At 33.4% G+C, this 52,480-nt stretch overlaps 7 protein-coding genes across 10 annotated transcripts; 4 read left to right on the plus strand and 3 right to left on the minus strand.

The window, feature by feature from the left end:
• Nucleotides 1-7,029: 7,029 nt before the first annotated feature.
• LOC115706345 (LOB domain-containing protein 19) lies at nucleotides 7,030-10,038 on the plus strand. Its single transcript, XM_030633965.2, has 2 exons — nucleotides 7,030-7,714; nucleotides 9,519-10,038. The coding sequence occupies exons 1-2, from the start codon at nucleotides 7,409-7,411 to the stop codon at nucleotides 9,831-9,833; spliced, it is 621 nt and encodes a 206-aa protein (XP_030489825.2). The 5' UTR covers nucleotides 7,030-7,408; the 3' UTR covers nucleotides 9,834-10,038.
• A 179-nt stretch (nucleotides 10,039-10,217) lies between these two features.
• LOC133033511 (65-kDa microtubule-associated protein 4-like) lies at nucleotides 10,218-12,373 on the minus strand. The gene is made up of 6 exons (XM_061108316.1): nucleotides 12,338-12,373; nucleotides 12,032-12,229; nucleotides 11,658-11,910; nucleotides 11,128-11,337; nucleotides 10,858-11,013; nucleotides 10,218-10,750 (listed from the first exon to the last, which is right to left on the minus strand). Exons 3-6 carry the CDS (start codon nucleotides 11,763-11,765, stop codon nucleotides 10,637-10,639), a joined length of 588 nt encoding a protein of 195 aa, XP_060964299.1. The 5' UTR covers nucleotides 11,766-11,910; nucleotides 12,032-12,229; nucleotides 12,338-12,373; the 3' UTR covers nucleotides 10,218-10,636.
• Nucleotides 12,374-14,076: 1,703 nt separating this feature from the next.
• Nucleotides 14,077-20,182, minus strand: LOC115706344 (uncharacterized). Its single transcript, XM_030633964.2, has one exon. It carries the CDS (start codon nucleotides 16,379-16,381, stop codon nucleotides 14,462-14,464), a length of 1,920 nt encoding a protein of 639 aa, XP_030489824.2. The 5' UTR covers nucleotides 16,382-20,182; the 3' UTR covers nucleotides 14,077-14,461.
• LOC115708218 (65-kDa microtubule-associated protein 3) lies at nucleotides 20,183-25,692 on the plus strand. Of its 2 annotated transcripts, XM_030636434.2 has the most exons (14): nucleotides 20,183-20,515; nucleotides 20,906-20,943; nucleotides 21,025-21,104; nucleotides 21,205-21,402; nucleotides 21,525-21,779; nucleotides 22,103-22,312; nucleotides 22,427-22,582; nucleotides 22,689-22,848; nucleotides 23,337-23,488; nucleotides 23,992-24,079; nucleotides 24,316-24,389; nucleotides 24,507-24,581; nucleotides 24,657-24,861; nucleotides 25,122-25,692. In XM_030636434.2, exons 3-14 carry the CDS (start codon nucleotides 21,033-21,035, stop codon nucleotides 25,529-25,531), a joined length of 2,055 nt encoding a protein of 684 aa, XP_030492294.2. In that variant the 5' UTR covers nucleotides 20,183-20,515; nucleotides 20,906-20,943; nucleotides 21,025-21,032; the 3' UTR covers nucleotides 25,532-25,692. The 2 variants fall into 2 exon arrangements, with proteins under 2 accessions (XP_030492294.2, XP_030492295.2); XM_030636435.2 differs by lacking the exon at nucleotides 20,906-20,943 and having other exon boundaries at nucleotides 20,263-20,515.
• A 2,807-nt stretch (nucleotides 25,693-28,499) lies between these two features.
• LOC115706343 (AT-hook motif nuclear-localized protein 1) lies at nucleotides 28,500-32,992 on the plus strand. Of its 3 annotated transcripts, none has more exons than XM_030633961.2 (6): nucleotides 28,500-28,923; nucleotides 29,569-29,954; nucleotides 30,940-31,007; nucleotides 31,297-31,428; nucleotides 32,044-32,205; nucleotides 32,381-32,992. In XM_030633961.2, the coding sequence occupies exons 2-6, from the start codon at nucleotides 29,612-29,614 to the stop codon at nucleotides 32,675-32,677; spliced, it is 1,002 nt and encodes a 333-aa protein (XP_030489821.2). In that variant the 5' UTR covers nucleotides 28,500-28,923; nucleotides 29,569-29,611; the 3' UTR covers nucleotides 32,678-32,992. The 3 variants fall into 3 exon arrangements, with proteins under 3 accessions (XP_030489821.2, XP_030489822.2, XP_060964298.1); XM_030633962.2 differs by having other exon boundaries at nucleotides 28,638-28,794; XM_061108315.1 differs by lacking the exon at nucleotides 28,500-28,923 and having other exon boundaries at nucleotides 28,955-29,954.
• Nucleotides 32,993-33,754: 762 nt separating this feature from the next.
• On the plus strand, nucleotides 33,755-34,348 carry LOC133034261 (uncharacterized). Its single transcript, XM_061109316.1, has one exon. The coding sequence runs from the start codon at nucleotides 33,755-33,757 to the stop codon at nucleotides 34,346-34,348; it is 594 nt and encodes a 197-aa protein (XP_060965299.1).
• An 11,190-nt stretch (nucleotides 34,349-45,538) lies between these two features.
• LOC115708197 (protein cornichon homolog 4) lies at nucleotides 45,539-48,096 on the minus strand. Its single transcript, XM_030636407.2, has 5 exons — nucleotides 47,704-48,096; nucleotides 47,059-47,240; nucleotides 46,153-46,275; nucleotides 45,989-46,057; nucleotides 45,539-45,867 (listed from the first exon to the last, which is right to left on the minus strand). The coding sequence occupies exons 1-4, from the start codon at nucleotides 47,773-47,775 to the stop codon at nucleotides 46,024-46,026; spliced, it is 411 nt and encodes a 136-aa protein (XP_030492267.1). The 5' UTR covers nucleotides 47,776-48,096; the 3' UTR covers nucleotides 45,539-45,867; nucleotides 45,989-46,023.
• Nucleotides 48,097-52,480: the final 4,384 nt, after the last annotated feature.

A 52,480-nucleotide genomic window follows, 5' to 3' on the forward strand; every position in this document is an offset into this window, starting at 1 on the left:
TTAGAAATGTTAAATGTGTGCTTATAGAGGATCCAAGCTTGAAACTTTAAGAGTTTTTTAAAAATTTCATTACTGTGTGAGAGTAGACTAGAATTATTATTCTCATAATATTTAAACTATTTATAGGTCCCAAAATTTAATTATCTTAAATACTATATACCTTAAGGCCGACCTAGCATCCAGAATAACATTTTAGTAAATATCAAAAAATAAAATAATAATAGTAATAATAAGGGTTAATTGCGGTATAACCCTTAATACTTATATTTTAGTAGCAATTAACTTTTAAAATTTAAATTTTAATGGCAAACCTTTAAAACCAGCATTCGTTTAGCATTTAGCCCTTTCTGTCTATTTTTAGCAGTTAAGTGCTAGGTTGGCTATCCATGTGTACATAGGATATTGTCCACGTGGTACAATATTATTAGCCCACATAAATAAATCTTTAAAAATAAAATAAAAAATTATTTTTTTTGAAACACAAAAAAAAAAAAATCATTAAACAAAAAACAATTTTTTTCTGCTTTTTTTTTCCTTCCTTCTCTCTCTCTCTCTCTCTCTCTCTCTCTCTCTGACAAACCACCACCACCACCACCACAATTTCTCTCTCTCTCTCTCTCTCTCTCTCTCTCTCTCTCTCTCTCTCTCTCTCTCTCTCTCTCTCTCTCTCTTCAGACCACCGCCACAACCGCACAAACTCCCAAACCTCCACCACCATAACTGCACGAACTCGCAACCTTCCACCACTACAACTGCACGAACTCGCAACCTTCCACCGCCGCACAAACCCGCGAACCGCTGCCATCAAACCTCCGCCCAAACGCACGGAGGAGGATCTAGAAAGAAATAAACATCCTCCTAGACGCTCTCTTTTTCTCTCTTTCAATTTTTTTTATACGAAAATTTGAAACCCCAACTTTGAAACCCTATTTTTCAGATCTGACTTTTGGAGTTATAGTGAACACGTGGGACAAAGACGATGCGATTGTGATGGTTTCATGCGCTGGTGATTCGATGAATAATATCTTGGGAGTGGCGAAGCTAGATGTGTCGAAGGGTTCCGATAATACCAATGTGGGTCGGAGGATGTACGGATTAGGGTGCTTTGGAGGAGAGTCATTCTTTGTAGCCGAAAGTTATAATGGTGATGATGAAGAAGATGATGATATTTGGTATGGTATTTGCATGATTAAAATTTAGGAGATTATGATGGGTGGTGGTGGTGGTGTAGTCTGAAGAAAGAAACAGAGAGAAAGAGAGGAGAGCGAGAGAGAATGAAGAGAGGGAAAAGGAAAGGCAGAAAAAAAAAATATTTAATGAATTTTTTTAAAATTTTAATTTTTTTTGTGCTTAAAAAAATATTTTTTTTATTCTAATTTTAAATATTTATCTATGTGGGCCAATAATATTGTGCCACGTGTACATTGTGTCTATGTAGACAATATCTTATGTACACATAGACAGCCAACCTAGTAGTTAACTGTCAAAAACAGATAAAAAGGGCTAAATAAATGCTAACAGACTGCTGGTTTTGGAGGTTTTGCTGTCAAAATTTGGATTTTAGAAGTTAATTGCTACTAAAATAAAAGTATTGAGGATTATGCCGCAATTAATCCTAATAATAATAATAAGCTCGTGGATGTTTATTAGACTTCCTTGACATTGTAAAAAGAGAGAGAACAAAAGATAAAGAAAGATAGATAGAAAGAGATCGGGAAAATAAATAGAAAGAATGAGGTGAAAGATGAAATCTTATCTTATTGGATAAAGGAATATTTATAGGTATTTATACTAGTCACTAGCTAACAAGAAAAGAGTGAGCAACAATAACAGAATTGGTTAGAGTCCTAACCGACTCCTCTAATTGTAATGGTTGTATTAGCACTCTTGATATTCTCCTTTAAACTTATAATTGAAGCACCTTTAATTTAAAGTTTGTCTCTAAATTGATTGAAGCGGTTGAAATAGCTGGTGAGGGCATTAGCTATTTGATCTATGGTTGGTACATGCTTGACTTTAACATATTGTTGCAACACCTTTTCTCTTACAAAGTATAGATCAAGTTCTATATGCTTGGTCCTATCATGTATAGCTGGATTTGCAATGAGCAAAACAGTGCTCATGTACATTCTAGCTAGGGGATGACATGTGAAATTCAAAAAAGAGAGTGAATTCAAGTGATTTCTGCAACTACATTAGTTAGAGTTTTGCATTCAGCTTTTGTACTGGACCTTGAGATATTTTGTTGCTTCTTTTAAGACCAAGTACCAAGATTAGAGCCAAAATAAATTTCATATCCTGATGTTGACCTTTTGTCATCTAGATCTGAGGCCCAATCAGCATTACAAAATACAACAACTTCATGATGTTAAGGCTTCTTAAGATGTAGAACAAACTCCATGGTGCTACTGTGAGATATTTGAGAATTTTTTTTTACAAACATCGAGTGGACTTAAGCAATAACTCCTTGATTGATTCAAGTGATAATTATGTTATCCACATACACCAGAATTAGAGTACTAAATTTAAAAGAGTGTTGAATAAATAAGGACTGGTCAGATTTGTCTGAGATACAACCAAAAGTGAGAAGAGGTTATTCCAGCCTTTCAAACCAGGCTCTAGGTGTCTAATTTAACCCATAGAGAGCCTTGTTCAATTTACACACTAGATTAGGGGCAAAAGTATCCTCAAAACTAGGGGGTTGGCTCATGTACACCTCTTCATGGAGAACGACATTGGGAAAGAAATTGTTTACATCAAGTTGCCTAATTTTCCATCCTTGAGACAAAGCCAATGTGAAAATAATGCAAAATAGTAAGTGGATTGACCACTAGACTGAAAGTTTCAATGAAATTAAACTTGAATTGTTGGTGAAACCCTTTGGCCACCAATCTTGCTTTGTACTTGTTAATAGTGCCATCTGCATTGACCTTACATTCAATAGTTTATCATCCTAGTGGTAAGTGAACAAGAATGTATGTCTTGTTTTTGATCAAAGAAAGTATTTCATCACCATATAGCTGCCTACCATTAAGGAAGTTGAAGGGCTTGAGCAACTGTGGAAGGGATTATATATGGAGATGCTGAAAACTACTCGGTTTATATACACCAACTTTGGATCTGGTTCTCATCTAATGGACATTTAGAAAATGTGGTGCATGAGCTTGAACAATAGTTTTAGGTGCTGCAGCTCGTGGAGCATAGACAATATATTGAAAAAATGATGTCATCTATAGGACTAGGTGAGGCATGCTTAAACAATGGTGAACCAGGTGGAACATGAATTATTGGTGCTCGTGTTTCATTAGTTGATTCCTATTGAGATGCATCTGTACTAGACTCAGATGAAGAGCCTTGGGTAGCTGGTAACATTTGCTCTTGTTGATTGAGACAACTGGAGATACAGGGTCTTGAAGATAAAGATCCCCATAAGATGAGACAAACGAAGAATTTTCTGGTGAATGGGAAAATTTGGTGTGGTTCTTTCAGTGTTGATGATTGGAATTTGAGCAAGAAGATGCCATTCTTAATTAAGGAACAATAATAGGTGAGGAATTAGGCTTCTTTTGGAAGGAAAATTTCTATTCATCAAAAATGTCATATTTAAGGATATAAAGTCTTCCATTAGAAGCAAGACACTTGTATTCGTTTTAGTCCAAACTATATCCCAAAAAAGTTAAGATTCCAATCTAAATTGTAACTTGCGTATGTTGTAGGGTCTAATATTAGGAGAAAATATACACCCAAAAGTCTTGAACCTGAATTACTTTTAAAACAGAACCTCTAGATGTGTTTTGAAGTTTAAAATAGGAGTAGGAAGTATTCTATGGATGAATGCGGCTATTCTGAAGGCCTCATCCCAAAACTTTAATGGCATTGATGCTTGAGCTAAGAGTTAAGCCATTTTCCACAATAATGTGCTTGTGTTTTCTCTATGTCAAGTCATTTTGTTCATGTGTAGTTGGGCAAATATGCATGTGAACAACATTCAATTGACTCGGAAACTTTGAAAAAGTTCTCAATTCACCACCCTTATTTTTCTACAACATTTTTATTTTGCTACCAAGTTCAGCTTCAACTTTGAACATTTGAAACACTTTTAAGACTTTATATTTGTTTTCAATGTATAGACCGATAAATCTAGAGTACACATTCACAAAATGGATATAATATATGTATCCATTTGAAGGAGTGTGAGAAGGACCTCACAGATTGGACACAACAAGTTACAATGGTGCAGTGTACTCAGAGTACTGAGAGGCCTTGGGAAAAGGCAATTTGTGAATCTTTCCCAAACAACAAGCAGCTCAAACATATTGTGCATTTTATTATCAAAAGAAATATTATAATTTTTGAGGAGAGTTTGGACAACCTTACTTGGAAAGGTGACCCAAACTATTGTGTCAAATAACGAAAGGAGAAAAACTTAATTTATTACATTATTAACAAGCAAATTAAGTAGAAGTATAGTTGATGTAGAAATAACATGAGCAAAGATGGGTGAGCTGATATTAAGAGAGGTATTGGTGCATGTAGGATCATGAGTGTCAGCAGCTGGAAGTATGTTCAAGTATAAGATGCCTCAAAAATAAAAATATATAGGTCATTCTTATGTTTTCCTTAAAGAAGGATCAAGTGATTGTCCTCCTCCTTTAAAAAGTAAGATGCAACATGGAATTCAAACAACACGTTGTTATTTTTAGAAAATTTAGAAACAATTAACAAGTTCTTAGTTATAGCAGGAACATGTTAGAGATTGTTAAGCACTAAAGGTTGCTGAGTTTTTTATTAGAAGACTGGAAGGATTGACCTATGCTCAATAGATAAACCTGAACCATATCCCACAAATAATTGCTCATGTCCATTGTAGTGAGTGTTGTGCTGAATGTTAGATGCATCTAGAGTGCAATGATTAACTGCACTAGAATCCATATACCAATTCATGTCCCACTCATTTGATGAAGTGAGAATATTAGCTTGAGTAAGTGCATCATTAGTATTTTCATTAGAAAAGAAGGTTGGAGAAGGACCAAGAAATTTCTTATCAAAAATGATAGTAATAGTTTTGGCATTGAAGTTTATTGTTAGAGAGAATCAACCTCCTCAAATTGAACCAAGATTATCTCGACCTGAGTGAAAGTATAGAAAGCTAAAGGAATTTAAATTTAAAAAAGGCTAATTAGTAATTTTTCCCCCTGAACTTTGATATGTACTAAATCGTGCCCTCTGAACTTTTTTTGCCGTTAAAATTCCCCCGAACTATTGAGATTGTTAAATTTAAGGACTTTTATCCAATTTAATTCAATTTTACTGTTTCAGTGATTGTTTATAAACTAAACCATGCTCCCCAGACTTTGATATTTACCAAATCATGCCCCTCAAACTTTGATATATAATAAATCATGCCTTTGAACTTTCATCTATGTTAGAATTTTTTACTAAAATTAGACAAAAGTCTTTAAATTTAACAATCTCAATAGTTCGGCGAGAATTTTTAACGGCCAAAAAATTCAGGGGGCACGATTTAGTACATGTCAAAATTCGGGAAGAAAAATTACTAATTAGCCTTTAAAAAATTACCATATAATTACCACGATATCCTAATGATGGAGAGCTTCAAAGATGATTGAAATGAGGATATAGAGGTAGTGGAAAAGGTTGCTTCTATCCACCACGATTACAATTTTAGTTCACAAATAAATAAATAAATTTAATTAATTATTAGGTATTATTTTTTATCAGTATATTTAAATTAATTTTTAAATATAAAATAAAAATTAATTTAATATATTAATAAAAAAATTATACGAAATAATTAATTAAATTTATTTATTTATGTGAAGAAAATTAAACTTATATATATTAATTGACTTAATAAAATATGTCATTTAGCTCAAATAATAATTACTTTACCGCCGTACGTGCAACTGCTAAATGATCAATAACTTGATAATTATATCAATTCAATTATTAGCTAGTCAATATATAAACCTCAATCAATTAATTTCCCTTTATCGGTATATATAATAAACCTAGCAAGAAATTACTGAGACAAAATAATTGAGTGCAACCGAAACCGAACGTACACCAAAACAGTGTTTTGAAGTTAATATATGAATGAATTATATGAGAGAGAGAGAGAGCGAGAGAGAGAGAAAGAAAGAATTGTTGAGTACTGGAAAAATGACTTGTTAGAAGAATAGATAGATAGATAGATGGATGGATGGATGGATGGGATATTTGAGAGGTTTGTCCCACGTGAGGAGTCGCACGTGGCTCAAACTGCGGCGGTTGGAAGTTGCTACTGTCATCACCGCATATATGTCTGTTTGCTTCACGCAAGCTGTTCCATTTTCTCTTCTCTTTCTTTTCCAATTATTCTTAATTTGCCGTGGCTTTAAAGTATATATGAACCAAATACACCCCACTCACTCTCACCTCCCCTCACTTTCTCTCTCTCTCTGTATATATATTTATTAATTTATATTCAATTAACTATATGTTTGAACAATATATATATATATATGTCTTTCTAGTACTGTTATGTCAGCAATCAGACCAGAATGTAATCGGACTAATTTTACATGTGATGCTACATTTTTAGTTAGTTTCACATATCTTTCTTGTGAATTACAATTAATATGTCTGAATTATAACCTACAATAATATACATATTCAAAAAAAAAATCATAAGCTTTTAAATTTGCAATTATTAACCGATCATGACTATAATATCTACCGCCATAAAATCTTTTGCTAGATTTAACAATTATTGATAGACATAAGTTAAACATGTCCAAATATATACAAGTTCCAGAGTATACGTAATAGATTCTTTTAATTATTAAACATATATATAAATTTATAATTAAGAAGCCATGTTCTCATATTTGTCATACTTTTGGTCTATACATTATACATATAAATATTTTGCAGCATACATTATAGATTATTAATATCTTAAAATAATAGTCCCTACATCTACAGTACACAAATTCTTAGACAATATAAATGATTGTTGCTTACGCGCGCTGTTTACTTGAGATTATAATATATAATGATTTTTTTTTATATATTTTGGCATTAATTTGAATATTGTAATATGTAACAACCAGTTCCTTTGTAAATGACCCACCACCAAAAGCTAACCGCGATTATTAAAAGAAAAAAAATGATATAAAATGACACGAACTCAAATTAATTTACAGAAACCCCTAATTCTCTCTCTCTCCTCCTAAGGACACATATAACATAATATCCCCATCTATATATATAACATATATTCAGACCCCACAAACTTCAAAAACCGATCATTGAAAGAATTAATCGATATTCAGAGAATAACAACAGTTAGCAACTTTCTCTACTCTAAGTAGAGAGTAGAGTGATATATATATATAAACACACGATGAGTAGCAATGGAGGAAGTAGCGGAGGCAGCGGTGGTGGTGGGCCTTGTGGTGCGTGCAAGTTTCTGAGGCGGAAGTGCGTGAAGGGGTGCATATTCGCTCCGTACTTTGACTCGGAGCAAGGTACGGCTCACTTCGCTGCCGTACATAAGGTGTTCGGAGCCAGCAACGCCTCCAAGTTGCTCCTCCGCATTCCGCCGCATAAACGCCGAGACGCCGTCGTTTCGCTCTGTTACGAGGCCCTTGCTCGGCTTCGAGATCCTGTTTATGGCTGTGTTTCTCACATCTTCACTTTACAACACCAGGTTAATTAATAATAATAATAATTTCTCTAATTATTAATTATTTTCTTTTATTTAATAACTTGCTATGTGCTACTACTCTCAAACACACTCATTTACTTAGCTCTTAAATAAGTACTTGTATGTATTGTATATATAATATATATCTCTTGGTTTCTTTTTGAGTAATTTGGAAATTAATTAATTATGACATGAAGTTGTTATTATGTTATTAATGGTCTTATCATTTTTAAATTTAACAAAAAAGAGTACTGTAGATGAAACCCTAGCTCGATTAAGTTTGTCAGGAGTGCATTTTCTTCTTCTTTCATTTGAGAGATAAGACAGTTCTATTTTTATGTAGTTCCTATAAAATATAAATTACTTATTACCTGGCCTTATATAATATATAAAGCTATAAAATACTCTTGGTCAAGTTTCAGGCAAAAAGGGTTTAGTACTTTCAAATATTTCAACTTCCGGGGGTATATTATAATTAATGTTTGTTATATATTAAAAGCTTTTTAATTATAATTAAGTGCTTGCTTGAAATCCATGCAAAAACTTGAACTTTCTAGAGAAAATTTATTAGGGTTTTTCCTATTGCTAGCTAAATAATTACTATTCTTCGTTTTCCCATGAGATTTTTATGAAGTTTATGCTAACTTGGCCCTTCAAAACTTCATTATATAATTTTATTTTGAGAAGGTGGGGTTGGTGTGGCAGCCATGAATATGATATGACTATGGATGAATTTTGTTGCTTGCCGGATCTACCAAGCTAAAATAGTTGAAAAGCTCTTACAATATTCAAATCTCCTAGTTTTGACTTAATTAACCATGTCACGCATCGTTGGCATATTTAGTAACATTTATATATATTTATCTCATTATGCATTTATTAACCTTTGACATTTGACTTTAGATAATTGCTTCCTTTCATGGATAAAAAAGGGTCCTACTTATGTTGATAATCGTGTGATGAATTTATGATGTCCAAAATCTTACTTACACTACTTAAGTTTAGTCACATGGAGTAGCTTCTTGTAAGAATATTTATTGAAATATATAATTTATATATATATATATTTAGTCTTGTTTTGTAGTGTTTATTGAATGTACATAAACACAAAAACGTTATTTTCAGCTTCATCATTGAGGTCGATCACAAAATCTTTTGCTTGATTTTATAATAAAAACCTTTTACTATCCTCAGTGACTTTTTGCAAAGAGAACTTAACAAAATGTAGTATATATGATTAGTACATTTATATACCTATGCCGTAGCATGGTATTTCGATTATTCTTTGTAGTATGCCTATAGATCTAGCTAGAGAGATTTCAATTAAGATCACGAAGATGATTAAAGTGTCATCTTTGATTTGGACATCTCATTAATGTTAGAGGAATGGAGAATAAGCAACACCTTTATAATAATTAGGCACAATTCCATAAGCCCATGATTGATGATTGGGAAAAGTATACAGTAGTTTATTATGATCAGTCCATAGAGATTTAGAGAAAGAGATATTCGCATTTTGCTCTTTGGGTTGTGGATAAGGGAGTACCACTAAATAATATTTTAACTTTCCCTACTTATAATGATCGAGCATCTATACATACTAATTTAATTATGAAAGACGCTTTTTGAAAAAAAAGATAATTAATTTGTAAATCAAATTCTCGGTTACCTTTATTGTGGAAAGGCTATAGTGGCTGTTTATTATAATTTATAACTAGACCTCTTTTTCTTCTGCCTGTGTAATATGACAAGAGTATATTATTAGGCTCAATCAAAGTTTAACATTAATTGTCGTTTGTGGTTATAGGTAGTAAACTTGCAGGCAGAGTTGGCGTATGTTCAGGCCAAGCTTTCGACCATGCAACGCCTTCCCCCGACACAGCCTCAACCTCAGAACTTGTCACCATCATACAATGACGTTGTTTTGAACTCTAACTTCTCAATGTCAATGCAATTGGATCCATTTTATCATCCACAATCCTCAAATGAACATACGAGCTTGATCATCAATCCAGGTGAAGATCAACCACTTTACGATGATGATCTACAAGAGTTAGGACGACAGTTGGTTTCGCGGTGCTTCCCTGCTGGAGTTAAGTTTCGATCTAACACTTCTCATTAGAAAATTTAGTTTCAATCCACTTTTGGTGATCAAAAAGTGTTCAATTGTAGTTCTCGAAGTCGGAACTAAAAATATTGTACCTAGGGATTTTAAGCTCTGAATATAGCAAAACCGTGCAAGGAGAACAACAATTTTTTGCAGCCCTTTTTTTTCTTCAGAAGAAAGATGTTTTGCAAGAATTAATGATTGCTCAAAGCGTGCAAAACTTTTTGTTTTTATATTTTTATTTTTGATGCAATTTGGTTTGGTTGTTAACACTGGGCAACCTGCTCAAAACAATGAAAGTGAAACAGCAACAGACTGCCCAGATTTAAGATTCAAAAGCCCATGAAGCCCAAATACCTGATAGGGGTCTTTTTATTTTTGTTTTCTTTTATAGGGAACAGCATTGAGACTTTAAAGTGGTCGAACCTAAAAGGCCGTTCTGTTAATACCATTGCAGGAGTGGCCATTATTTGAAGTCAATTATAGAATAGACTCACATGCTTCAATGCATTACCAAACTATACATAAATCAAGATTAAAAGATTAAGAATGATCACTAGCTTTTCTATTGAATAAAATGAAGAGATACTGGTATCAACACTAGCAGTTAGAAACTAAGATAACTCATTTACAAATGCGGCTATATGACCTTAAATAATTAGGATCAAGCATAAAAATGTACACCATTTTAGGCTCTACATTTTGAATTGGGCACATGACGACACATCAGCATTGTCAAAGTAACTGAAAATGCAGAAAATGGCAAGTAGAACAATGAGCATAAGAAAATAAAGTAAAAATAAAAATTGCAAACAGAACTAATATATATTCCAAAAAGGTAAGAGAGGAATGTTATCTTTGAGAATTATCAGCATAAACAATGAACATAACCGCAAATACAACTGCTCCAAACGTGATATTTCTGCTTCAACCTGAGGGTTGAAGAATAATTATAGTCAAACAAGTGCACATTCTACAGTTCTTAGAGGAAACTGGAATAAATATTTCCTGGTCCAGTCAAACAAATTAGCATACTCACAAAATTAAGGAAGTCAATAGAGAGGATGTTGGCTTCGGTAACTTCAGTGACTGATGCAGCACTTTTACTGGTAACATTATGAAATGCCTTTTGCTCCTCCGTTGGTGTATCCATCAAATTCCATAACTCCAACAAGGAAGTTGCAAACTTTTGAAGCTGGTACACCGCACAACCCAAACGAAGAAAGGTTAAGCACAACAAAAGCTTCTCAAAGGAAACTCAAATGCATTTTAAACAAAGATACTAACACAGCTAACATAAAAATATCACCTTCTCCCATCTCTTCATCTTGAGATTTCTCATTCTCAATAATGCACCAGACAAACCCTCAAGCGTACTATTACTTATGTCCTTTACACCTTTAGAATTGCTTAGAGTAGGATGAATCTCATAAATTGTGTTTTTGAAATCCACGCCAAGAACCAAACACAGTAAACTCAGAGCGGTAAGCTGGTCCTCCACCAGTTTCTGCCGGGCTTGCTGTGGACAAAGTATAAAATAATCAGTACCATTATTACAAATTGGAAATCATCAAAAATTTCCAAATATATGCAACTTTCCAATCAAATTTAACATAACACAATGTAGATGAAATTACTAAAAGAATAATCCATACTGGATAAAACTCGCCATAAATCTACAAAATAGCATATGCTGTTCTATCATTTTAATGTTTCCTGTTCCAGAAACGTGTCAATTTCTTTCCATCATTCCTAACTTAATTCTAAATTTAAACACACCATTAATTAAATTACCCTAGATGTCCACTCTAAAAATATTAGAATAACAAGATCAAATACCTTCTCATTTTGACAAATAAGTAACTGTGCTCGTAGATCCTCTAATCTTTTCAGGGACAAGTCAGTTTCATTCACCACCATTTTGGAAAGACTATCTTCCATCGACATGCCTAACTCATTTGAAATATCCTTTAATTGATTTAGAACTTCAAAGAATTGGTTCTTCCTATCATTTTTCCGCCTTCATTTCCTTTAGTAGTGGAAGAAAGCTATCAAGCTCTCTCTTCAAGCCTCCAGTGGCACTTTTATCAAACTGCAGACACAAACAACAATAAGAGTTCCCAAAAATTGAAAAGACCCCAATGTACTGTCCCAAATCAAAAACTCCAACTAAGAAATTCGTTTGATCACCAATATAGACAAGGCTTACTTACATGAGGTAGTTGCTCACCCAGAGCAAAACAAATATCTGAAATCTGTGCTCGAGTCCTTGAAATTTCTGCCTGCAACTGAGCTTTACACTTAATTGCTTCGTCCACTTTTCTTCTGTATACTTCCACACAAGCTTGCTCAATCTCAAACAGCATTGTATCCCTTTCTGCATCAGGCTCTCCCAGTTCATCCCATACTTCCTGATTCAACAATAAAGAGTACTGTATAATAAACTGATAATTTCTGATTATAGTTTCACAAAGCTATTGAATAAAAAAATACTTTTTTTAAGGGAGAGAAATGAAAACCTGCAGTTCCTGTAGCATTGATCCACAAATTGTGACATAGTTACAACTGCAATTGAAGAAATAAAAAGATTATGCAATACAATTGCAAATAAATGAAGTTAAGGAGTTTAGAATATATCACCTAATAGGCTAATAAGAATAAATACTAACCACCCTTACGAATTTTCCTCTTGTTATTCGAGTAAATCCTGCAATAGCATAACCAAAATTAGGATTTCCTTTTTCTTTTCTTCATGGGTTACCATGATCCTCATAAAATCCCAAAAAAGAGTTCTTGATACTATAAACAAGAACATCACAGCGTTTAATGAAAGAAGTAAAATATAAATACACAATAGGAAAATTTTATAATAAAGAAACAAGAAAGTTGTTGAATTGTAATAGCTTCTAACTCCCTTAAGATAAACAAGAATTTCTAGTTCATATCGGAGAGGAAAGAGAAAAGAACAATAAACAAGGCAATGGAAAGTAAACCCTTTTCCTCAGTGAAAAATTAACCCTCGGATGCATACAACGTAAACTGAAACAAAATATGGACTTTCCATTCTATTTTCCAGGCAACCAAACAAATAACGAACCTGATGATAGTGTAACCCTCGGGTTGAGAATTGGGAATGGCGTTCGGAAATTTTGTTAAGAGTAATTTTTGGTTTGGATTTGTATGACTTTAAATTTGGTGGGAAGAAGAAATGCAGAGTAAGACGTTACAGTCTGGAAAAATAAGCCAAACCAGTAACAAAACGGTAATTAATAAAGTACGCATCTTAACTGTAACTTACAGAAAGTCAAACCAGGATCGAAATTGTCACCTGCACTGGGAACAATATTGTGCCAAGTGTTGCTACAAGTAATTTGACATTGTAGGCATGCCAAATATCTTAGAATAAGTACGATTAGTATACACAAATAAATACATGTTAGACCAAACAATGAAAGCATTAAGGTTAAGCAGAAGCTGTTTAGTACGATTGAGTTGTCTGCGCCAAATATCTTAGAATAAGTAGATCATTATACACAAAGAAATACATGTTAGACCAAACAATGGAAGCATTTTAGTAGTACGTTTAATACTGTCTATCACATACCCTCTCAAGTGAAAACAAATGACATAAGTATTGCAAACATCTAAATACATGACAACTCAGGTACTTAAAACATTAGAAGAGAAGGAAATAGAAATTGCAACAAGACTTAAAAAAGATTTACATTTATGTCAGACCTGATAATGCACAAAACAGACTCGCAGTACACTGTTAGAAGCCTACAACAGGCCATGACTTCTCATTTACGCAGGCAAAGGCGTCTTGTTATTATTTCCTCTCACATTCCTCAATGAGCATCTGCAGATCTATGATGTATGGCAAAAAGACGTAATTAAAAGTAGAAACTTTGTATCCATAAGTAAAGCAAATTAAACAATAAGTCAACCGAATAATCTTCTTTGTTCCTGTTTAAAGTTGCAACCCAAAACCACTTCATTCATAGTACTCTGTAATAATCTATGAAGTCTACCTTTTAAAATGAAACCATGGAGACTTGCCCACTGTAAACAATCAGGGTAAACCATAATACAAAACATAAGAGGGCACTTGTATATGTTCCCAAAAGTTTCATATAAAGACATCATGACTGTACAACCTATGAAAGAAAACTGATCATCCAGTAGTACAAGGGTGGATTCAGTAAGGAAAGTTGTTCCACACAACTTTCAGAAGAATAATATGCATGACATGATCACAACACATAAATCCATAAATCTTTTCATTTAAGTTTTTAACAGGAGAAACACGTGAAACCGAATATGCGCCAGTACTTCATATCAGAATCTCAAACAGAAAAAGTACAAATGTTGAATAAAATAGTTTCCCAATAGACATTGTTAGGACTGCTCTAAAAATTTAAATGACAAAAACTTGGTTAACAAGTATTTATGAATAAAGTATGTGCAGAAAAGCCCAATTGGGCTATACTTTACAGAACCACGCACTTAAGGAACCTAAAATGCATGTCGGAGGCTCCAATCTTCTGTATACATAAATGTACAACCCCACATCCAACTCGAGAAGGGGCACCGCTATAAACTCACATATGTTAGAAGGGCTTAATTGATATCTTCAAGAAAGTCTAAACAATCTCTCCGTGCCTGAATCCACCATCTCCACAATCAGCACTGGAGTCCAATCCACAAGGAGAATCATACCATTTTGGGTTATCTTGGTAGAAACTATCGACTTGTATGCCAACAAGACCTACATCTGCTACTAAAGCATCGTCATGTCTTAAGGGCTTGGTTAGCTTTGTATCTTCACAATCAAGAATGCTTTTCTCGTCAAAGTTACTGCATTTCAGCCACTTTTCAGACTTACAAGACTCGCCCATTAAATCTTTTTGATTTCTACAATCTGTCCTAAGCTGATCCCAAGAAACAACATCCTCAAGAGTCCGCTCAAAACTTTCCTCATCATCATCTATCAATTCAGTATCCTTGCCGTTCCCATATATTCTTTCATGGTGATGATCACTCCAATGAGCCAAATCATCCTCCCCAACCAATACATCGTCAGGATGTGGCTTATCTTGGAGCAAACCGATTGGCTTCAAATTCTCCTGTCCAATACGTCTAACCCTACTAACAATATCAAATAAATCCCGAGATACCGAGCACAATAACTCGCGCGGCATCTTTCCAATCTTTGCTTCTAAGAATCCAACTTCGGTTTTCAATTCATGCACCTGCTGCAAAACTGAAAGATGAAAATTACCTTCATCCTTCCCAATCAACCCAAAACCTTCATTCTCCATATCCTCGTTCACACCATATACAGTATCTTGATCCAACAAAAAGCCGCCTTTATGGCCCACAACTCTATGCATTATCCTCGCATTTCCATCTAAGGGTCCTGGCTCGTGACCTGAGTGTACAGCATATAACTTGAAAACAGCCATCCCTTCTTCTTGATAAACAAAAGTCTTGTCCTTTTCATTATAATTGGCAATTGGCACAATGGCACGAATTCGAAATCCACACCCACACCGTTTAGATGCATATGGTTCCCTCTTCAAAATTTTTGACTTCTTGGCAACCGGCTCACCTGCCCTGTGACAAGCATAATCCTTGACCTCAGCCATAAAGGGCTTATATCTAATGTACTTCTGCCTAATGCAAAGCACGACCTTGTGCTTTGCAGCCAGTTGCTGAAGCCTATGGGGCACCTCCTTCGCAGGCACATCAAAAGACTCAGTATACTCAAACCTACGGCGCTTATTCCTCCCTGTTCCACCAGAAGAAGCGGACGAGCAAACAGGACAGGCAGCCACACAAACCCTAATGTAACTTTCAGGTATGCCATAAAACTTAGCACCTACGGTCCACACCTGCTTAATTCTATCAATGGTTTCCTTAAGCCCTAAGTGCTTCATATCCGTATCACCATGAAAACTCATAACAATATCTTGCCACTGGTTAACATGCGAAACGAATTGCTGGGTATTATTCTTGAAGCAGAGGAATTCGTTACCGTTTTGGTCGACATGGGCGGAGAGCTTGTCCTGAATGCGCTTCCAGGCGGTGAGATAAGCCGTGTCTTCGTTCCGGTCCTTCCAGACGGCGCGCCACGACTTGAGAACGGGTAGGGGAGTGGCATCTCGGATCTCAGCCGGCGTGGCGAGGCGGCGCTCCAAAAGGCAACGAATCATGAGAGAATGGGATTCGGTGTTGAAGGTGTAAAATTGGGAGGAAATATGACGCTCCGGACTGATATTGAGAGGTGGCTGCTGGTGTTGGGGGAAGCCATTCTGGTTGGAATTGGTGGAATTAGGGTTTGTGTTGGGGTGATTGGAAACGTCGTCGATGTCATCGGCAGAAGAGTGGGAAGGAGAAGAGGAAGAGGAAGAAGACCTAAAGATGACAATTTCGGGGAGGGAGAAGGATGAGGAAGGATCGTCATCTTGAGGGTTGGGAATGGACGGTTGTGATTGGGCCATGATCTGTGGCGGTGGGCCCAGATGATGAAAGAGATCCTCTTCTGTTTTGCTGGGATTCATGGGTAACAAAATCGAATCTTGAAGGAAGAAGAAGGAGAAGAGGGAGTGAATTTCGGTGCTGGCTCTGCTCTTCTCTTCTTCTCTTCTCTGTTTCTTCTTCTAAGCTCTGTTACTTGGTTTCTCTGACATGTTGTTGGTTACTCGAGGATGAGGTGAGTGAGGGTGAGAAATGAGGATGAGTTTTGATTCTTTCTCTTTTTTACTTTACTTTAATTTAATTTAATTTCTTTCTATAAAATTAGAGGTTTTTATTAATTTAATTTAATAAAGCTTTATTTTATTTATTTTTTTTAACTTATTATTTTTCTCTCTTCCTTTTGTCTTGTCTTTTTCTTCTTCTTTTTATTTCACCTCCTTCTGGAAGTGCATTTGTTGTTGTTGTTGTACCTTTTTAGTCATTCTTTGCTTTTCTTTGTTGTTTCATTGTTCGTATGCTTTGTATTCTTCTTCCGCGAACTTTCCCCAGCTTAATAATTTAACCACATATTTTTCATCTTTTCTATTAATTTCGCGTTTTTTTCTCTTAATTTATATTCTTAAAAAAAATATATTCATTTAACCAAAATAAATTATATTTTAAAGAATTTTTAGCGGTTAAATTTTCTCAATTATAATTTCACTTCACATACTTTCCAAGCTCAAATTTCAATAATAAAATTTTTTAAACAACTGAACTGTTAGCAAAGTTTAGGTATCATCTCGTTAACTGTCACTACGGACTACTTATGTATAGACTATTGTACACATGACACGTTTATATTAATACACCTAATATTATTATTTTAAAATTATAAAATAAAAAATAAATACTTAAAAAAATATATTATAAATTTTGAAATAATTTTTTGTAATTTTTAAATAATAATATGATGTATGCCAATATAAATGTGTCACGTGTACAAGAGTGTACACATACGCAATCCATATTGCAATTAACTATGAAAAATAGATGACACCTTAAATTTGCTAAAAATTCAGTAGTTTGAAGGGTTTTACTACCAAATTTTGAACTTAAAATGTTAAATGCAAGCGAAAAGATAGTTGAGATGATTTAGCCGCAAAAAACTCTATATTAAATATTTTAAAAAAACAAATATAAAAATTATGTAAAATTTTATTAAAAACAAATTATACATAATTTTAAAAAAATAATAATAAAATTATACATTTATTCTCATACAAATTTTGCATTGCTAAAATTGGCACAATATTTACTAAGCATTAAATTTGTATCACCTTATAAAATATTATTAGAGCATATTTTTTGTTAATTAAGTTATATTTTAGTTTTCTATCATATATTTGTGTCTTCGTCAGAGATATTCTTATTTTTCTTTTTTTTAATAAATTAGGAGATTTATTAATGAATAAACTCATTCAAAACAATAGAACGCACTTCAGAGGATCCTCCAACTGAAGCGCACAACCTGTAGAGAAACAAGAGTCTCTTGTGAAGCAACGAGCCAACTTGTTTGCTAATCATTTAACAAAACATAACTCAACAAAAGATAAAGCCAAAAGTAAATTCCTAACATCTTGTACAATAAATATTACACACATATATAGAAAAGTTAAAGAAAATAATATTAAAATATGTTTAGCTCAATGAATAGTTATCTCTATATTTAGCTAAGCATTATTCATTAAGCTAAAAAATATATAAAATAGCTAAGATTTACCTCACTTGTTGGAAGCTCAATTTTATAATTTTTTTCTCTATAATTTAAAGATTGAGCTATTTTAGCTCATCTATTGGGAGTGCTCTTATTCTCTTATTTTAATCACGTACAATCTGATTTAATTTCAAAACTATTTATTAACTATTTATAATTGTTATCTATGATTTCAAATTAAAATTTAAAAAATGAAATTTAAATATTTTTTGATTGTTATGGATGCAAATTGATTTAAGATGAAAGTATATTTTGAGATGCCATATGTTAATGTTTTATTGAACTCTGTCATAGGAGTATAGAGAGTTTTCACATATAGTGAGATTGTAAGTCTTAACCATATTATAAACTATTAAATTTGACTTGTCAATTAAATATAAAGAAGAAAAATTAAGTAATTACATTATCAAGTAAATAAATGATAATTGACAATGCAATTGACAAAATAGGATAGTTGGATTTTTATTTACTTGATAATTTAATTACTCAATTTTTTCTCTTTTTATTCAATTGACAAATAAAATTGGGTAATTGTATTATCAGGGCATTTTAAATGGAGATGCAAATATAAAATATAACTTATTTTATCAAAAATCTACTTTAATAGTGTGTCAAATTGTGATGTAAATATCTCACATAACAAAAATAATCCAAATTTAGATCATAAAATAAGATGATGCAAAATTTATATCACAGTAAATATTATAATTTTATATTTACCATTATGTTATTAGATAAATATTAAATTTTGTATAAGATTTACAATTATGTATTGAAGTATAATAATAAAAGTTGACGCAAAATTGTCACAAAATCATTATTTATACCAAATATAGATTAGCGTATTACCTATTCAAAATGGTAAGATTATAAACAGCTGCAAGTCAAATATAATTTACCTAGATTATCAAGTTAATCGTAGTTTTTTTTTGTTTATTCATTAAATTTTAATTATTTGTTTTGCTTAATTATTTTTCTCTCAAATATTTTATTTAATCAAACATGAACAAGGAATTGATTAATTGATAATTGGTAATCAATTTTTTTGAGAACGGTATTCTACTTTATCATTATATTATTTGATTTAATTATATATATACATGCGTATCAATTTTAGTAAACATTAAGTATGTTTGTCCTGAAGTAATTTTATGATGAGTGACCTCTTGCGATGTTTCTTTCAATTTCTTTTAAAAACGTACAAGTAAAGATAAAACACATTAGTTGTGTGGGTGGATGCCCAATAAACATTTATAATGGGGGCATTACACAACTGCAACTCCTTAATGATAAAAATAAACTGAAAAAAAATCATACTTTTGTAATAAAAAAGATTAGACGGTATAAATATTTATAATTACTTTTATAATACACCCTTAAAATTAGTATATCGATGCAATTTTTAAATTTTCGATTTAAAAAAATTAATGGTTGTGTACGTTATAGTTATTTAAGGTATTCTGTAAAATTTTAAAAATTAGAAATAATTTACAAAATAGTAAACAATATTGGAACAATATATTTCATATGCTTATTAAATATCAAAATAGTGAGTAAATCATTGTATCCATTTAAAATAAATCTCTTTATTTAATACAATATACCTGCTATAATAATAATACATAAGGGTGAAACATGTAAATTTAGTTTTATGGGTGATTATTAGGGATATGGATGGATGTGGTAAACAATATAATTTATTATTTAGATAGAGATTTATTTGTTACATATGATTAATTAATTAAAAATAATTCTTTTAAAATAAAAAATTAAAAATAATAAATTTTGATCTTGGATTCTGGTGTATCCTAATTCTATACTGTTGTGTGGTCTTTCAGTGTTATTTATAGAGTTGTAGCAATGAATGAAAAATTCGAATTCCATATTTTATTGCCAACTTAAAACCTTATTTTAGTCCATTATAAGAAGACTTGTACCTGTTTCGTGGAATGAATTTCTCTCCTTTCAAAAAGAAAATAAGTCCCAAAATGTGAAATTAATTACATATTAGAAAATCCACCATTAATGAGAATGAACGTTTTCATTCAGTAGTTAATGCAAATTATAATTTCTAAATAAGCAACTTAATTAGCAACGAAGAATCCGAATTGGAACTTCCCAAAAAAAAAAAAAGTTAAAACTGACTTCGAATTACAAATAATTCTTCCCTTTCAAAAAATAAAAATAATTCTCCAGCGCAAACAATCTCTACCGTCAAAAACAATACAGCATACTTCAAATAACGCCACGTAGCATTAGGATCCCAGACATTGCTGACGTGTCAGCACCGTATTGATAGTAGACTAGTGTTCTCGCTTATTTTTCCACACTGTAACGTCTTACTCTGCATTTCTTCTTCCCACCAAATTTAAAGTCATACAAATCCAAACCAAAAATTACTCTTAACAAAATTTCCGAACGCCATTCCCAATTCTCAACCCGAGGGTTACACTATCATCAGGTTCGTTATTTGTTTGGTTGCCTGGAAAATAGAATGGAAAATCCATATTTTGTTTCAGTTTACGTTGTATGCATCAGATGGTTAATTTCTCACTGAGGAAGAGGGTTTACTTTCCATTGCCTTGTTTATTGTTCTTTTCTCTTTCCTCACCGATATGAACTTGAAATTTTTGTATCTCTTAAGGGAGTTAGAAGCTCTTACAATTCAACAACTTTCTTGTTTCTTTATTTAAAAAATTCCTATTGTGTATTTATATTTTACTTTCTTTCATTAAACGCTGTGATGTTCTTGTTTATAGTATCAAGAACTCTTTTTTGGGATTTTATGAGGATCATGGTAACCCATGAAGAAAAGAAAAAGAAAATCCTAATTTTGGCTATGGTATTGCAGGATTCTCTTGAATAACAAGAGGAGAATTCATAAGGGTGGTTAGTATTTATTCTTATTAGCCTATTAGGTGATATATATATTCTAAACTCCTTATTAACTTCATTTATCTACAATTGCAGTTGTAACTATGTCCAATAGGCATAATGTTCCTCCCGTGCATACAGTCACAATTTGTGGATCAATGCTACAGGAATTGCAGGTTTTCATTTTTCTCCAGTAAAAAAAATATTCAATAGCTTTGTGAAACGATAATCAGAAATCATCAGTTTATTATATAGTACCCTTTATTGTTGAATCAGGAAGTATGGGATGAACTGGGAGAGCCTGATGCAGAAAGGGATACAATGCTGTTTGAGATTGAGCAAGCTTGTGTGGAAGTATACAGAAGAAAAGTGGACGAAGCAATTAAGTGTAAAGCTCAGTTGCAGGCAGAAATTTCAAGGACTCAAGCACAGATTTCAGATATTTGTTTTGCTCTGGGTGAGCAACTACCTCATGTAAGTAAGCCTTGTCTACATTGGTGATCACATGAATTTCTTAGTTGGTAGTTTTTGATTTGGGACAGTACATTGGGGTCTTTTCAATTTTTGGGAACTCTTATTGTTGTTTGCGACTGCAGTTTGATAAAAGTGCCACTGGAGGCTTGAAAAGAGAGCTTGATAACTTTCTTCCACTACTAAAGGAAATGCAAAAGCGGAAAAATGATAGGAAGAACCAATTCTTTGAAGTTCTAAATCAATTAAAGGATATTTCAAATGAGTTAGGCATATCGATGGAAGATGGCCTTTCCAAAATGGTGGTGAATGAAACTGACTTGTCCCTGAAAAGACTAGAGGATCTACGAGCACAGTTACTTATTTGTCAAAATGAGAAGGTATTTGATCTTGTTATTCTAATATTTTTTAGAGTGGACATCTAGGGTAATTATTAATTAATGGTGTGGTTAAATTTAGTATTAATTTAGGATTGACGGAAAGAAATTGACACGTTTCTCGAACAGGAAACATTAAAATGAAAGAACAGCATATGCTATTTTGTAGATTTATGGCGAGTTTTATCCAGTATGGATTGTTCTTTTAGTAATTTCATCTTTATTGTGTTATGTTAAATTTGATTGGAAAGTTGCATATATTTTGAAATTTTTGATGATTTTCAATTTGTAATAATGGTACTGATTATTTTATACTTTGTCCACAGCCAGCCCGGCAGACACTGGTGGAGGACCAGCTTACCGATCTGAGTTTACTGTGTTTGGTTCTTGGTGTGGATTTCAAAAACACAATTTATGAGATTCATCCCACTCTGAGCAATTCCAAAGGTGTAAAGGACATAAGTAATAGTACGCTTGAGGGTTTGTCTGGTGCATTATTAAGAATGAGAAATCTCAAGATGAAGAGATGGGAGGAGGTGATATTTTTATGTTAGCTGTGTCAGTATCTTTGTTTAAAATTCATTTGAGTTTCCTTTGAGAAGCTTTTATTGTGCTTAACCTTTCTTCCTTTGGGTTGTGTGGTGTACCAGCTTCAAAAGTTTGCAACTTCCTTGTTGGAGTTATGGAATTTGATGGATACACCAACGGAGGAGCAAAAGGCATTTCACAATGTTACCAGTAAAAGTGCTGCATCAGTCACTGAAGTTACCGAAGCCAACATCCTCTCTATTGACTTCCTTGACCTTGTGAGTGTGCTAATTTGTTTGACTGACCAGGAAATATTTATTCCAGTTTCCTCTAAGAACTGTAGAATGTGCACTTGTTTGACTATAATTATTCTTCAACCCTCAGGTTGAAGCAGAAATATCACGGTTGGAACAGTTGAAATCAAGTAAATTGAAAGAAATTCTGAAAAAAAAGAGGTCGGAACTTGATGAAATATGCAGAGAAGCACACATGGTTCCAGAAGCACATGGTGCCACTGAATTCTCATTTGAAGCTGTAGCTTCTGGTAAACATACATCTGTTCTTTTATTGTATAGTCTTCTTCTTTGATTAAAAGCAATATCTCCAATCTAGTTAAGTTTCTTTTGCTATGGAAATTTTATTGACTGCAATCTTATGGCTTATATAACTTATCGATGCTAGAAAGAACTGGAAAATAAGGCCATGTATATTAGTTCATAATTGGCTGTTGTCTATTAATTCATAATTCGAATGAAATTGAGAAAATTCTTTCTATTTACCATTCATTCTTGTGGTAATTTATACACATATGACACATTGGTGAATTCCACGCATTCATTAAAATTAGCAAGAGATTTTTATAAATTTTGATATTTAAATCAAAAAATATTTTTCCACTATGATTCTTTTCATGATGTGTTAGTAACATGCATTGAATTAACAAGTTCCAAGATTTAAATTACAAGTATTTTTGTTTTCAAACTGTTTCTATGTAGACAGTTTACTTTACTCGATAATATTATCATTTTGCAGGAACAATGGATCCAGAGTACCTGTTGGAACAGACTGAAATTGAAATTGCTCGGGCTAAAGCAGAAGTTTTAAGCAGAAAGGAAATATTAGAAAAAGTTGAGAAGTGGCAGGCAGCCTGTCAAGAAGAGTGCTGGCTAGACGATTACAATAAGGTTTAAATCTTGTATATTCATGCATGCTTTTAAGTTTTAAGTATTTGTGATCCAATTACCCTGCAGCAATTTAGTTTGATCATTATTTTATCTATTCATTCTTATCGGTTAAAACATATAAATGTCACTTTCCCAAGTGGTATTCATTATGGCTTTCACTTTTGCCCCATCTGATTGGGAGCAATGGAAATAAGATAATAAGAATAGGAATATAAATTTGTGTCTGTTATCCTCTCATTTTTGGGAGGAATACTTTCCACCAAAATACTAGAAAAATAGTCACTGGAGTCACTTTTCCAATGAGATGAAGAGTAACAAAACAAACAAATAGAATGAAAATGAATTTTTCTTTTTTCATTACATCCATTTTCTCTCTCAACCAAATATAACGTTTTTTATTTTATTTCCACTTCCAAGTAATATAGTGATTCAGAAGGGGGTTAGTGTGGGAGGATTTGATTTTTTTTTCCCCTTCAGTATTCCTAAGTATTGTGGTTGTTCAGGATGATAGGCGCTATCATGCTGGAAGGGGTGCTCATCTCGCTTTGAAACGTGCTGAAAAAGCTCGCGCCGTGATAAACAAAATTCCTAGTAAGTGCTAAGTTATTTTGATTCCAACACAACTTGACATTTGAACTATGCCTTCGTCATTTACCACTTCAGGTGTTCAAGTTGACTTGGATAAAACTTTCATTTCATTATTACTTCTTAGTTAGCCCCAAGCTGTCTTTAATTTAGTTATTTAATGTAACACCATTGAAATTATGATAATTATAATTTTTATGATTGTTTTTAAATAAATGAAAATATTTTGGTAATTGGAGCAGCAATGGTAGACACATTGATTTCGAAAACCGCAGCTTGGGAAGTAGAGAGGGGAGTGGAATTCTTCTATGATACTGTAAGAAGTTCTCTCAATACATTTGTTCACGCGAGTTTTTTATTTATTAGCTGGAGCCTCATAAAATTGTTTAGGCTTTTCATCCAAACTTGTCGTTATAACTTCTGTGTTTTGTAGGAACGACTTCTTTCCATGCTCGACCAGTACAAGATCTCGAGGGAAGAAAAAGAGCAGGACAAGCAAAGGCAGAGAGTAAGGACTTCAGTCTTAGATTGAATAAGAGCTTATGAAACATGCTTTTTTGACACCTATCGTTTTTGTATGCAGGACCAGAAGAAACGTCTTGGACAGCTTATAGCAGAGAAGGAAGCACGTTATGGGTCACAGCCCAGTCCCGCTAGCGTCAAGGGTTACAGAATAACAGGAGTTTCAAACGATAGAAAACTCTCTCTCGGTGGAGTAGTGCTTCAGAATTCAGAACCCCGAAAGGCAACTCTCAGTAGGCACCCTACTAAAAACGGTGCTCCTTCTGGTAATTATTTTCTATAATGTTGTTGATCTTTTATTGTTCCTCTTGTTTATTGTGCGCTAAGTATTCAATGATGCAATATAATATTGGCAAATTGATTCTAGGATATTAGCAAACTTATTGTAGAAGAGCATTCTATTCTAAGCAGAAAATTCTTATTATAAAGAATATTATTGGACCATTCACAGAATCACAGGCTATACATCTGCTTACAATATTTCGGAAGACCATTTTAGTAAACTTTATGCTATTTTTTATTGCAGGAAAGAGGGACTTATTTCCTGGTCAATATTCAGAAACTAAATATTCCAAAGGTTATGCTAAGACTCGTGAAATGGGGTCTCCTGTTGTAAGGAAACCCCTCTCTCCAGTCTTCTCTTCAAGAGCATCATCAAATGTCAACATTGTGAATGACCGCCCCGAAGATGATTATCAGGGTAAGCTAGCATCTACTCCTCCTAAGCATGCTATCCTCGTTGGTTGTGAGGGAAACAATAGAACCCCAACGACAATGCCGATTCCTATGCCCAACACTCCAACGACAGTGTCCTCAGTTTCCATGCTGGAGGCCAAAACGCCTTGTGTTTTGACTGGTCATATCTCTGATCAACTGCCAATAGAATACTCTTTCGAAGAGGTAAGAGTTGGTCATTCTAAAACATCTGAAAAATGAGCCAATATGTGTCACAAATTACCTATTTTTTAGGCAATTCAAACCAACCGAAAACAATGATATTAAATATCTTTCTGATCTCTGACATTTAACATCATTTTGTTCCTTAACTTCTAATGTTTCTTCTTCTGCGCATCTATAGTGAAATAGTATTTCTTTCCTTTCTTGTTTTTGTCTTTAGCATTTTCATTGGCTTATAAATGTTTTATAATTCAATTACCATGAAATAATAATTCATGTGGCCTTGTTTCAAAATATAATCATAAGTCAAAATTATTATGTAATTTCTAAAACTAAATGCTCTTTTGGTCGGTTGGTCTTTTTTATTCACATGTCCATGTCATGCCCATATAGCTTTGTTTACATATTGTCGTTTTGGATATTGTATAATACTAAAAAGCCTTGATTAGCTCTATTTGAATAAAAAAAAAAAAGGAAAAAAAAAAAGGTAATGGCTAATATTCGTTATCATCATGAGTAATTATTCTTGGGCTCATATGAATTAATTTTCATACTTTCGGGATAAATGCAAAATTAAATTTTTATTACTTGAATTTCGGGGAACCCATATAGCATGGCCACTTATTGAATATACTTGATACTTGAAATCATTTATCGTTTTTTAAGGGAAAATTCCTCTTTTTCAATGTAATAAAATATAATTATTCTTTAAAAAATAAAATAAAAAACAAATGTTCACCCCACTAATAATTATTCTTTGAAAAATAAAATAAAAAAGAACTATTTATCCCACTAATAATTTAATACAGCATATTCTGAAGTAATATTACTGCAGTAAAATTTTTATTAACATTGTTATTTGGCACTAATATCACACTAAATTAAAATGTGAGTTTCAATATTAAAATATCACTTGTGGTGTTTGGCATGCCCTTTAACAGTTCTCTTTTTCTTTTTATTTAAACTGCAGTTACAATTTGAATACATTTTTTTACTGTAAATTATTATAATCGTTACTGCTGATATTATATATTAAATTTTAAAACGGTTACTGTTGCTATTAAGTAAAGAGAAATATCTTAAATAAATGTGTAAACTTGCGTTTATTATTAGTTAATTCTTAGATGATTACCCTTAAAAAATTTTAGCATGAATAATATAATTTAGTTTACGGAAATCGAAACCATTATGGGCTTGGTCAAAGGAGATGAAATTATGAGTTTGACTGCCATGTGCTAGACACAGGAAACCGAGGTCGTCCTGAGCAACCCCTGACTGTCTGATAGACACCGTAACCTCGGACAAGTATAACGGTTTCTCCACGGACTTGTTCCGAGGCCAACTTGCAAGGTTTTGCTCACCTCACAGGCCCACTTCCCTATCTTTCCTCAACAACCAATCATAACCAAGTCTCTCTTTCTCTTTTTGGGCCTTTTCCAAACTCACAGCCGAATACTTGCTCTACTACTCACAATAATGATCATTACTGACATTAGTTGGTCCTTTTGGAAACATTGGGAAATATGAACTCTCTAACATTTTTTCTTTCTTTCTGAAATTGGACTAACGTTTGTTTCACTCACAACTTTGGTGAAATGTTATTTTATTTGCAATATTTTAGTTTGACAGCAACGCCCCTGAGTATTGTCTTAATAATGGTCATTTTCATAGTTGCATCAGCAATTTGGCACCACCACCTACCGTTTTGTGTAGGTCAAAATATAAATGTGTATTATTGAAATTTTTATGCGTGTGAAAATACTTGCCTTTTGTTTTTAGAACAATTATATTTTCTTCTTAATTTCAAGGCTTTTTTCCTGTATTTGAAAAAGTAGAATAATAATGCCCCCTTTAGCTTTTTTAATTATTTGGTTGGGTTTTATAAATATAAAACTTATATGTATTTATTTATATTTGCTAAATTTTTAGTGTGATGGACATATAAGGATTATTAAAGTTTTAAGATGTTATCCATCGGACAAATGATCATATGCGTTGGCTCAATTAAAAGTCACAAATTGTATTATCTCAACCACTTCAGCACTACACAATATACAAATATAGCTTTTTTTTTTTTAAAAAAAAAAAAGAGATATAAATATATAGATATTAAAAAATAAAGAAGATAAGATCATAAAAGATTATCATATTCCAAATCTACACAATCCTTTATTGGCCAAATAATAATAGTGGTAGCACATTCAAAATTTCACTCATTTTTTAATTTTCAGAGATATTAAATTAATTAGTGTGATAACGAAACCTAAGTAAATACTACATATTATTTTGTAGACCACAACAAAATCCAAATTCCAAACCACACAAGGCAAGTGTTGCATCTAAAATTACATAAATTGTCCTTTCATTCCATTATCGTACCATGTAAGAGTAAGATTACATCGGTCACACGTGTTAAATGGTCATTTCCCATGAACTGAAAACAACGAGGAACAACCTGTCCCAAAGCTACTGTGCAAATATACAGACAGATCCTTTATTCTCACGTGCCACTAAGCCCTATCCAATCACAATATGTATATATATATTTATAGCAATCTGAATATCTGATCCTTCACCCAATTTCTCACCTGCAGGTGATGTAAACTCCGTCTCACCTTCATTATCAATCTAAAGCACAAGAAACAACCGTCCTTGTCTTCTCTTCTCTTCACTTCTCCCTTCGCTCACTCATTTTTCCCTTTTACATTTCTAAAGTGCCCAACTTTGGTAGTTTTGCAACATGAAAAGGTTATTTAGGTAAATTCATAATTTTCTTTGTCAAGAAAAAGACAAAAAGCAGGTCAGCGGCAACAAAAAGGACCGGCTCCCTAGCATGCCTACTATAATTTTGCAGCTTTAAATAGAAAAACAAATTAATAAATTTGGAAAAAGTTATTTACTTTTTCTCCTTATTTTTTCAATGTTTGTCCCCTGAAATTACCATTTTAACCTTTCATCCAAATTTTAAATTTATGTTTCTCACGGACGTGAAATTGTTTCTTAACTAAATTGTATTTATCGGGTTTAGTAAATAATTTAATATTAATTTCCTAAAAAATAATAGTATAATAATCTTTCATTACTCATTTAACTTACTTTTATTTTTATTTTTATATTTTATTGTTATTTTGTATTTATTAATTTTTTTTTACCATATTGCTCATTTTCTCTCTCTAGTCTCTGTTTTCAGACAGCTTTGGAAAAACCGGCTAGTGGTCTTTTTATTTTTTAGACTGAAAAAAATTATATATTTTAATTCTATTTTCTATTTTCTGGAGTTCATTTTCTCAGAAAACAAACAGGTTATTTTTAATTGTTTATTTTTCTGTATAGTTTTGATGAGTAGGAGTACTGTTTGTTGAGCTCTAATGTGAAAAGTTAAGCTTAGTCACAACTTTGAGCTAACCGGAGTGTGGCAGTTACAGTTACAGGTTATGATCTTTATATTTTTTTCACTTGGATCTTTTTTCTTTTTTTCTTTCTTTTTTTTTTTCCCTCAGTTTATGTTTCTCACAATTTTTGTTTTTTTAAATTTTGTTTATTAACTTTACTTGAGTTTTTCTTTTAAAATATTTACATGCTATTTACTATTTGAGTTACTTATGGGTTATGTCTTAAAGGTTTTGATCTTGAAGAACCTGGAAGCCCAGAACTGAACTTCACTCTGTTTTCCCCCTCAAAACTTTCTTTTTTTATTTTTATTTAGTGAGAAACTTCCTTTTGTTCTTACCATAATTATAATTTAGTCTTAAAAATTTTCTCTACAAATTTGGGTCAAGGGGTTTGTTTTGATCTCTATAGTTGTTTGGTTTTTTTATTTTTGTTGATAATCAAATGTTAGTTCTTTCGTTTAAGTCTTCTAAACTTTTATTTATTTTATTTCTGATTTGGAATATGGTTTAAGAATAAATTTTACTTGTAGCCCACCCTTTGTATCTTTTTGGGTGGTACATCTTATCTAATATGTTAGGGCTTATAAAGTATATAGTTCATAAAGATTTGCGGGTGAGCTTTGGTTAGGAGAAAAAGTGTGTACATTTTACCAAATTATGTATTTGTTTGAAATGTTGGTGCAGATGCTAGTAACTGTGGTGATTTTGTGAACTTGTTGGTATATGCATGGAAGCAAGAGAAGGAATAAGTTCAGGAGTGACAGTGATAGGAGCTGAAGCTCCATCAACTTATCATGTGGCCCCAAGGATGGAAAACCCCACTCAGGCATCTGGATTACCTCAGGTTGCTCTTTTACCAGGGAATGTGGGGTTGACTGAAACCACAGGGAAGAAGAAAAGAGGTAGACCCAGGAAGTATGGACCAGATGGGACAGTCACCATGGCATTGTCTCCCATGCCCATTTCGTCCTCTGCCCCGCCTTCTGGTGATTTCTCATCAGGGAAAAGAGGCAAAGCCAAGTCCGGAGAGTACAAGCAACACAAGAAACTTGGAGTGGAACATTTTGGTGGTGGGTGGCAGTGGCATTTTATAAATTTTATTTTATTCACTAAATTATATTTGATATCAGTGCTTTGAGAATGATGTATATGTTTGTTTATAACCGAAATGAATATCTTAGATATGCTTACTAGGATATTTGTGTCAAGTGTGATGGTTTTGTTCTGGTTTAGAAAGTTTATGGTTTGGTTATTATCATTTTTTTAGTATCGGAACTACTTTAGAATTAGATTCTGATGTTGCGTACACACTTCAATATTTGAAGTAGGAGTCTAGGAGTTTGGATGATGTGAGAACTTAAAAAATCATATCTACTTGTCAAACTTTATGTGGGTCCTTTTTGGAAGATGCTTGTGTTTATTTTTAGAACCAGAATACTTGGTTTTCAAGTATTGGCCTTTTCTGGGATTGGTTACGTGTAAGAAAATATTCCTTATATGGCTAAGGTGTTTTGCTTCTTGTCTTTTTTTAGGCTTCTGAAGTCAACTCAAAACTAGTTGCTCTTAGATGCATGGAGAAAACTTAATGAAACTGATAATGAGTTGTATAATATTGTGCTTGGTAATGCCAATTAGTTATGAAGAGGAAGCAAAAAAAGATGTCACCTGTTTATGTGACATCTTTTTTATCCAGACTTTGTTTATGTGATACTGACATTAAATTTAGAACTATTTTATTTCTTAAAAGCTTTGTTTCAATTTTGCATAGACCCTGGTAAGTAAATAATTTAATAAGAGATACCTCTGTCTCCGTTTGTCTAAATTGACCTTATTTCCAATTTTATTTTATTTCATAGACGTCACATTATCATATTATTACTCTCTTAGTAGTTAGAAATGCTTGTAGGTTTACACTGTTGTAGTAAGTTATTTATATCATGTCCAATCTTGATTTCAATGTTCTAAAAGAGTTATGCTATTGGAATTTATGAGACCTAGATATATGTGAGCTAATCCTAATGGAACTAAACACATAATATTATCACCATTTTTCAGGTGAATGGAATACAAGTTCGCTTGGTACAAATTTTATGCCCCATATCATAACTGTCAATGCTGGAGAGGTATATATTCCTGGAAGACAAATAACTTTCTCATTTGTCATATTTATATACACTTCTTAAAGGCATTTATTTATGTGTTAAGTTATTCACATTAAGACTGATCTCAGTTGCATCATTGATGTCTTTAGAGTGAGGAAATCTTATGCTATGTTGTTATTATTTGATATTACATAGCCCCTTTTCAATTTAATGCCCAAAACGTGGCTGTTTCATGTGCTTTCAATTCCCTAATGTTTTGCTTTGCATTTCTGATATTGATAATTATTTTTATTTTCTTCTTTATTATTAGGATGTCACAATGAAGGTTATATCATTTTCTCAACAAGGACCTCGAGCTATTTGCATCCTATCAGCTAATGGAGTAATTTCAAATGTTACATTGCGCCAACTGGATTCATCTGGGGGTACTTTAACATACGAGGTATGGTAATGTTCCTTCCAATTTAGAATGCCTTGTTTTTGCTTTGTTTTGCACAAGCTTCATTCAACTTTCAACAGCGATATTGAATGTAATGTGTCAAATGTTTTCATGTCATGTAAATGATTATATTTGTCTGTATGACAATTCACAAATAGATAAGTTGTCATAACGCCAACACAAAGACATGCAGACACTGGGATATCTTGGCATGTCTCTGTGTAGTATTTTATGGAAGTTGGTGGTTAACACATGCAAGTGTGAATTGTAAGCAACTATGTCGTATTTAACAATAACTTTTGTTCTCTTCTGGGGAAACAAGTTACAGTTATATTTGGTTTCTCCAAAAGGCATCACAAGAGCGTTTTGTTTTAATATTATTAGCCATAACAACAAGTTTTCTTTAATTCCTTGATCATATAATTTTGATAAAAGTTTCCAATTTTATAGTAATTCTGTTAGTTTGAATATTATTTGCTGGAGAACTTGATAGGAATTGGCTATTTTGACCCAATAAGTCTTCAAAAACAAGAGTGTGTCCATCCATGAAATTGGTTATCTTTATCCGATGTTCTATTTTGTTGCTAAGAGCCTAAGCTTATCATTTCTTTCTTACAGGGTCGTTTTGAGATACTATCTCTATCTGGATCATTCATGCCGACTGAGAGTCAAGGAACAAGGAGCAGATCAGGTGGGATGAGCGTATCTTTAGCCAGCCCGGATGGTCGTGTTGTTGGGGGAAGTGTTGCTGGACTACTAGTGGCTGCTAGTCCTGTGCAGGTAAATGATTCCATTCTTCATGTTCATTGGGATAGTACACTTACGCAGTAAGCCAAGTACTAGCAAGAACGCAATTAAGATGAAATCTCGACCCTCAATTTTTTTCTCTCTAATTTTGACATGTGAGCAATAATCTGAAGAAGACTTACCCTGGTTTTATCTCTGAGCATATCAGGTTGTGGTGGGCAGTTTTCTACCAAGCACCCAACACCAAGATCAAAAGCTGAAAAAGCATAAGGACTTATCACCTGTGAGTGTAGCACCAGCCGCAACCATAGCTGCTGCAATGCCAGTTTCCAATGCCGAAAAAGAAGATGGCATGAGTGCGCATGGACATCAAAACTCGGGTGCCCTGAGACCAAATCTTGGTTCTTCGTCTCCTTTCCAGAGAGAAAACTGGCCTGCCATGAATTCCATGCAGGATTCGAGAAATTCGGCTACTGATATAAACATCTCTTTGCCTGGAGGTTAAACTTAGACAAATGATCTCAAGCAGCCCTGACCGACATTGATTCTTGATATTGTTCTGAATTAAGTCTCTCTGCCCTCATCTCTACATTGCCTTAAAAAGTACTTATGGAGCACCACCACCACAGGTTGAAGTAAGGGGTAGTAGTTTTCCACCTCTCATTAGGGTTTATACACTTGATTTATCTGGTAGGATATCTGATTTGTAGGCTCATTTAGTAGCTCTTTAGCTGTTATAATCAGAATTTATGGATGTAAGGACAATTTATTTCTTTTTACGTCTGAATTATTTATTTGCCCATTGGTGACAATTTTTAAACTTTTAAATTTGTCCGTGACTGGAGCTGGCTTCATTATCCCTCCCAAAGTACTAATTTTATGATTAAAAAAGAAATACTTGTTAATAAAATTAACAAAAGTTAACCAGGCAAAATTTTTGCTTTTAAAAAGAGCAATTATAATTAGTATTTTAAAATGTTAATCCAACAATTGAATAAATCGAACTTATGCAGTATGAAGCAAGTACTATATCTTTGCTACTGAAGCAAATATCCAACAATTTTAGCTACTACCGTGGGTGTTTGTTACTAAAAGTCTATGCGGCCAAATACTAGTGGTGCCAAATCGCTAGTGTCATATCGCTAGATCCCAACACTTCCCAAACAAGAGTTTTCCTTTAAGTGCACCCACATACCAACACTTCCCCCAAAGCCTCCTTAGTACAGGAATTTCAGTGGACTTCACTTCCTAAAGTGAAGACCAGGTGGGAGGCTGTTGGTGTCTGCTGCTAAAGTAGAAGCCACTCGACAAGGACTGGTGTTGTGTTTTATTAGTCAATAAATAAACTGTTGTAAAAACCGTTAGTCAGTTAGTTTCTGTTTCAGTTAGTATTAACTAACTTGTGCTTTAGTTGTTGTAATCTCAGCCTATAAATAAATCAGCTACTCATTTTAATGAGTTGAGCTTTTCTTGCTATTGCTATGTTTCCTGTTCTTAATTGAGTACTCTTCTGGTTTATACCTCCTCTGGTTTTTACCTCTTCTCAGCTTGAATAGCTTCTACATGGTATCAGACGTCTTCCATGGAGTCCTCGATTCCATCTCCAGATCCTACACCTTCGACTGTTACTGCTTCTCCACCAGATGTGACTGCGCAATCCCCTGCCTCCTCTGTTCACAATCCATTTTCCAGTTCTTTATCGACATCCCTCACGATCAAGCTTGATCGTGCCAATTTCCTTTCTTGGAAATCTCAGGTTGTTCCAGCCGTTATTGGACATGATCTTGATGCTATTCTCTTCAATGGCGTTCCACCTCCTCAAAACTTGATCAATGGCAACCCAAATCCTCTCTATCAACAGTGGAAAAGACATGACCAACTTCTTCTTTCTTGGCTTCGCTCTTCAATGACAGAAGGCGTTCTTGCTTCTGTTGCCAATCATCATACCTCCTTTGCGGTCTGGCGTGCTTTGGAACAACGATTTGCGAGTCAATCTCGTGCGAGGCTTTTACAGCTCAAAGGTCAGTTTTCAAATGTTCAGAAAAGCAATCTGTCAATCTCAGATTATGTGGATAAGGTTCAAAATCTTGCTGATTCTTTGGCAATTGCTGGTGCTAATATTAGTGATCAAGATGTTGTTCTTCAGATCTTGAATGGCACAGTGCCTTTAATTTGACCCCGTTGTCTCGGAATTACTTCAAGAAGTGACTCTTTGTCTCTTGATGAGGTTCAAGCTCTTCTCATGTCTCATGAGAGTAGACTTGAACATCACAGTACCATGACCGACATCTCTATGAAACTCCAAGCAAATCTGGCCGTAGGTAACAATCGCAACAACTCTGGCAAATATATCCCACCAGCTGCTCGAGGAAATATCCCTGAATCTTTTTCAAGAACTGGTTTTAAAGGAGCTTCTCGCGGCACCTTTGGTTTTCAGAATCGATTAATGTGTCAACTTTGCCTTAAAAGTGGGCACACGGCAGCTGTTTGTCACTATCGGTTCGGTAAGAATTTTGTTCCCCCGAAACCAAATGTTGCTGCCCCCCGTGCGTATCTTACAGAACTCGACATGGACAATGAGTATCAGGTATATAATTCCACTATCCTACCTGATTTTGGTGATGATAACCTTTGGTTTGTCGATGCAGGCGCTAATGTTCATGTGACAAATGGGTCGAATCTCGAATCACCCTCTCCCTACATTGGCACCGAGTCTTTAGTCGTTGGTGATGGTAAGCCATTACTTATCACTCATGTTGGGTCTACTTACTTATCTCCCCATACTTCTAATCCCTTGCGTTTAAAATCTAAGCTCTTAATGTTCCCGCCATTAAAAAGAACTTAGTTAGTGTTTCAAAACTAACAAATGATAATAATGTGTTCCTTGAATTTCACAAACATTGTTGTTTTGTAAAGGACAAACTCATTGTAATGGCCGTTCTTCTCAAGGGACCGCAAAGATGGCCTATATGTGCTTGGTGATTCAAGTCAATCCTCTCCTGCATTACAATGCAATCTCACCACTGTATCTTCCTTTAATTCCTCCCCTACTGATTCTTCACATACTGCTCCTTGTAATACTCATGCTGGTTTAAACATAGAATCATGTACTATGCCAAATGATAATAAAGAATCAGTTTTTGCCTATCCTTTCAATTGCTTTTCTACTGCTTTAACTACCACTTTGAAACAAGATGTTAATGTTTGGCATCAAAAATTAGGCCATCCGAGTACTGCTATTTTAAGCAGAATTCTTTCAAATGTTTCACATAGTGGGACCTTAAAAGATTTACAATTTTGTGTTGCATGTCAAAAAGGCAAAAGTCATAAACTTCCATACACTATTTCCACTAGTCTTGCTCCACAACCCCTTGCATTAATTCACACCGATTTGTGGGGTCCTTCCCATGTTGCATCTAAAGAGGGTTTTCAATATTATATTCCTTTTATTGATGATCATACTCGCTATACTTGGATTTATCCTTTAACTCTAAAATCCCAAGCCTTTGATGTCTTTCTTAAGTTCAAAAGTATGGTTGAAAAACAATTTAACTTGCCCATAAAAAGTGTTCAATCCGATTGGGGAGGGGAGTATAGACCTTTTGCTCGCTTTCTTAGTGATCAAGGGATTCATTTCCAACACCCTTGTCCACATGATCATGAACAAAATGGGAGAGCTGAACGGAAACATCGACATATAACTGAAACTGGTTTGGTTATGCTTGCTCAAGCTGGTTTATCCTTGTCATATTGGTGGTATGCCTTTCAAAGTGCTGTGTTCACAATCAATCGACTTCCTACAGCCGTTCTTGGTTTTAAAACTCCTTATGAATGCTTATTTGGAAGTCAGCCCGATTACAAGATTCTCAAGCCCTTCGGTTGCGCTTGTTTTCCACATTTGAGACCATACAACAATCATAAGTTGGACTATCGATCTGATCAGTGCATTTTCCTTGGCTACTCATCTCATCACAAAGGATATCTCTGTGAGAACTCCAATGGCAGAATATATATAGCAAGGAATGTTATTTTCAATGAAAGCCACTTCCCTGCCTTTTCCAACTACAACATGAGTCAGGTACACCCTTCTCCTTACTCTCAATTTCCTACCTTCTCTTTTTCTAATATTGCTACTGGTGCTAATTCCATTCCTGGTTGTGCTACTGATGTTCAACACAATCCACACTCATCAACAAATACCCAAGCACCTGCTTCCGCACATCATTCTATTACACAACAGCCACCTTCCCAAATGCCTTTCCCTACAATTTCCCACTTTACACCAGCAAATAACCTGCCTACACCAGAAATTAATTCCCAGCCACACGAACATATACAACCTGCCTCCGAAACTCTCTCCCAGCAACCAGATATACCTGCCTCAACTACACCTAATTTGCCTCTGCCAACCAATAATACATCAACTTCTGATATAATATTGCAGCCTCCTACCACTACTGTCCCTGTATCCGAACCCATACCTTCTCTACATTCTGATATTCAACCAGCTGAAGCTCCTATTTCCAGCATTATTACTCGGGTTCATCACATGAAAACCAGGTCCCAAAGTGGTATATACAAACCGAAGGCATACATGGCTACAAGACATCCATTAAAAGAATCTCTTTTTCCGACTGAACCAAGAACACCTCAGCAAGCACTTAAAGATCCAAAATGGCTTCAATCCATGCAAAAAGAAAACACAGCATTGATTAAATCCAAGACATGGACACTTGTTCCATATCATCCGGATATGCATGTTATTGACAATAAATGGGTGTACAGAATTAAACTCAATGCAGATGGCTCCTTAAATACCTACAAATCTCTAAGATTCTTAAAGGGTACTTGCAAACACACAGGATTGACTATGAAGAGACCTTTAGTCACGTGGTCAAACCCGTAAATCGTTCGAACAAGCTTCTATCTCTAGCTGTCACATCTAATTGGCCGGTTCAGCAATTGGATGTAAGTAATGCATTCTTGAATGGTGATCTCCATGAAACTGTGTACATGAGGCAACCGAAAGGATTTGAAGATCCAACTAAACCTACTCATGTTTGTCATCTTCACAAGGCTATCTATGGATTGAAACAAGCTCCTAGAGCTTGGAATGAAAAACTAAGGTCTACTTTGCTGCAATGGGGCTTTCGAGCATCAAGGTCTGACACCTCACTCTTTATCTATGGATCAGATTTGGACTTGATTATTTTACTAGTGTATGTCGATGACATACTAGTAACTGGACCTAATTCAGCCCTTATTTCAAAGTTGGTTGCTGATCTCAACCAATCGTTTGCATTAAAAGATCTTGGCTCGATTCATTATTTTCTTGGCATTGAAATTTATAGAGACTCGGGCGGTATGTATCTCTCTCAAAGCAAATACATTGCTGATTTACTCACTAGATTGCAGCTTGATGGAGTGAAGAGTTGTCCCAATCCCGCTAGCTCTACTCAAAAGTTATCTCTAAATGATGGTGAACCATTTGAGGATCCTACACTATATAGAAGTACACTTGGTGCCCTCCAATACCTCACTTTAACTCGACCCGATGTCGCCTTTATCATTAACAAGCTCAGTCAATTCATTCACGCACCTACGGTTACTCATTGGGCTGCTTGCAAAAGATTACTCCGGTATCTTAAAGGGACCATAACAGATGGCTTGCTTCTAAGACCACTTAGCTTCGATGGAGATTTCGCATATTCTCGATGCCGATTGGGCTAGTGCTATAGATGACAGAAAATCCACTGGAGGTTATGTTGTTTTTCTTGGGGGAAACCTTGTCTCATGGTCTGCAAAAAAAGCAAAATGTTGTTGCAAGGTCAAGTACTGAAAGTGAGTTTAGAAGTTTGGCCAACACTGCTGCTGAAATAAGGTGGCTGGTTCATTTGCTCTCTGAATTACAGATCTCTCCCTCTCATCCACCAGTCATATGGGTTGATAATCAAGGAGCTGCTGCTCTCGCAGCTAACCCAATCTTTCATGCACGGTCCAAACATATTGAGATCGATCTCCATTTTGTTCGAGATCAAATTATGGCAAAGGAGCTTTCGGTTCGCTATGTTCCAGCTGTTGATCAAGTGGCTGATTCTCTTACCAAAGCACTCTCCACTGACCGGTTTCTATACCTCAAAGACAAACTTAAAATGGCTGCAACCCCTTTTCGTTTGAGGGGGGATATTAGTCAATAAATAAACTGTTGTAAAAACCGTTAGTCAGTTAGTTTCTGTTTCAGTTAGTATTAACTAACTTGTGCTTTAGTTGTTGTAATCTCAGCCTATAAATAAATCAGCTACTCATTTTAATGAGTTGAGCTTTTCTTGCTATTGCTATGTTTCCTGTTCTTAATTGAGTTTTACTCTTCTGGTTTATACCTCCTCTGGTTTTTACCTCTTCTCAGCTTGAATAGCTTCTACATGTTTGAGGTTGAGGTAGATGGATTTTACATTATTCTTGGATTGTGCTAATGCCATTCAATCTCTAAACAGTGAGATGTTTATGCATTCTCATCTGGGAGTCTTAATTGACAACTGAAAGTAAAAGCATAAAACAACGTTTGGGAGAGGTTTATTTTGAACAATTCACTAGAAAGCTGAACGTGGAGGCGCATATACGCTTGCAAAGAAAGCATTATCTTTTGATAATACCTTGATAAATCTCAGACATAAATTCGAGTAAGAAGATTTGAATATGACACGATGAACAACTCTTAAGAATTCAGGGAGTAATTTAATACTGTCATAATAATTTGTGTTTGCAATAACAGATATATTGTGCCACATAATGTGAAACCTTCTTTCTTGGTGACACTAACCAATTAGCAACGATAGCTGATATAGATTTTTATATATATAGTAATTAGATTAAATGCTGATTTTCAATCAGCTATCCTACAATATCGTTTGGTTGATTCTCAATCGAATATAGAAGGCTATATAGTAGACTCCTACCTCATTTTACTAATTATAAACATCTTCTTTCCTCTTAAGTCAGCCTTTCTTCAAATCTCACCTTTAACATTTTTACATCAGCAAAAATGGAGAAAATGTTCACATTTTCAAATATTAGTCTATATCATTACATTAATTTGATTCTTCTTCTCACACTGATCCTATTCATTACCTGCTCTTTTTCACTGAATCGTGACTTTATTATCTCCATCTTCAATTTCATTGTTTCAGTCAAATCGAGTCCCTTCGCAATCTTTGTCATATTTATTGTCTTCAATCATCTTATCATCATGATCCTCTTTAATGATTATCATAAGCACTATAGAGATTGTGTTGATGAGATCAATAACCTTCATGCCTCATTTCTATTTCCATCACACAAAGTTGACGAAGAAGCAAAAACAGACGATGATGGCCGAGATTATTATCATGATGATCACATCGACAACCGCAATGATTGCAATTTCTTTTATGGTTCTGATCAAGATAGTACTGATTTTTATAGTGATAATAGTAATGAAGATGTTGATGGTGATAGTGATGATGATTATGATGATATTGAATTGCAGAGGAGGAGTGAAAAGTTCATTGAAAGGACCAACTTAAGGTGGAGAGAAGAGTTAAAGAATGAGAGGACTTCTTCTATCCTTGGTACCAATTACTGTCTAGTTTAATTAGATAAGATTAGTTTTAAAAAAATTGACACTTACTTTGTGTAATGTGTCATTTAAAAAGAAAGACTTAATTTCTATGGTTTGGTTACACATTTTTAAGTGACAGACATGCTGTAGAAACCTTTTTTTTTTTGTGTAGAAATTTGAACAAGTTATGTATATAAGTTTCTAATTTTAGATATTATATGAATGAAGAATGTTTAATCTTTTTTATTAATTATATTTTATCTGTTGTTTTTCATCTTAATTTATTATTGTTTCGACATGTATAATAAAAAACATATAAAGTTGCAAACAAAGATTTTTTACTAAGCTAGGCAGCTAGCTATAGCTATTCTTATTAATGCAAATAATTATTTTTTGTAGTGCTAATTAAAATTTAAGATATTAGAAACTTAATAAAAAAAAAACAAAAATGATGAATTATTTGATTGCCAGAATTGAAAAACCGCAATACTTTCATTGATAAGTTTAATTTTCAGATCTATAATATTAAATTATTTAAATAATATCCAATTTTTATTTTCAGGAGTAAATATTTCAATCAAAATGAAAATAATATCCAATCTTATTATTATAAACTATTTAAAGTAACAAAAATATTTTCTTAAATAAATATGGAATATCACAGCAAAAAAGAAAAAACAAATTATTATCAAATCATCAAAAAAAAAAGAAAAACAAATATGGAATATATAAAATAAGTGTTATATATTATCAAATTATCGATGATAAATTAATGTTATCAAGTATGAATCACAATTTTTAACACAAACTAATAATTTAGGATTTTTGACTTTTAAATTATTAATTATATATTATTGTAATCTTAAAATTTTCACTTCATTAAAAATGGTTTTCAAACCGAACTATTCACAATCTTAAAATAGTTATTCAGAATGATAACGAGATAATTTAGACTATTGTTATATCAGTGTTACGTAATTTTTTTAAAAAAATAATTTAAATTTAATTATTTTAGTTTTGTTTAAATATTTTTTAATTATTAATTAATTTTTAGCTTAATGGTTCCTTAAAAATACATATTTTTTTTAAAAAAAATTAGATTATTACACCTGTAAACACTGCTAGTAATATAAACATATACGTCATTATTTTGTTTACACTAAAAATACATAAGTTGATGTTATTTGTAACCACTACTATTTCAAAAAGTAGCAAGTTATATATTGTGTCACCGAAAATGACTGTTAAGTCGTTGAGATTTTGAATGTCGACATTGCATTGCTCATTAAAGATATAAAAACTATGTAATTGGATTCTTCTCCAAATTTCCCCTTAAGTTTGGGAACAGAATATTATGACAATCTTGGGATGTTGTAATGTAAATAAACAAAGACTTAGGAATGGAAGAAATAAACCAATTAATTATATACATTAAATAAGAAAGACTTGACTTGAGCTAAAATATATTAATCAAGTCAACGTTATCGTTATCGATTTTTCAAACTTTACACGTATAGACGGTATAAGATCTATAGCAACACCAACATGTCTAATGTTCCTTTTTCACATAGTCATATCAAGAATTAATAATTAATGATATGTGACAGTCAGTAGTCCCGTGATCCGTAAGGGGAAATATCGAGTAAGCTGTGCAATCCCACACCGCCTGGGGAAGGTCAAGTGGGATGATTCTGAGACTGTGTAGGTATGGGACTACACAGTTAAAGAGGGCTTAAATGGATTGATTGGTACTGCCTATGTCAACAAGGTGCATCTTGTTTTTCGGTAGCCCATCTCGAAAGAACTCCACAGTTAAGCGTGCTTGGCCTGGAGCAATTTTAAGGATGGGTGACCTCCTGGGAAGTTTTCCCAGGATGCGTGTGAGTGAGGACAAAGCACGCTGAAAACACTCGTGTTGGTCTGTAGGGTCAGTCATCAATCCAAGAAGCAGCCAGAGTGGCGTACTCGTGTATAAGAGCTATTAGTCCGTGGGTGTGAGGGCCCAATGGAGGCTTGAAGCGAGGACGTTACAAATGGTATCAGAGCCTTGACCCAGCCGGAAGTGTGGTCGACGAGGACGTCGGACCCCGTAAGGGGGGGTGATTGTGACAGTCAGTAGTCCCGTGATCCGTAAGGGGAAATATCGAGTAAGCTGTGCAATCCCACACCGCCTGGGGAAGGTCAAGTGGGATGATTCTGAGACTGTGTAGGTATGGGACTACACAGTTAAAGAGGGCTTAAATGGATTGATTGGTACTGCCTATGTCAACAAGGTGCATCTTGTTTTTCGGTAGCCCATCTCGAAAGAACTCCACAGTTAAGCGTGCTTGGCCTGGAGCAATTTTAAGGATGGGTGACCTCCTGGGAAGTTTTCCCAGGATGCGTGTGAGTGAGGACAAAGCACGCTGAAAACACTCGTGTTGGTCTGTAGGGTCAGTCATCAATCCAAGAAGCAGCCAGAGTGGCGTACTCGTGTATAAGAGCTATTAGTCCGTGGGTGTGAGGACCCAATGGAGGCTTGAAGCGAGGACGTTACATGATAAGACACATATCCACTCATGATGATAATTATGTAGTAATTTAATTAAGGTCACCATATAAATATACCATTCTATGGGTGCTGCTATCACTCTTTTCTACTGTATTTCGTAGATAGATATTAGCAATTTCCCTAAGTGAGAATGCTAAGAAATTTCCCACAATTAGTATTTTATACGTATAAAATAAATGACAACTTGGAAAAGTACTATAAACTATGATGTCTAAGCCGTGACAGTTCTGTGTATTATGTCATATTAGAAAATAAAAATATATAACCTATAACCTAACTTTCTTAGGAAACTTCCATATAACAATATATTTATACACATACATTTACATGTACCTCTTTTAAATTGTTGGCTATTAGTGCATATACTCTGAAACGCTCTGTTTAGAAATAAAGCATGAACAAGAAAATCTTATTAGCAATCTCAAATAATATTCATGTACATGCACTATGTAATATTTTGAATCTTCTTCTCATAATGACCATATGTATTAGCTTCTTATCTATGTTATCACACCTTCAAATTAGTATCACCTCTACTTACAACCTCGTTGTGGCGGTCAGATCTAGTCACGTTGCAATTTTCTTCATCTTTAATGTAATTTTTATCACAATTTTATTCGGAAGTTTTAAGCGTTTTAAAGATTGTGATCATGTTTCAACTTTACCACTCAAAGATTATCATGATTATCATCTAGTGGCAGCAAAAGCAAACAAGGATTATATTTATGGTCTTGATGATAAAGATTATTATAGCGATGATGTGTACTTTCATGGTTTTGATGATGATGGCTATGATGAAGATATTGATGAAGATGATAAAAGTAGTGATGATGATGATGATGAAGATGAAGAATGGCTATTGGGTTGCAAAGAGAAAGATGGTAATGATGATATTGAATTGCAGAAGAGAAGTGAAGAATTCATTGCCAGGACTAACTTAAGGTGGAGAGAAGAGTTGAAGAATGAGAGGCTTCTTCTATGTATGGTACCATTTACTGCCACTGAGATACTAACTTCATCAAGCTCTTCCTAGCTTCAGTTCCAAATAATAAATTAATTCCTATATTAATATAGTTTATAATTCTATATGCACATATATATTGGACATTGTTATGGTAGTGATAGTATAGTAATGGTAGTAGAGTGTATATATGTGTATTAATCTAGCTTTGTATGTCGACTCTATCAGTTTTTTGTTTCCCCTCCCTAAAAGATTTTTTTTTAAAAAAAAATTATCATGCTGGGGAAGTTTTTTAATGGAGTTTGGTATTATAGTTGTAACTGGGAAAGCACAGAAGTTTTTTTTTTTTTTTTTTTCTGAAAGGGAAAGCAAAGAAATGTGTGGAATCTAAGGAGGAGTTTGGTTGGAGGAATGAAAATATAGGAATAGAAATGAGAAGGAGAATAGGAATAGGAATGGAATAAAATTTAAAATGAATAAAAAAAATTGATAAAAAAATAATTAAATTTTTTTTCTTGTTACATTGGAATGGTCATTCCTTTATTTTTAAAATGGAATAGTCATTCTACCAAAATTGTGGAAAGAGCATGTAACGTCCCCGCTTCAAGCCTCCATTGGGTCCTTACACCCACGGAATGAATGGCTCTTATACACGAGTACGCCACTCTGGCTGCTTCCTGGATTGATGACTGGCCCTACAGACCAACACGAGTGTTTCTAGCGTGTTTTGTCCTCACTCGCACGCTTCTTGGGAAAACTTCCCAGGAGGTCACCCATCCTTAAATTACTCCAGGCCAAGCACGCTTAACTGTGAAGTTCTTTCGTGATGGGCTACCGAAAAACAAGATGCACCTTGTTGACATAGGTAGTACCAATCAATCCATTTAAGCCCTCTTCAACTGTGTAGTCCCATACCTAGGTCTCGAATCATCCCACTCGACCTTCCTGTGCGGTGTGGGATTGCACAGCCTACTCCGCATTTCCCCTTACGGATCACAGACTACCGATCGTCACAATCACCCCACTTACGGGGTCCGACGTCCTCGTCGACCACACTTCCGCCGGGTCAAGGCTCGATACCATTTGTAACGTCCCGCTTCAAGCCTCCATCGGGGTCCTTACACCCACGGAATGAATGGCTCTTATACACGAGTACGCCACTCCGCGCTTCTGGATTGACGATCGGCCCTACAGACCAACACGAGTGTTTCCGTGCTTTGTCCTCACTCGCACGCTTCGGGAAAACTTCCCGGGAGGTCACCCATCCTTAAATTACCTGTGCCAAGCACGCTTAATCGTGGAGTTCTTTCGTGATGGGCTACCGAAAAACAAGATGCACCTTGTTGACATAGGTAGTACCAATCAATCCATTTAAGCCCTCTTCAACTGTGTAGTCCCATACCTACACAGTCTCAGAATCATCCCACTTGACTTTCCCCAGGCGGTGTGGGATTGCACAGCTTACCCGGTATTTCCCCTTACGGATCACAGGACTACTGACTGTCACAGAGCATTCCATTGGAATGTCATTCCAATACTTTAAAATACAACCAAACAAAGAATGGAATGAAAATTGTTTCATTTCCATTCCATTCCATTTTATTACCTCCAACCAAACGCCACCTAAGTGTTTTTGTTTTTGGTGAATTCCATTTGAATTAATTTTTACCAATATCTTTATTGTGTGCACATATCTTTAAATGTAAAAAAAAAAAAAAAAGGAATACAATTGATTATTTGAATTTCGAAATAAATTCAGCTACGTTGTAAAAAAAATCAGGTATTTTAAATTAAAAAGCCCCTTTATTTCATACGACCAAAAAGATAAGATGGGATGTGTCGAAAAAAAAAAGATACGATAAGATGAGAGTTTTTTTACTTTCCAAATTTAGGAAAACGATACTTATGGATTTTTTACTTTTATTTTAGTAATAACATTTACACCTTAAATTAGGGTGATACTGATACTAATAAAAATTCGATATGATTACAATATTAATATTATTTTTATTTTCGAAAGATTTGGTATATTTGCTACTACTATTTTTTTTAATAGAACAATGTTAAAGGGATATGCTTCTCATCACCATACCAAATGACCTATCAAGATGGAACAATTCTGGACTTTTTTAACTTAAGACAATTTTGCTCGTCCTAACCTCATAACAAATTGACCAATATATATAATTATATATGTGGATATATTATGTTTATCCCTAAATCGGATTTACCAAAAATAAAATCAATATACTGAGGATCGAGTAAAGCAGAGTTGTCAATAGTATGAAAGAATTGACATTTATCCAAATTTGATTTGTCTCTAAAATTTGGCTTATGGTGCTAGAAAGAAATGTCTCCAGACAAACAAATAAATTTCACAAAAGGGAACTAAAACTAGAATGAATTGCCGCAAACCTTGTAGCTTTTGCAGCTTGCGGTTATGAGTGAGAGAGTTAAAGTTATAAAATAAAATGGTGGATAGTTAAATACAAGTACATATTAGGCGTCAAAATCATGCCTAAATTTACAGACCCTGAATCTGCATCCCAGACATTTTTTTCTCTCCCTCATCTCTTTTGCAGGAACCTAGCATAAACAAAGGTCAGTAAGCATCATACCAATCTATAAGAACAAGCTTAGCTTATACAAGACATCATAGTGTACTTAACAGAACTGTATTTGTCCAAGATTCGAACACTGTAAACTTACTGATCATACACAAGAAAAAGCAAGAATGCTCTCTTAATCATCTTCTTCTCCAAGGTTGAAAAGCAACCTGAAATACAACCCCGTGAAATGAGTAAACTATTTCACTTAATCAGATACATGATAAAAGAACTAACAGGCCAAAGCATGATTTTATGATAATACCAAAATAAGGAGAAGATGAAAAGAAAAATGAGATATCCCATCTTGATGAAGCGTTTCTTTTTCTCCACTTTTAGTTGACTATAGATTTCAGTTACATCTACCAAATGCTGTCCCTGAATATATCTGAATAGAATCACACCATCATATTAGATTGCAGCAACATTTCTGAACGTGGTATTTAAGGAAGAACTAGTAGTTTCGTTAATTATGCATTAACATGGTATTTAAGGAAGAAGATTTGTAGTTTCTTTAGTTCAGTTATCACTGAACTTACAGAGAAACAGTAAAATAAAGACCTTAGCTTCTCATTTGTGCCAGTTAATAATTACAAAAGTTTGTTCAAGTTATGACTGACCAAATTTCATAAAAAATTAACAGATATGACTAATGCCACTCTAATTTCAGAATTAATTGTTATCATCATAATGGTAGCAGCTTAAACCTCAGTATCCTCAGGCCAAATACTATTAGGAGAAAACTAACATAGCAAACCGAATTAACATGAGATAGAGTTATCTACATGAAGCAATTTTCCCAGTAAATCTCATCAATGATAGTTATCTTATATGACGACTAGCATACTTTCAGTCTATGTGCAGATCAGATTAGATTATAAGCATTAGACACTACTGGTATTTTACAAATTTACTAGAAATCTAGTTTCAACACTGTTTTTGCTTCAGGATATATGAATTTAACCACAACAGTAAATATAGACCTGTTAGATAATCTCTCCAAACTGTTCTAGCATTTCATTACAGTTAAGCCTTCATCTTGTAAATCAGACAGCAACTGGTACAGGTATGATATAATGGAGACTAATAGGTTTTACTCTGAAATCAAGGTAAAGAATGCCCAATTGATCTTTTCATAACAAAATCTCGATAGGGTAAGAAAGAAACTTACTGTCTCACATTATAATACAGGTATGGGAGATGCAATAGACACACAAGCCAATGTCCTGTGGCAAGAAGTACTAAGCATAGAGCTCCTTGAGTAATAAACTCTGGCAATACAACATTGTTTATCCTTGATGCTGAATCATAGGGGTTGATATAATCATACTCTAAATCAACCAAGCATATAAGCTGCAACAAACATATTCAACAGTAAAGTTAGTACAAAAATCAAATAATTGATAAGTGCACCCCATTGTCAAACAAAATACAATCTCATCTTCTCCAGTTGAGGTTAGAAAAAACTCCATGAAGTTTTAATTGGTCTTCTTTAATTTATAACACTACTCTCTAATAAAGTGCCCAAATATTTTTCAAGGAATTATAAATTTAGGTGGAAAAGAAAGTATCAAAGTTTTCGTATGAAGAAAAGAATAGAAAAAAGTTAAGGAACAGAAACATTACACAAAGCAGATGGTAACAAATGTTTCGTTTTAGACCAAACCAAATTTAAATTTTGAATCCAAACGGGTAACAATCGTTGATATTTTATTTATTTATTTTATTATAAAAATATATATTTGTATATACTCTGATCCTGCTACATGAAAATGATCTGAAATTTATTTACAATAAAAGAAGAAGAAGAAGAAACCTGAAAACCGAGAAGTAATAGCAGAGCTAAGATGAAGAAGAAGGAGAAGAGCCAAGTCCACAAGGCCCACATGGCTTCCGATCCCAACTTGGAGAGAAGCTTAGTATTTTCTCGTGGGTTTTTCCTTTTTGTGAGTTAAGTTGCCCCCAATTGTTCTTTGCTATGTGTTTCTTTCTGGGTTTGGTGATTTTTGGTATGTGAAGGAACAAGGAAGGTTGATATGTGATTTGAGGGATTCAATTTCAATTCAACCAGAGAAGCTCTCCATTAATAAACCTTGAGATGAGAATGGCAGTACTCGGAAATATTAAATTATTATTATACGATTCCAACCGATGTTTGCAAAAAGAGCCCTTCGCTATTGACCTCATTGAGTTTGACTAATTATATATTAGTTTATTTTTATTCCTCAATAGTGTTGATTAATTAATAGTTAGGGTGTTTGCTAAAAAAAATAATAATTAAATAAATAGAAAATGCACATTATTTTTTTTTTAATAAAAGCGTTTATACATAAATAAAAAGAGTTAGACCTCATGGTCGTTACAAAGGATAGCAATCGCAATAGTAGATATCTCTACCATACCGTTAATATTTATGGCAAAAGCCCATTTAGCCACATTATGGGCCACAAAATTACAATTTCTAGTAATAAAAGAAAAAATTACAGCAAGTCATCAAAGTAGAGAGAAGATTACATTGTCTTGTATAGTTCTCAAGCCCCCACAAAGATTCACCACCTTTTAGGTTCTTGATTACACTCTCAGAATTGCTCTCCACCATAACAAAAGGATGTTGCCTTGAGACCGTCGTCTCCATAGCTAATAAACAGGCCGCAACTTCCCCAATAAGAGAATCAGCAAACTGAAACATTTTAGAAGCCACCCACAAGATAAACTCTGTATGATCCCTCGCAATCGCCACCACACACATAGAATCACCTCCGACACGGACGTCGCAGTTGATTTTGACCCAATCCTCCGGCGGGGGGGACCAAACAGGAGAAATAGCATCCTGAGGCGGCATGGACAAACGAGAACTATAGTCTGCGTAGCAACAAGAGATAGAGTCAATATAATGAATCAAACTTCCCATAGTGTTGGTATGGACTTTGTCATTACGAGCCCTCCAGATCGTGTCAACCACTATGGAAGCATAAAGAAACAAATCATCAGTGTCCACCCCTTTGGATCTAAGGTTCCAGAGAAAACTAACCCAATCCCACATACGGGCTCCAGAATCTATAACCGGCATAACACCCCACGGGGAAGACCGCCACAGGTGGGATGCAAAATTGCAGTAGAGAAATAGGTGTTCCATAGTCTCATCCCCGACCCCACAAATGGGGTAGGAGATCTCATCAATATTCATTCTCTTAGCAAGCAGGACCCTCAGGGGAAGAGCATTGGAAAGGATGCTCCACCAAAGGACTTTATGACGTTCCAAGATTTTAGAATTTCACAGTTTGTTCCACATAGCAGGAGCAACATTCCCAAAAGGAGCTCTTCCCAAAGCTTAGATGAGGTAGGCAGACTTAGTAGAGAACACACCTTTAGGGTCTCTTGTCCAAACCCACCTATCCTTACCTTGACCATTTGGTTTTCCACCCTTTAAGGTACTACCAACAGTTTCCTTGTCAAAAAGTTCATTCAGCTTTCTGCTGTCCCAGATCCCATCATGCACATTTTTATAATTATAATCATTTTTTTATAATTCATTTCAGAAAAATATATATTTTTCATAATTATAATATTGATATAGATTTCAGCAAAAAAAAAATGAAAAGTATAAATTGACACTTTATTTATAAAAATACTTTCATAAAGTATGGACAACTTTTATACTTTTTATGTAATTTTAATTACTAAAATACTTCTTGCACTATCACTTACACAATCAGACAAATGTTGTTGGGTGGTTGACCGAAGGTTGCATTAGACGAGGGTTTTAATCAAATAAAAGTTGTTGCGTGGGTGACCAAAGGTTGCATCAGACGAAGGTTGTTGGGTGATTGATTGAAGGTAGCATCAGACGAAGGTTTCAATCCTAGGAAGCATAGATCGTGGGTTGTTGTTGAAACTGTAATGCAACACGTATATTTATTGCGAGCCAACTAACGTGTAACTTAATTGCAACTAAAAATGTAAAGGGCTTTTTTCATAAATGTACAACAAAAATAAAATAATTACAAAAAATGTGCAAAAAAAAATTATTTTAAAAATTTGTACATTTTGAAAACTTATTACATGAAACCATACATTTTTAATATGTTTATTAAACCTCAAAATAAACAATTTCGTAAAATTAATTAAACAGTTTTATAAAAATAAACAAGTTAAATAATTTTTTTATCAAAAGATAAATGTTTATTATCTATTTTAGTATGAATTATTGTAATTTAATAAGATTTTTTTTAATAAAATACAATATCAAAATTATAAACATTAATGTATATAAATATAAATCAATACTTAAAATTATTAAAAATAAACATGACACGTAGAGGGATATAATAAACATATGTGAATATTATTATTTTGTTTATTAAAGTAGTATGTTTAATAAAAAAGAAAACAAAATAAACATATATATACAAAGTATTTTATATTATTAGTACGTTTATTATAATTGTAAACATAAAAATAGACATAGTCAATGTATACTATACTAAAATAAGTATATTTTCTTTCTATTGTTTTTATATATTGATTATTTTTTAATGAGTTAGTGAACGAGTTTTTTATTGAAGTATAATTCTTACATCAAAAAATAAATAAACAAACATAACTTTATAAATTCCAAAAATTATTTAATTAAAAAAAACAAACACGACACAATTAATAAACAAAGAAAAAAATAAAGATAAACAATTTTTTATATATATATTATTTGTTTTCTAAAAAATTACTAAAAAAAAATAAACATAACACACGTAGAGTGATATATAAACTTATGTGAATATTATTATTTTGTTTATTAAATTAGTATGTTTAATTAATAGAAAATAAAATAAATACATATATAAAATATTTTATATTATTAGTATGTTTATTATAATTGTAAACATAAAAATAAACATAGCCAATAAACACATATATAAAATGTTTTATATTATTAGTATGTTTATTATAATTGTAAACATAAAAATAAACATAACCAATATTACTATATATATACTAATCAATAATTATTACCATATATATATTATAATAAAAATTGAAAAAAAGTTTTTGATTATATATAAAAGTGTATGAGAAAATGATAATAAGTTTTTTTGCACATATTTTATAATTAATTAAAATAATGTATACAAAATTGTAAAATGCCCAAATGTAAAATGTGAATGTGTATATGTAAGAAACTATTTGTCAGTATATTTTTTTTTTTATCACTGATCGATAATTATTGTACCTTAATAGTAATATGTGGAGAAATAACTGTTAGCAAAATATTTATGCAACTGTTATGAAACATTAAAAATCATAACATTGTTTCTACGCACGTAACTCTATCTACATGTTTCTTCGTGATTTAATATGAACAAATTCACCATTAAAAATTTGGAAAATAATGAAAATACATCAGGATAAATATTTTATTATAGTATTGATGTAATTTTTTTTTTGAATTATACTTGAGTTTGATTGTATAACTTCAATTCAACTTTTTGAAATTTGCATTTTTTGGATTTGAAAATTGAAATCAGGATATTAGTTTTATTCGAATTAAATTGGATTTCTAGTTGAATTTTAGTTTTGTAGTAATTTTTTTGTATTTTTTTTTTCATGAATTCGAAACAACTCCTGTTTTGATTGATTCTTGTCGTCTTCTTAGATGAAGTCGCCGAAATTAATGGTGGTTCTCTTTCTGATTGGATTTCGTTTCAATTGTGTTGGATTGCTGCGTGGTTTCCCAAAAGTTGCATCAGACGAAGATTTCAATTTCAGGAAACATGGATCCTGGATTGAAAGGTGTGTAAGAGATATTTGTATAATTTTTTTTTATTTGGATTATATATTTTTTTATTTGGCCAATTAGAAATATTTTTGTAATATTATTATTTTTTTTGATTAAAATTGAAAAAAAAAAAAGAACCCCAACAATTGATATATACGATGGTATATTTTGTATTTATTTATGAATCACTATATTGCATAAATTTTCAAATCAGGAAAAAAATTATATTGTCTAAATTAAATTAAATTCCTTTTTAAAAAATTAATAAAACATACAAATAAAAGAAAGAGACATGAAATCGATTTTTAAAAAAATGTGTTTTTGTAGAGATTCAATATCAAAAATTATCTGGTTTCAAAAAAATATATCAAAAATTATCTCACTACACACAAAGAACAAAAATATGGTATTTGCATAATATCCTAGTGTTATTACACTTCTTTTTTTTAATAAAAAGAAAAAACTTCTAAGCTCAAATTACTTTAACTAGAATCAAAATAATAATAATAATAAATGAATTTTGTTGAAACAACCAATGTTATCCTATTTTGCATTCAGTCATATAAAAAAAATACTCTTCTTATGGAGCATTAAAATATTTAGTACTACTATAAAATGATGTTGTATAATTTTTTTTATTTTTTTTTTGAAAGAGTGATATGAATCACATGATGAAAATTTTCGAAGAGAAAATTTCACTCAACAAGTTAATTGTTTAGCTAATGATATATAAAGTTAAAATATGAGTCACTACAAACAAAGTGACTTATATAAGACAAAGTTATCTTAGAAATTTAGACAAAAAAACTAGAGATCACCT

This window comes from Cannabis sativa, chromosome 1 (assembly GCF_029168945.1).
Source record: "Cannabis sativa cultivar Pink pepper isolate KNU-18-1 chromosome 1, ASM2916894v1, whole genome shotgun sequence".
In the NCBI taxonomy this organism is placed as follows: Eukaryota; Viridiplantae; Streptophyta; class Magnoliopsida; order Rosales; family Cannabaceae; genus Cannabis; species Cannabis sativa.

Bases quoted from the DNA above. Each gene is read 5' to 3' on its own strand.
- LOC115706343 (XM_030633961.2), top strand. From the start codon at position 29,612: ATGGAAGCAAGAGAAGGAATAAGTTCAGGAGTGACAGTGATAGGAGCT. The intron at 31,008-31,296 runs GTATATATTCCT...CTTTATTATTAG, and splicing joins TAACTGTCAATGCTGGAGAG to GATGTCACAATGAAGGTTAT. The intron at 32,206-32,380 runs GTAAATGATTCC...TGAGCATATCAG, and splicing joins TGGCTGCTAGTCCTGTGCAG to GTTGTGGTGGGCAGTTTTCT.
- LOC133033511 (XM_061108316.1), bottom strand. From the start codon at position 11,765: ATGTCGATGGAAGATAGTCTTTCCAAAATGGTGGTGAATGAAACTGAC. The intron at 11,338-11,657 runs GTATTTGATCTT...CTTTGTCCACAG, and splicing joins TTATTTGTCAAAATGAGAAG to CAAGCCCGGCAGAAACTGGT. The intron at 10,751-10,857 runs GTGAGTATGCTA...TTCAACCCTCAG, and splicing joins CTATTGACTTCCTTAATTTT to GTTGAAGCAGAAATATCACG.
- LOC115708218 (XM_030636434.2), top strand. From the start codon at position 21,033: ATGTCCAATAGGCATAATGTTCCTCCCGTGCATACAGTCACAATTTGT. The intron at 22,313-22,426 runs GTGATATTTTTA...GTGGTGTACCAG, and splicing joins AGATGAAGAGATGGGAGGAG to CTTCAAAAGTTTGCAACTTC. The intron at 22,583-22,688 runs GTGAGTGTGCTA...TTCAACCCTCAG, and splicing joins CTATTGACTTCCTTGACCTT to GTTGAAGCAGAAATATCACG.
- LOC115706345 (XM_030633965.2), top strand. From the start codon at position 7,409: ATGAGTAGCAATGGAGGAAGTAGCGGAGGCAGCGGTGGTGGTGGGCCT. The intron at 7,715-9,518 runs GTTAATTAATAA...TTGTGGTTATAG, and splicing joins TCTTCACTTTACAACACCAG to GTAGTAAACTTGCAGGCAGA.
- LOC133034261 (XM_061109316.1), top strand. From the start codon at position 33,755: ATGGAGTCCTCGATTCCATCTCCAGATCCTACACCTTCGACTGTTACT.
- LOC115706344 (XM_030633964.2), bottom strand. From the start codon at position 16,381: ATGAATCCCAGCAAAACAGAAGAGGATCTCTTTCATCATCTGGGCCCA.
- LOC115708197 (XM_030636407.2), bottom strand. From the start codon at position 47,775: ATGTGGGCCTTGTGGACTTGGCTCTTCTCCTTCTTCTTCATCTTAGCT. The intron at 47,241-47,703 runs GTTTCTTCTTCT...TGTTTGTTGCAG, and splicing joins TATTACTTCTCGGTTTTCAG to CTTATATGCTTGGTTGATTT. The intron at 46,276-47,058 runs GTAAGTTTCTTT...GATTCTATTCAG, and splicing joins CTGTATTATAATGTGAGACA to ATATATTCAGGGACAGCATT.